This window comes from Triturus cristatus, chromosome 7 (assembly GCF_964204655.1).
Source record: "Triturus cristatus chromosome 7, aTriCri1.1, whole genome shotgun sequence".
Taxonomy (NCBI): domain Eukaryota; kingdom Metazoa; phylum Chordata; class Amphibia; order Caudata; family Salamandridae; genus Triturus; species Triturus cristatus.
Genome location: NC_140590.1, coordinates 285,711,277 through 285,783,365, shown reverse-complemented (window position 1 = coordinate 285,783,365; position 72,089 = coordinate 285,711,277). Strand labels below are relative to the sequence as shown.

At 45.5% G+C, this 72,089-nt stretch overlaps 1 protein-coding gene across 2 annotated transcripts; it reads left to right on the top strand.

The window, feature by feature from the left end:
- The first annotated feature begins 34,690 nt into the window (after positions 1 to 34,690).
- On the top strand, positions 34,691 to 66,549 carry LOC146809444 (ferritin, lower subunit-like). Of its 2 annotated transcripts, none has more exons than XM_085616294.1 (4): positions 34,691 to 35,102; positions 36,880 to 37,026; positions 62,948 to 63,073; positions 66,132 to 66,549. In XM_085616294.1, the coding sequence occupies exons 1-4, from the start codon at positions 35,001 to 35,003 to the stop codon at positions 66,279 to 66,281; spliced, it is 525 nt and encodes a 174-aa protein (XP_085472420.1). In that variant the 5' UTR covers positions 34,691 to 35,000; the 3' UTR covers positions 66,282 to 66,549. The 2 variants fall into 2 exon arrangements, with proteins under 2 accessions (XP_085472420.1, XP_085472421.1); XM_085616295.1 differs by lacking the exon at positions 34,691 to 35,102 and adding an exon at positions 35,127 to 35,206.
- The last annotated feature ends 5,540 nt before the right edge of the window (positions 66,550 to 72,089 follow it).

The following is a 72,089-nucleotide window of genomic DNA, read 5'->3' as shown; positions in this document are numbered from 1 at the left end:
GTGAAGGAACTAATGCCAACGGTCCAGCTATAAAATCTTTAGAAAAAGGAGAACCGCAACCCTCCCAACCATCCAACCCCACCATCCCCTGGGCAGCCTATGTGTTCTCTTCAGCAGCCTGTGCCTCTCGGGCCCACTAGTCGTTTAGCGAAAAGGAGAAGTAACGCATGCAATTAACGAATTTTAACAGGAGTGTCCTTTACGTAACTCAACAGCCCTAGTTGGGGAGATGGAGTGGCAGGTACGCCAGTTATCTGATGTATCAATGCAAAAATCGTGAACCAGAATGTCGACAGCTGCGGGCAGTCCCAGGCCATATGGAAAAAGTCGACAGGACTAAAAAGACAGCGCCAACAGCTCTCGTCATCCCGAAGTCCCATGCGATGAAGACTCACAGGGGTTCTGTAATAGCGGTGAAGGAACTTAAAGTAAATTAAACATAGTTTGAAGTTCGGGGAAAGCTCAGGAAGTAGGCGGCAACAGTACGACCACTGTTCATCAGTAAGCGGTTCTTGGAGGTCGTTGTTCCACGCCTGGAGTGCCCTCGGCTGTGTCAAGGGTGCTGTGTTTTGAATATGTGTATATAACCCTGTAACAAGTTTACGGGTGAGAGTGACTTCGATAAACACCAGATGTTGGTATTTTACCTAGTACATGGATGCGTTTTGCGGTGGGTGAGATCAAGGAACACGAAACAAGGCGCCAGGTCCGGACGGGATTCCACTAGATCTATTTAAATCCCAGGTTGATCTATGGGCTCCTATACTCACTAGAGTTTTTAATACTGCAGCGGAGATAGGAATGCCCAGGTCATGGTCAACGGCTAGTATTGTACCTTTGTTTAAAAAGGGTAACAGGAGCGACCCCCAATGTTATCGCCCGATTTCGTTAATAGATGTGACAGTGAAAGTACTAGGTAAGGTCATTCTAAACCGTCTGATGGCTTGGGCTGAGGAAAATGAGATTATTACTGCCTCTCAGTACAGTTTTAGAAATGGCCGTTCTACAACAGACCAGTGCCTTAATCTCTACCATCTGGTGGCAAAGTACACCTTGGCAGGCGAGGGGACGGTCTTCCTGGCCTTTATGGACCTGACTGCGGCTTTTGACCGGGTAAACCGCGAGAAGCTGTGGGAAATTTTAGGGCTCCTTGGGGTTGATTCAGGTCTGATATATATCCTAAAAATGTTACACCTGAACACAACCGCACAGGTTAGATGTAGCAACGAGGGGAATCTTACCGAACATTTTTCGTGTACCAGGGGTGTAAGACAAGGTTGCATTTTGGCGCCATTTTTATTTACGTTATATATAAATGGTTTAGACAAAGCACTTATAGAGCTGGGGGTAGACTGCCCACGAGTAGGTAAGAGAAGTATATCTGTTCTCCTATATACGGACGATGCGGTCCTTTTGTCCCGTACAGGAAGGGGACTCCAGTCTCTCATCGATGGTTTTGGCAGGTTCATGGCGGATCTAGATTTATCTCCCAATCTTACCAAATCATATATAATGGAAACAGGTAAAAGACCGACAAAGAACTTTATTTTTAAAATTGGAGGTCACAAATTAGAAAAGGTTGAGGTTTTTAATTATTTAGGGATAATATTCGATAAACACCTCAATTTTAAAACACTAATCTCAGACAAATGCAGTCAACAAACGAGCACGATGGGTTCAATAATGAATCGCGCTACGAGATTAGGTTGTTGGTCACCAAACGAAATACTGCATTTGTATAATTCGATATGCTGTGCTAAAACCCTGTATGGGAGCGAGGTATGGGGCTTCAGAAACACCTCTTTGATACAAATGGAGGAAAACAAGTTCCTCAGAAGGATTCTGCAAGTACCTCAAAGCACGCCTGCTTATATCGTCCACGAGGAGTTAGGCCTTCCTTATATTAGTGATAAGTTAAGTATTAAACCAATAATGTGTTGGATCAAAATTTGGACCAACCACGAGGCTAGCCTAAGTAGACAAATACTCGAGGACTGTATTAATAGAGACAAAGGTTATCGGATACCCTGGATTAAATATGTAAAGGACACCCTGAAATGGTTGGGATTCGCAAACTATTTTGATGAGCCCATGACACTGACGCCCCGAGTTAAGGGGGTCATAAAGTCCGAATGCCTCCGGCGCTTAGCTTGAGCAAGGGAAGACAGTGAATTATTGAAAGTTTTAGTGAGAGCCCACATATTACCGAAGTCATCATCAGGCTTAGAACCCTACCTGGCGTACATCTATAACAAAAATGATAGATTTTTAATGACTAGATTCAGACTGGATCTTTTGCACCATATTTTATCTGTTCCCGCAGGGTTCACAAGAGGTGTTGAAACAAAGGGTCCTTGCGGCTGCGATCTGGGATCTCCGCAGGATACCCTACATTTTGTCTTTTTTTGCCCCTTTTATGAGTACCCGAGGGTATTATTTTCAAAAACCATTTTAAGAAAGAATAAATTTACCCAGGTTAGGGTGGCACTCTTGTATTTGAAACTTTCTTCTGACCCTCTCACGTTGTTCTGTACGGTGAATTTTTTAAGATTAGCCGCAAAATTAAGGTAGACCAGAAATGAGGTGTAGACACCTTTGTCTTAGAGGATAGGGATGGTCGGGCCTCATAAATGTAGTTGTTTTTATGAAGTTTCCATGTTTCTTTTCTCCTTAACATTGACCTAGCCAAGGATTTAACCAAATTATGTATGGACTGGTACATTGTTTTTAGGGTGTGTCATGATGTTTACAACGACTTGGTTCATGTCGTAGCACCCTGTTTTAAATTGGCTATAATCCTGCACTTTATAACATCATATTTTGCTGCTATCTGAGGGGTATTTGTCAACAAAGCAATCCACGTTTTTCATGTTTTAATGTTGCTGCTTTGGCCAATTTCTGTATGGTCTGGTATATTGTTTTTAGGACGTGTCATGATGTTTACAAAGACTTGGTCCATGTTGGAGCTCCCCGTTTTAAATTGGTTAAAATCCCGCACTTTATAATATCATATCTTGCTGCTACTTTAGAGGTACTTGCTATCAAGGCGACCCACGTTTTTTATGTCTTAATGCTGTTGCTTTGGCCAATTTCTGATGATATGAAATATTTTAAATGTTTTATCTATGTATAATTTGTTTTGATGATGAAATGTTTGATTTTGTTAAATGTCATGTTCTTTTGTGGATATTTTTATACCCGAATAAAGATTAATTGACTGACTGACTGACTCTCTTTAAAGGATTTCCCTTCCCCTACAGCGCTCACCTGGCATGATGTCATGCTGTAACTTCTCAACTAGTGAGAAGTGAGCAGTGTGAGCATACGCACATCGATGTGCCTGCTGTCACTGCATTCCGGGAAAAACGGACCGCCTGTGACAGTGCACAAAACAGAGCCCGATAGAGACCCGTTTTGAGGCCCCCTTTAAGAAACTACCGGTGCTCAGCACCAGTGAGACCCGGCCCACTTAAAGCCCTGATCGTTGTTTTTTAAAGAATGAGCATGCAACCCTGTAACACACCGGTTCTTAACCCTTTGACTTGTGTAGATCCCGACTGAATCATTACTGGAATCTGGCGGCCCCCACTAAGTCATTATTGGAAGCTGAGGATCCTTGGCCCAAAGCATTTTTTAAATTCAAAACATTATACAAAATATAAAAATAAGTATACAGTAAACAAATGTGCAAATATTGAAATATTTGTTTAATTAATAATCAAATATAGAAAATGTTTTCACATTTTCAATTTTGCTTCTTTATTTGCAAATATTTAATTCATTTTGATGCATGAATTTTATTATCATTTAATTTGGAAACGCAGTCAGAGACCCCCTGAGCAGACCTCGCGGACCCCCGTCTTCGGACCACAGGGTAAGAACCACTGCTGTAAATACATTGAAGCCGCCAGTCATATTTTCTCGAAGTGAAATCAAAATGAAGTCCGTCAACAACTCCTTTAATGTAAAATAACAGCACCTTAACTACCACCCCTTAGGCACAAAGTGGTAGCAAAATTGTAGAGCCAAATTCTTCAAAAGTAAAGCAGATAAATTTAACTGAAGCAGCTTACAGCTACTTATCTCACGGATTGCCGTCTTGTTAGACCAGGATGGGTGCACCACGAGCTGCCCTTATAGTGGTGTAGGTGAACCCCCTTACCAGAAGCTGGGTAGCATGAGCGCAGTGGTAGCAGCATACCACATTTATAGTAAGTAATCAAATAATATGGCCCGCCCTTCTGAACTGTATCATGAGAGTGGGCCTGCACGCCCACTCATAGGACGTTCATTAGGATGGATATGGGAAGAAAGCTTGTGCATGTCTGAGTGCCCAGTGCTTGTATGTAAGTGAGCCAGTGTGAGCTACAGGGTATGGATGCAAAATTGACAGACAACTAGCAGACACAGCCGCTTCGCTAAATTGGAGGGTAATCCTTTGAGAGAAACCAATTGAAAGGTGGAAGACAAACTGAAGCACTGGAGGGATCTTTGTCTGATTACAGACTTGTAATTCAGATATTTATACAATAGTAACCCCACATACCCATGCATTTATACTTTGCCCAAATTTCATAAGGGACAGGACTTCCCAGCAGGCAGGCCAATCATTGCAGGAATAGGATCCCCTACGGAAAGACTGTCAGAATATGTCGACTTGTACCTACAACCACTGGTAAAAAAACTTACCCTCATACTTAACAAGTCACAAGTAACTTTTAAGTAAAATTTCAGATGTGGAATGGGTTGAGGTACACCAGCTTGTAACACTGGATGTATGCTCACTATATACATGCATACCAATGGACCGAGGTTTAAGGGCCTTGCAACATTTTTTAGACAAAGGATCGGCCACATTCTATGAACATCCGAACATGCTACTCGACCTATTCCAGCTAATCCTTGAAAATAATGTATTCATACACAATGGAGAATGGTTTAGTCAAATACAAGCCGTAGCAATGGGGGCAAATCTTTCACCATCATATGCAAACCTGTATATGGGCCTCTTTCAACACCTCTGTCCCAGAGGTACAATTCCCTTGTGCACTCGATGAAAATGTATACCGTATAAATTATCTTTCAATCAGTTAGTTCAGAAAGCTTTTATTTTCATTCAATCTTGCTTGATTAAGTTCTTTCATCCATAAAATTTGCTCATATGTTATTTTCCTCATAACAATAATTCATGATGAATATACGTTCATCTAAGCTCAATGCATTTCGGGCAAGTAGCCCTTCTTCAGGGGATCTGTAACTGTAAAGTAGAGGAAATTTCAGGTTCAGAACGGGAAAATGCAACCTGTAATAATTGTTAGTTTGTGAAAGTGAAACATCTGTGTGTGGATGATATTTCATTACCGTGGTGATCAAAGGGTTTCGGGTTTCAGCTAGACTGAGTATTATTTATAAAAGACATGAGGAAATCAAGTCAGGCGTGTGGCGAAAATATCGTTTTCTACATGGTAATCAAAGAGAGGCGATCGTGCATGTAACTCGGTAAATTTAGTGAATAAACAAATACATGCATTTTAATCTCAGAGTGAATACTGGCCTCATTCGAGAATTGAAAAGTTGTAGCAAGTGCCGTTCCAATATGAATTCGACGCAAGTTCAATAGTGAAAAACATTGTGATTTATGTGACACCGGTTTCGGTAAGGTGCTGGGTGAAAACATGCTTTAAACTTACTTTAAACTTACGTCAACTCTTTAATTCAAAAGCGAAAAACGTCATGACCTCGAGCTGCGAATAATGTAAAGTTTCAAGTTACCCTTGTGCGATGTATTCTGGTGGAGTGACAAGACTAGGTCAATAAAGCCTCAATTTTAAATAGCTTACCCGCGTGGCAACGAAATGTTGCGTGTTTGTTCCTTCCCTATAATTCAAAAGCATGAATGGTTTCAAACCCGACTGTGTTTGATTAAAACGGGTGCACGTCCCGGAAGTGAACCAAGGTTACTGTGATCATGGAGATAGAAGACAGACTCATGGTCCGATTTGTCAAAACGGGTGAACGATGTGCAAAAGTGCCGGTGAGAGTAAAAGACAGCCTTCAAGGTGCGTTTCCAAATTACTCTTAAAGAAGAGGAACGTAAAGAAAATAATATATAGTGTTATCAACGCTGGATGGGTAGTTATTCAACTTTCAAAGAGTTAGGGGAAATGATAATATTCTTAAAAAAGGACGAAGAGCAGATAATATGTTGTGTTATCAGCGCTAAATGAATACATATTCAACTTGCAAAAAATTCATGAAAATAATGGTGCTCAATTACTACAACTTGAAATAAGTCTCACCAAATGCGCCTGAAATCTTAAGTTCGTTCTGTTATACATAGATGGATAACCACAGTTATCTATGTTATATTCAAATTGTGCCTAAAAACAACTTGTCTAATTGATTCAAATGGTGGCACACTGTGCAAAAACAATACCAGGTTTATGGAAAAATGGCAAGCGATCCTAAACAAGTGTTCCTTGGACCTTAACTTACTAATCATCGAAGAATTATCCAAACTTCTAGAAGACTTAAATAAGGAGGTCATCCAACTCAAGCAGGAACTTACGGATATTATGCCAAAGGAAGATTGGGACAAAACACTAGCAGACCTCAATGAAAAACTGGAAATATATACTAAAGAGATCAACGAAAGAATGATAAGGAAGTTAAAAAGGAACACGTATGATTACAAATTCAGAGAAGTCTAAACTTGGACTGAGGTATATACCCAGAAAAGATCGCAAAGAGGCAACAGAGGAATGTTTTCTGATACTGATGCATTATCTTCTGATGATACTCAAAGAATTTCACCATCCCGAGGACAAGCATATGAAAGATCAGACAAGGAGTGTCCAACAACATCTACAAATACAAATGTTAATCAGCCTTTTTTAGGAAGAGGCCAAAGACCACCCAACGATGTAGGAGGAGGCACTCAAGCAAACTAACCCGTGGCAAAGGGGACAAGGAGTCAGAGACCCTTGTAATTAACATCTTGAATCACCAATTCTCAGACTTTCAACTAAGGACTTTACAAAAAGATCCTCTTTTGTACCGACATACCAATCCAACATTCTTGAAGCTGAGATCAGCCTATACAAATTCATGCGGATATAAAGACTCAAACATTTTTTCAGTAACATTGTTGAACCCAATCAACGTCCACAAGAGAACACACTACCAGGCTTGCTCAACAAGAGCACATTCATAGCCCTTGTGAGCCATAAAGTAATGGATGCATTTGAAACCATTGTTCAAAAGGAATTACGAATGATATTTAAACAAACACAATCAAGAAGATCAAACATCGCACCTAAAGAGAATCAAGTTCTAACAGAAATAGCGACGATACCAGAAGTTACCATCCGACAGGCTGATAAAGGGGGCGCCATTGTCATCTTGGACACAAAATTCTATGTGAAGAAAGTCAATGAACATGTGCAAGACACCAGCACATACATGCCTATGCCTTTTGTTCCAACAAAGGAGTTTATAAAGATCTTAACGGTAATCATTGACAATGCTATATCTAACGGTACAATCACCAATGATGACAAAAGATACCTCATCAAAACGGATCCATCTATACCATATATCTACATGATACCTAAAATACATAAACACGCAACAGCACCACCATTCAGACCAATCGTTTCGACCACCAATTCTATACACGAACTAATAGGTAAATATCTTGATAACACCTTCAGCCACTGGTACAAGGGATGAGTACCTACATAAAGGACACAACTGATTTCCTGAATATATTGGAGTCAATAAAACCCTTGGTCACACCTGACACAATTCTTTGTACAATTGATGTTAAGGCATTGTATACCTCAATCCCACATGATAAAGGAATCCAGGCTGTGGAATCTTTTCTCATCTCCAGTGATAAAAATGAAGCTCAAAAGATCTTTCTCATGGTATTGATCCACTTTACTTTATACCACAGCTACTTTAAATGGTGCGATAATTATTATGTTCAATGCTCCAGAACATCTATGGGCAATTGGGCCGCCCCAACATCTGCAAACCTGTTTATGTACCGCTTTGAGATAGACCACATCTTGAACCAAGACGCATGGATACTTCATCTCATCGTATACAAAAGGTGTATAGATGACATTTTCATCTTATGGCGAGGTACACAGAGGGAACTAACTGATGTCATTGATTCATTGAACCAAGTTGACGAACGCATTGAGTTCACTTCTACCATCAGTGCACAACTAATCACCTCTTTGGACACTTGCATCGTCAATAATAAGGAGCAATTGATAGCCACAGTTTACACCAAATCTACCGACAGGAATAATTTATTACACTTTCAGAGCTCCATCAACCATCACTAAAAACACTTACCTTACTCGCAATTACTCCGACTTAAAAGGATATCATCCAATGAAGAATCGTACAAAACCAGCATAGAAACATGCATCAAGAAATTTAAAGACCGTGGTTACCCAGAAGAAATTTTAACGTTGGCAATTCACAAAGCAGAAACTAAATCACAAGAAGAATTTCTCAAAAAACGCGTCAGAACACAGATGATAACCGTAGTGTATTCATTACAAGATTCTCGTCCAGGAGTTATCAAATTAAGAAAACCATCATCAAATTTTGGCCCATGCTAAGCACTGAAGCTAACTTCAAGGGAATATTCAGCGCACAACCAAGAGTCGCCTATACGAGATCAAAGAACATAAAACAAATATTGAACAAACAGACAGTTACAAAAGAAGCAGACTACAAAGGCACAATTCCTTGTTTAAACTGGGGGAATTGCAATTCCATAATCAAAGGAAACCTCATCAGACACTCGAACCGAGGAACCCCAATCAAACTCAGAGTTACTGCTACTTGTAACAGTCAAAACGTTATTTATATGCTTAAATGCCCATGTGGGAAAACAGAGCAAAAACTCCGAATCAGACTCAATGAACACAAAAGTAACATTTGAACACGGAACCAAAAATCCACGATTGCCAGCTATTTCAACACTATGCAGCACAACATCAGCCAACTGAATTTCCTGGTCCTTGAAAAAGTCCCAATCCTACAGGGACGTAACAATACACAATTTTTACTACGACTGGAAATTTACTGGATTAATCTCATGGACTCAGTCAGCCCTAAGGGGTTAAATGAACGCTGTAATCTTAATTGTTTTCTTTAATTTTTAGTTTACCATACCAGGTTATATACAGTACCAATGGAGCATGTTGCAGTCGGGGTTACATATTTCAGTAACAAGAGACTGAGCTCACCATTTGAATCGATTGGACAACTCGTTTTTAGGCACAATTTGAATATAACGTAGATAACTGTGGTTATCCATCTATGTATAACAGTACGCACTTAAGATATGAGACGCATTTGGTGAAACTTATTTCAAGTTGTAGTAATTGAGAACCATTATTTTCACAAATTTTTTGCAAGTTGAATATGTATTCATTTAGCGCTGATAACAAAACATATTATCTGCTCTACGTCCTTTTTTAAGAGTATTATCATTTCCACAAACTCTTTGAAAGTTGAATAACTCCCCATTCAGCGTCGATAACACTATACATTATTTCCTTTACGTTCCTCTTCTTTAAGAGTAATTTGGGAATGCACCTTGAAGTCTGTCTTTTACTCTCACAGGCACTTTTGAACATCGTTCACCCGTTTTGACAAATCGGACCATGGGTCTGTTGTCTATCTCTATGATCATGGTAACCTTGGTTCACTTACGGGATGTGCACCCGTTTTAATCAAACACAGTCGGGTTTGAAACCATTCACGCTTTTGAATTAAATGGAAGGAACAAACACGCGACTTTTCGTTGACACGCGGGTAAGTTATTTAAAATTGAGGCTTTATTGACCTAGTCTTGTCACTCCACCAAAATGCATCGCACAAGGGTAACTTGAAACTTTACATTATTTGCAGCGCGAGTTCATGACGTTTTTCGCTTTTGAATCAAAGAGTTAACGTAAGTTTAAAGTAAGTTTAAAGCATGTTTTCACCCAGCGCCTTACTGAAACAGGTGTCACATAAATCACGATCTTTTTCACTAACGAACTCGCGTCGAGTTCATATTGGAACGGCACTTACCACAACTTTTCAATTCTCGAATGAGGCACGAATTCACTCTGAAATTAAAATGCATGTATTCGTTTATTCACTAAATTTACCGAGTTACACGCACGATTGCATCACTTCGATAACATGTAGAAAACGATTTTTTCGCAAGAGCGCCTGACTTTGATTTCCTCATGTCTTTTATAAATAATACTCAGTGTAGCTGAAACCCGACACCCTTTGATCACCACGGTAATGAAATATCAACCACACACAGATGTTTCAGTTTCACAAACTAACAATTATTACATGTTACATTTTCCCGTTCTGAACCTGAAATTTCCTCTACTTTACAGTTACAGAGCCCCTGAAGAAGGGCTACTTGCCCGAAATGCATTGGGCTTAGCTGAACGTATATTCATCATGAATTATTGTTATGAAAATAGTAACATATGAACAAATGTAATGGATGAAAGAACTTAATCAAGCAAGATTGAATGAAAATAAAAGCTTTCTGAACTAACTGATTGAAAGATCATTTATACTGTATACATGTTCATCGAGTGCACAAGGGAATTTTACCTCTGGGACAGAGGCCAGCACCTATTTATACTCTATTTTCAATCCTCGTACTCAGGAGGATTAACCGAACTGCACCATCCACCTGTTTAACCAGCAGACATCACCTTTGATTAAACAAAGGAGTGCGTTACAGTGATCACATCCTATGGTCATTTTCTTTGAACACCTACACACATATGGAGAAAAGGTCGCCGAGATTTGTTGGAAAATATACTATATTGGGGACGCTTTATTGATAATCTCATTTTATTTTGGTTTGGCACCAATGAAGCACTGGAGAATTTCTTCATGTACTTAAATGACAACACATTCAACATCAGGTTCACAAAGGAACAGAGTGCATTCACAATACATTTTCTGGATGTCAGCATTAAAGTGGATGGAATAAATAATGACATTACCACATAGGAAACCCACAGCATGCAATTCAGTATTACATGCCATGAGTGCTCACCCGCCATCACAAACAAGGGCAATCCCTTATGGAGAAATACTAAGAATCAAAAGAAATTGTAGTGATGAGAAAAACTGGATCAGAAATAGGGGGAACTTACTATTAACATCAACAAGGAAAAAGAAGACAAAGAATAGAAAGATTGCATTTATTACACCATACTCCTCATTGAGTACAGAAGTGTACAGAATTCCAAGAAAACATTGCCATCTGCTAATTGATGATGGGACTCTAAATGAAGTGATAGGGGCAAAACCTATGATGACACATGGAAGAGGCAAGACACTGAGACAATATTTATGTCCAAACTTTATACCACCACAGAAAAGGGACACATGGCTACCTTCTCCTCCAAAAGGCTTCTATAAATGTGGTTCATGAAATATCTGTTGCTTTGTGGCAGATAAATCCTTGACATTCAGATACAACACATGCAACATGTACACCGTTCAAAGTTTCATTAATGGTCACCCTAAATTTGTAGTGTTCTGCATCAAATGCATTTGTGATCAGATATATATAGGCAGAACGAGAAAGCCGCTGAAAGAAATAATACAGGAACATGTGAGGGCGATTAGAAATAACACTGCCAACCATCCAATTGCCACACATTTCATCATGGTACATAAAACAAATGTAGTTATAAACATCAATTTCCATGGTATAGATGTGGCAGGTCCATCAGCAAGGGAGGGGGGGGACACAGAATGCTCAGATTAAGACAAATAGAAAGCAATCAGATCATCAAACTTAGGGCGGTGGAACAGTGTCTGAATGTGAACAAAGAACAACATGTTTCCCAATCTCTAGCCTCTCATTGTTAATGCCTCTCCCCCATCTCAAAAAAGCTATAACAGGCATTAGAAGAGGCAGGGAAAAGTTGCCAGCATTGCAAGGAAAAAGAAATAGAAGAAATGTTTTGTGTTAGTCCTTTTTAGGTCTCGCCTGAGCCAGCGCGCATGCGCTGCCAGGCGAGGCTTCTAATCTAGTAAGGGCTTTTCAACTCGCAACACACGCTCGTGCGTGTGCTTTTTTTTTCTTCTCACCTTTTGGCCTTTTGGCCAAAGGCGGGTGCATGGCCTGCCTTTCCTCTGCCTTGGCCTAGGCAGCTCGGGAGCGAGGAGAGTGCCATCTGTTTTCAATTATCTTAATTGGAAACAGATGGTGGTCGCGCTGGCCGTGGTGCAAATTCCTTTTAGCACACGCTCGCACACCACTCCCGGGCTTGTGTTTCTAATCGCATGAAACCAGTCGGGCAGCTTCTGTGTCTTCAAACTGGCAGCAGTCCTTGTGTGATTGCTTCTTCAGACCTGCCCCCACGGCAAATTCCCCGAGCACCTCTCGCATGCTTTCTAACCTGTCATCTGTGTAAAGGAAATACCTGCCCACCTCTCCTTACTGAGTTTACTTCCATTAACCGTGATCTGCGAATAAAGATCATTGCACCAAAAATGAAACTAAACTGTTGTTGGCCAGGCGTCACCCTCGGGCTATCATGTGGAGGATAAAGAGCTGCACCGTGGGGCTGCACTGATTGCCGTGTACCTGGTTCAGTTATCTGTGAAGAGAAGTGCTGAGACGCACTGAGCATTTCATGAAGTGCTAGGTAACAAACATGGTGGGGCTTTTCATCCTTTGCTCTGTATTAACTTACTCCCCCCCCCCCCCAGCTGCTCTCACCTCTGCAGCGTGCACGTGTTTGGGAATAACAAGCCTGCCTACACCTTTTTAGCTTTCATACTTTCTCAGTGGATACATTCTTAATCTCTGTCAACACGATTGATGTAGGCAGAGTCACACTTGGTTTGTGTCAGATGGATTGAATGTGATGTTTCATTTCTCAGAGCAGAGTTTGCAGGAGTTCATTGCAGAATGAAAGCTGTGACTGCATCAGACGAACTGCTGAAACTCTAAATTAGTTTCACAGAGAGGTGACGCCGGACTATAAAGCAAGGTGTGGGCCACGGATTAGGGCTGGGTCAGAGCGATGCCTGGCTGCCAGACCTGCTCGACGCGACGGGCGTGGTGCTTATCACACAGTGTTTATGTTTTGGGATTTGTGGGAGTTCCAGGGATCTCTCTGCTCACAAGGGTGGGGACATGTGAACAGCAAGAGGCAGAGAGCAGACAGTTTGTTGCGCATCCTCACTTTAATATGCTGCTGTGTGTTCACGGATCTGCTGCAATAATCTGTGTGCCATGTGCATGCCATGGGTTCAAATTTCTAAATTGGTGTTGCCTAACGGCCTCAGCCGCCGACTTTTGAACGGGGGAACTAGGTTTGAATCCCAGAGTCAGTTCAACATCCGGTGATTGTGGGCAAATCACTTCACCCCCCCCCCCCCAGTGCTTTTAAACACTGTCCCTGCCGACATAAAAATGCTACTAGCGAGGTAACAGGCGAGTCAGTTGTCACGCGTGCCTTAGATGTTGCTTAACTTCTTATTATAGAAGGGGCAATATTATATACATGCTATTAAACACAAGACGTTTTTTGTACAGCACTATCCTAAGCTCACGTATTTGAAGGTTCTGTCTTATCTGATAATGAGCAGAAGGGAGGCTTGGGGAAATAAAGCATTTGCCTACTATCACACAGTTTGATCAATCTGGGATTGATACCGAATTATCCAGTTTCACACTCTGCAATTTAACCACTAGTTGGCTGTCTCTTTCTGGCATAAAAGGGTAATGCTTTCTTATTCTTTATTTGAGGACGAGGTGTAGAGTGTGGGTAACAGGCAGACTCCGTGTTTTATTGTGGGCAGTTTTACATAACGGGATCTTGGCAAAGGGCATAACGGCGCTTCACAAAAGACACAGATCACGGTCCATTTTTCAGCACAGGGAGTTTTGCCAGGATTTGAACCCGTGCCCCTACGATATAAGATTAGCAGATGTGGCCACTGAGGTACATCAACTCCCGTGTTGCTGATGGGTGCGCGCTGCGGACCGGGGATATCCGCCGCGCGCCATTCCTGGCAACTGCTCTTCGTATTACATGCTGCTCTGCCGGGTTGGGGGCGTTGTTTCTCTCGATTTGATATGGCCTGGGGAGCTGTTGCATAGCCCGGCATTTCCTAGGGAGGACAGTGTTTCTTCTTTGGCAGTTGCATACATTAGCGACCCCTGTAATATCCCACTGTGCTGCTCTCCTCCTCTTCCTCTTGCAAATTATCGATGCAGCACCGACAACTCCGGGTGGCCAGATACTAGAAATACAGTGTCGGGTTCCTCAGCTCCTCAGGATCGGAACGATGCTCGTTATGGTCCACCTCTGGATAGCTTCAAGTCTGATGGCTATTATAATGCAGATTATTGAAGTGATCGAGCGAGGGAAGGAAAGGGAGGGGACAGCAGGGAAGGAGACCTGAAATGAGATAAGAACAGCATGTTATAAACACTATTCCTCCTCCCACCACTCTACCCTCCTAGGTTGTATGTGAGTGTGACTCTCTAATAACCCATAACTACCTGTAAAGGAAAATAACGAGGTGTGAATTTCATCAAGTGTAACCGTTGGCGTTTCACCCCCAGCTCGAGGGTCCTGTGGACAAGGCTTGTTTAAAAAAAGGACCTATGTGTACCACTATAAGAAAGATGACAAGATTAGTCACATGCCACCACTACACTCAGGTTATTCTCACTAATCAAGTATTTCTTTTCTAATCCAACACGTACCCATCTGTTATTGGTTATTGCATCGCAGAGGGAGTATGAGCTCTTCGTGACTCAACCACAATCCCCTGCTAGGGAAACATAATCATGACAGTTTATACGCGAATAACTTTCTTCGCGTGCCACAAGCAATATAGGAACCAAAACAAATCCCCCATACCACACACACGTGTGTGGACGGTTATAAACCAATGTTCCGTGTTATACTCCACACGGTCTTACTGTAAGTCTATCATATGCATAAATGCCCATGGGATGGATATCTCTTCGACACAGGTATTCCTACTACTCGCATGAGCCTACAAACGTGTGGCTCTCCAATGAGGAGGAACACCAGGTGGGGATTATCCAGGCAGTGCCCTGCTTTCAATGAGTACATCCATGCGTAACCTGGTAGCGTTAAATGGAATCCCTTAGCCAAGCTGCAGACGAAGTAGAAAGCGAGGTGGTGCACAGCACCCTTACCGCGTCTGCCAACAGTATCACCAAAACGGACAAAGAGTATTGAAAACTCCTTCAGAGCGTTCGTCCCCTGATAACGCAACTGCATAGCGAGGACCCAGACCGAAGATCTCTCCTAGAGGACTTTCTCCGCTCTGCACCACCACAAAAGCCCTTGAAATCGCTGAGCAAATCTCAGCCGAAAGAACGAGGACCGCAACCAAGACGCGCTGCACCCTCTCAGCTCACAGGATAATCGGCAATGCCGCCAGCGCGGAAGTGCTCTATGAAGCCTTCCGCGTCTGCGCGCGCATGCCGTACTCGCTAATGCTCATGGGACATGTAGTCTCTGAGCGATCTACCGCGATAACCAGGAAGTGAGCCCATTGTGTTTGGTTCGGCAGTGCATGTCCCTGACATATAGAGGCCAATAGAAAAAAAACCAGATACAGCGACACCCCTCTCTCCCCCCTCAATAAAAATATGCCCCCCTCGCTGTCCTTTCCGAAGTCGTCCCCCCCCCCCGCTCTGACAGGATTCAGACCTGCTAACTCACTCACATGGTGGTGTGATCCATGATCAGGGCCGGCTTTAGCGCTGGTGGTGCCCGGTGCAACAACCAATGTTTTATGGTGCTTCCCCCAATGACCACCTCTGTCATGGATTCCCTCAACACCACCCTTTAAGGTGCCCCTCAAGTCTCCATAACTACTCTCTCTCAGATGCATTTATTAGTTTTATAGCGCATCACATACCAGTGTAGAGTATCAGAGCACTTTACATCACACACATTACACAGAGACAATCACTCATACATGTGTAAATCAGTGTATAGGAAACGTTACATAAGACAGGACTTCAATGTGTTGGAGTCACATGTCATCCATACTGATAGGCAGTGTAGTTTAAGCGCTTGGTCTGGAGAAACTCAGAAATGAAAATGGAACACCAGGGTTGGAGGTTCACTTTAACTATAAGAATTGATTTCTACCCAAATAAACCCATTTGCAACATTAGGATAATGAAAGGCTTGTGAAAAAGCATAACGCTTCAGCCTATACCTTGCAGTTTTCATGCAGCTCTTTCATGACAGTTAATCACCAGTTATTCTGTTTTTATTGTTGGCTGAAAATTGCTGGAGGCAAAGAATGCAGCAGCAGTTGCTTTTATAACCATGTTGTTAGGCGCCCCCACCGGAAGTCAGCTCCCATGGCACGGTTCCCACCTCCCTAGAGCCGGCCCTGTCCCTGATATCAGCTCTTATCACACTGCACACTCCACATAATACCACTCAGTGTGATATAGTTACACGCTACATAACTACACTCTACTCAATGCAACATAAATACACTCCACATAATACCAGTCAGTGCCACATAATTACACGCCACATAATTGCACTCTACTCAATGCAACATAAATACACTCCACATAAATGCACTCTGTGCCACATACCACCAATCAACATAAATGCACTCCACAACATGACACAATTTCACTAAGCATAATTTCACTCAACACCACAGTTCCAGGACACAGAATTCAACTCTACACATTTCCAATACACACCACATAATTACACACCAAACCTATTTCAACTCCACAACTGCACAATCCACAGCGTGCCTCCAATCCACACCATATAGTGGCACCACCTGAGCACCAAACATCACTCACCACCACCATTTTGCAACAGCGCACCACCTAAGAATCACATAAGCATCACCTAAACATCACCTAAACATCACGTTAGTCTGCCCTCGGAATCTGGCATCTGTTGCTTCTCCCATAGCTGCTCGTGTTCTAATTAAATTACTGTTTTCCAACCTCCACTTCCCCGTTTTATGTCCCGCTCCCCCATAACAAAAACAATTAGAACAAACAAGCATGAGAAGAGGCAGGAAGAAGTTGCCAGCAGCGCAAGTACAAAAAAACTTGAAGACATTTTTTATGTTAAAATCTTTTTTTAATCAGGTTATTCAGTTGTATAGAATGTCATCTTGGTTTGTATAAAGGTAATGCTCCAGCGGAAAAGGGTAAATTTACATATCCTCCCTGCGTCACAGGCCTGTCATCACACTAACTCATTCAAACACACATCCATTGGTGGGGCCCATAACACCAACACTCATACATCTCACTCCGAATCTGCGCACAGAAGGAAAGAAGCGCTGGACGAAAATTGGAAGAAAATTCTTTACATTATATATATCTGCACCTATAGAATCCTAACTTTAAACATCAAGGCACTCCACCACTTGGTCGATGAACCAATTAGTTGGACTGGTTTATAGGGATTTAGAACCAGCTAAAACACATTAAAGCTTCAGAACCTTTGATTAATCAATATCTTATTAAAAGAATCACAAACTCATTTTTGTTAATCACTGTTTAGTTTATCTAATTAATTCTCTTTCGTTGGCATAATCAGCATTTAATCAAATCAGAGTTCGATGAATATTTTGTCACAATTTTGCATAGCAATTATATTTACCTAAATTCAGATACCGGTGACCATTTCCCGAAACCTGTCAGCCCTGCATAAATCAATCCCTTCTGGTGAAATCGTCCAACCAAAGTGCAGGCCAAGACCCAATAAGTCTGGGAAAAGTTCTTTCACTCAGCACGACACAGTCCCAAAGGTATCACAAGGACCAGGCAATCGTGCAAGCAAATCGACTCTCCTCACCAGCAATCACCAACGGAAACTCGGAACGCCCTTCTACACTTCTACTAAAGTTCCCTTTATATAGGAAATTCTAAGATAATCCGCAACATCTCCAGGAGTAGAAGACTCCTGATTGGCTAAACCCCTGAAAATTGAAATATTGGACTTGGTTCCCAGGTTTTCTTGGTTCTCAGGGAATTGAATATGTCATCTTTTAGTTTGTCCAGTTCTCATGCGAAAAGTTCCGAAGTAACAACATGTAGACCTCTGGATACAGGTCTTCGTTGTCCTTTTCATTCACATTAGCAGAGTTCTGGCAATCCTCCACGTTCCTATCCTTGACTAGGAACACGGTGGCCATTTTGGAGGTCGCCTGGAGATCTTGAGAGCCATCCGAGTCTGCGCAGTAGGCATTGCGCTTACACAACGGTGGCCACTTCCGAACTCCATTTTGAATATTGCGGCCTAGTAGGCCTGAATGCCAACTTAAGCAAAACAAACATAAAAAATTATTAATATATACGGAAATGAAGATTCTAATGTTTAAACCCACACTAATCCCAATATATATTAGTATTTTCCTAGCTTATAGCAACATTTACAGCAATAATACTCACCATTCCGCAATGCCAGGAGCACAAACCATCACAAAAGCAACATAAATCATGTAATTAGCTATACCAACACATTCTACCGTTAATATGCGTACCACAGTTAGTCATTAGAATTATTAGCCATGCAATTTGTATTTAGTCCCCGTGTATCTTGTGTTTATCAAGGTGTAAAGTTGATTAGTAGTAACACTCCAAACAATTAATACAGGTTAGTATTTAGAATGATTATGTAATTAGTATTTTCATGCAAAATAGAGAAGGTATACAAAATGTCGTTTTACCTGCTCCACCAATCCCCCCTTTGGTGATTTTTAATATCACCACAAATCCCACTAAATTTCAGTTAAAATGTATGGAAATTAATTCTCAGTTCTCTTACATTTTGTTACGTCACATCATTGTTTCCCCCATCTCATCCTCTCTTGTTTTCTTATACATATTTTCTTTCCATTCTTCCAATTCTATATCTCCCATTTCTCTTTCCCTTGTTTCTTTCTCTCTTTTCTTGGCAACTTCTCTTTTTATTTTATTTAGCAATTTTCTTCTTTTTATACATACACATCCTAGTCTCAAAATTAATATTAGTATTACCACACAAGTCACTGGCATTAAAATCTTACCTACAAATTAACTACCTTTTTATAGTAGAAAACCCTTTACCAATCTTTTCCCAAACACTTTCAACCTCCAGTGGAACAATTTCCTCATGCAAGTATGTTATATTCTTCATGTATTTCTTCAAATCTTGACTCTTGTCAGGAATGTAAGTACAACAATGCTGCATCTTCATCATTCCGCAGACTCCTCCCTCTTTTGCCAAAATAATATCAAGGGCAAGTCGATTTTGCATCACCATGGCTCTCATGGCAACCATTTTGGTATTTACCAGTAAGAATCCTCCAGCAGTGCTTGTCGATAAGCAATCCACTACTGTAGACAATTTTCTAATTTCGTGCATATTCAGAGATATTCCAACTGCTGGTATCAGTGCTCCAAAGAACAATTTCTGACCAACTTTCTCTCCTTCTACGTGTTAGTTGTCTACCTATTTCATGCACACCATCTTTTCCCCTTCCCACATGAAATATCTTTGGGAAGACCAGGCCTAGGTAACATGTGCCATACCAATTGTCCGGCAATCGATAATAAACTTTGTTCCCACAGATGAAATATAATCCAGGGAATACCGGATTGTTTCCTCCTTTAAATCCCCATCCTCCCCTGATTCTATATGTATCATGGCATTCACTCGCACCTATAAAATAATTATCATACACAGTTTCATTTCTTCTGATACACAATTATCCTCTCTGAGGCCAATCTAAAGCCATAGCCGGACTGGTTTCCCCCTTCAAATGTTTTTCCCTTTCAACGTCCCAAACTGTCATCTCTCCTTTTCCCTCAGGTATCTTTCTTTGCATCTTAATTCTCCTCTCTTCAACCATGTCCAAGAAAGTCTTCTCTTCTTTTATCAAACTACAAGTAAGATTATTCTTAAACACTTCCTCTAAAGTTAATTCTCTAGTTTCTAAGAAATATTCACCCAAAACTATACCAGGTTTTATCTTATTTAGTTCAGGAACCACAGGTACTTGTGAGAAAATATTATCTACATCAGAGTAATAATAGTCTAATTTCCCTGTTTTATAAAACAAACTTGCTAATACACTACATGTTATTCCATATGTCATAGGAAGGTGGTGATAGGTAACACCTTCTGACACCGATGCAGATAATTGCACGCAAACATAACCATCTCTAACATCCATAGTCTTTACATGTTCATACAATAACTTTAAAAAAATGTTATTCGATAAATCTGTTATAGTTCTATCTCCTGGTCGGTCAGCATTTTCTCACTTTTAGGCTAGTTGTGCCCTTCGTGTCTTTCCGGCCTGCCTGCTGTGGTTGGTTTAGATACAGCTACCATGGGACAGACCAGATGACAGCACCTTAAATGCAGCCCCCACTCCCCCCACTAACCCCCCTTCAGGGGGGTCTCAGTGCTTCTACTGCACGCTGATGACCGACGAGGAAGTACCTTTACGGTAATAAGCAGTCAGGCAGGAGGTGTGTAAAGGCTGGGCGTTCCTGGAAACAGAAGCGGAAGCTAGAAGGGGGTGTTTTCTGTAAATTAATCATTGCTTTTTTATGTGAGCTGTTTATTGAAACAACTTCTTGCCCTCCAGAAATTAGACATTTACTCAGCTGGCAAGAGGCGTGTGCCTGTGTGTCAATGTTTATATAAGTATGTGAGGGCTGTCTGTACCTGTGGGTTTCTTCATATGTGGTTGTGCACTATGTGTGAGGTGACTGCACCATGTATGTCAGTGTGTGTTTGTGTATCTTGTTGGGCGGTGGTGGTGGACATGACCTTTTTTTGCAAGGCTAAATAGAAATGAGCCCCTGGCAGAGGAGGATGAGAGGAGGCATCTGACAGTGCGCGCGACATGTAATTCCATGGGGAGTGGACGAGCATAACGCCGATTATAGGGGTATATGCACACCCTGCTATACATCAAATGCACATACCATACATATTCAAGTGGTATATTCTTAACGAAAATATTTAGCTTGTCTGACTGCAGTTGTAAATCGGTTGAACGTGATAGGAAGTGTGTTCAAGTGCATGCCTGCGTTATCAGAGGCTATATGTACACTGGACAGGTCATTCCCCCAATATGGCAGCCGCAGCTGCATTATTCTCCCTGATATCCTATTAGCTCGGGAGAGTGGTGCCCACCAGGTGCAGAGAAGTCCATGTGGTTGGCAGTACAGGTGCCTGAAGCTGCTGGCGATGGACAGAGCAGGATGAGAGAGCAAACATACACCATAACACCATAGGTGCGTGTGTTTGATATGCCGAAGGTTCTATTTTGAACTTGCATCGGCTGAATCCAAAAACGTATTGGAGTGTGATGAAAACATTAGGAAAGATTTGTCATCCGATCTCTTGAAAGGCACAAATGTCTGCATTTTATGGCCGTACGGGAAAATGATGATGAGATCGGTGATGTACACATACATTTTAATGCCAAAATAAGATTACTATATGTGGCTTCATTCACATACGTTCATGCTCATTATGTCAGGCGAAAACACACCATAAAATACATTGCAACAGTGCTGAGCCAAAGCGGCAAGAATACCGAATCTATCCGTAGGCACCCACAGCCAATGTATGCCGTGATCAGCGTGAGCGCCTTAGGCCGCCAGGCCTGGATCCCAGTCAGTGACCTGCTGGTTGCTCAGAGAACTTGTAGGAAGACTGTAGGTTACCGAGCTACTCTCATCAGAGCGCAAAAGTGCACCTATTATGTTAGGGGTTTGCAAATGGAGAGAAAATGCTAATAGGTATGGGTTTTGTACCTACTATTTGATGGTGGCACAGTGACTCAGTGGGAGAACAATGTACGTCAAGCATTTTTCCTTAGCCCATTTGCTCGTGCCTACACCCAGAAAGCACATAGGAAGGTTTCTTCATGTTTTATGAAGTGTATGGGGGTGTGTTCCAACAGTGTGCTCTGTATTACAGTGCTTTTTTAAAATCTCACCGTAAACCTTACTCCTGTGCTGGGGTGTCCAGCAGGTTTGCTCTATATCACCTGATTAGATTCTCCCCTCCTTTGCGGTGTCAGGCTTTAAGTTTGAAATCTATTGAAGTCTTATATATTAAACTCCACTTTTGCTCTGCATTTGTGGCAAGGTTTTGCAGTATAATGTGGCATCTGTGCATCTTGCCTTCTAAGGCGTGTCCACTCTGCCGCCACAGCCCATTGCTAAAGCAAGGTGTGAACCGAGCAAAAACATGGCAACCTCAGGTTGTGGCTCCAAGTGGAAAACTGCAAGATTTTCATGCCCTTGAAAATACAACACTCTAAAGTAAGGGCAACTGCTTTACAATTGGTGCATAGAGTCCTATGGAAATTGGACCCCCCGGTCGTTATCTTGGTTCACCAATGTGTATTTGGTATTGTGTCTACCTTTCTCTCTAAACAAATTTGGCTACACATTACATCCAAAATTCGGCATTCTTTTTTAGGTCTCGCGCCTAGTGTTGCACTGCACAACGAGAGTCCTTTTGTCCGGGTTTCAGAAATGGACCCTGGAATCGTACACGATCGTGCGTGTGTTTTTTGTTTTGTCTTCTATTATTGGGCTTTTAGTGGCTGTATTTTTTAGACAGAGCACGCAATAGGCCAGAGGCGGGCGCATCGCTCTGCCCACGCCTATTGGTGTCTGTTACGCGCACTAAAGCCTATCTGGTTTCAATTATCGTGCCCAGACACGGGCGCGATAATTGAAAGCATATGGCTGTCTGTGGCGCACGCGCGCGCACCATTGGTGGCTGTTTTTGCTTCCAAAAGCGATTGCTTTCGGTTTCGCGATCGCTTTACTTGTGGCTTAGCTTTCAGTTTTGCGATCACTTTACTTGTGGCTTTGCAGCTGCAATACAGTTTGTTGCTTAATTGGGAGGAATGCGTGGCTAATCTTTACGCGGTTACAAGGTAAAATAAATGAAGGCGGTTACAAGGTAAAAAAAATGAAAAATGCGCGGCAAATATTTACGCGGTTACAAGGTAAACAATGCGGGCCTAATAATTGCACTATACTTCTCTTTTTCTAATGTCGCGACAGGCTTACTGAAATAATTGACTGTATCTGCTTAGCTACAAAACAAGGACTCGTTGGGGCTAAGTCATTCTTTCTGACTGGACTGAAAACATGTGATTTTGGATAGAGTTCTTTCTCTTTCCGTTACCCGATTCCCTTAATCTAAAATGGCACTTGCTTGCAAATAGAGTTATAGACATATAGACAGAAATACACAGAGCTAGACCTAGGTACAGGAAAACAGACGTACACCCATATAGAAAAGTAGATTAACAAGCAAAGAGATATACAGAAACAGAGGCACATACACAAAGCTAGAAACTGAGACAGATAGACAAAGAGGAACAGAGGCAGAGATAAAGACAGAAACTTATAAACACTAAAAGGTACATATAGAGTTTGATACATACACGCAAATACAGTGTACACATAGGTAGACACATATAGCGGAGCATGACGGGCACAGAGGAGCATATACAAAGACAGAGACACACAGATAGACTGAGAGAGAGATAGAAACGCACAAACTAAGAGAAAGATGAATACACTATGAGAGAAGAAACAGACAGTAAAACAAATACATCTTGTGGCTTTGCTTTCAGTTTTGCGATCACTTTACTTGTAGCTTTGCGGCTGCAATACAGTTTGTTGCTTAATTGGGAGGAATGCGTGGCTAATCTTTACGCGGTTACAAGGTAAAATAGCGGTTACAAGGCAAAGTAAATGAAAATGCGCTGCAAATATTTACTTCATTACAAGGTAAAATAAATTAAGGCGGTTACAAGGTAAAAAAAATGAATATGCGCGGCAAATATTTACGCAGTTACAAGGTAAACAATGCGTGCCTAATAATTGCACTATACTTCTCTTTTTCTGATGTTGCATCAGGCTCACTGAAATAATTGACTGTATCTGATTAGCTACAAAACAAGGACTCGTTGGGGCTAAGTCATACTTTCTGACTGGATTGAAAACGTGTGATTTTGGATAGAGTTCTTTCTCTTTCCGTTACCCTTAAGTTGTGTGTGGTTGTGTGTGTGTGTGTGTGGTTGTGTGGGTGGCTGTGTGTGTGTGGTTGTGTGTGGGGTTGTGTGTGTGGCTGTGTGTGGTAATGTGTGTGGTTGTGGTTGTGTGTGTGGTTGTGGTTGTGTGTGTGGTTGTGTGTGTGGTTGTGTGTGAGTGTGGTTGGGTGGTTGGGTGTGGTTGTGTGTGTTGTGTTTGTGGTTGTTTGTGGTTGTGTGTGTGTGGTCATGTGTGTGGGTGTGTGGCTGTGTGTGGTTGTGTGTGTGTGTTTGTGGTTGTGTGGTTGTGTGTGGTTGTGTGTGCGTGGTTGTGTGTGTGTCTGGTTGTGAGTGTGTTGTGTTTGTGTTGTGTTTGTGGTTGTGTGTGTGTTCATGGTTGTGTGTGTGGTTGTGTGTGTGTGGTTGTGTGTGTGTGATTGTGTGTGTGGTTGTGTGTGTGGTTGTGTGTGTGTGTGGTTGTGTGTGTTTGGTTGTGTGTGTGTGGTTGAGTATGTGTGTGGTTTTGTGTGTGTGTGGTTGTGTGTGTGTGTGTGTGTATGTGTGGTTGAGTGTGTGTGTGGTTGTATGTGTGGTTGTGTGTGTGGTTGTGTGTGTGGTTGTGGTGGTTTTGTGTGTGGTTGTGCTGGTTGTGTGTGTGTGGTTGTGGTGGTTGTGTGTGGTTGTGGTTGTGTGTGTGTTGTGGGTGTGTGTGTGTTGTGTTTGTGGTTGTGTGTGGTTGTGTGTGTGTGGTTGTGTGTGTGTGTGTGTGGTTGTGTGTGTGTGATTGTGTGTGTGGTTGTGTGTGTGGTTGTGGTGGTTTTGTGTGTGGTTGTGGTGGTTGTGTGTGTGGTTGTGTGTGTGTGGTTGTGTGTGTGGTTGTGGTGGTTGTGTGTGTGGTTGTTGTTGTGTGTATGGTTGTGTGTGTGTTGTGTTTGTGGTTGTGTGTGTGGTTGTGTGTGTGGTTGTATGTGTGGTTGTGGGTGTGGTTGTGTGTGTGTGGTTATACATCACATAATTTACTGTATTCAATACAACATAAATACACTCCACATACCACTCAGTACTACATAATTGACTGTCACATAATTACTCTCTATTTAATGCAAGATAAATACACTCCACACAATACCACTCTGTGCCACATAATAACACAACACATAATTACACTGTACTGAATGCAACATAAATAAACACCTTTCACTCAAGTTTGTGCTATATAAAAAATAAAAAATAAACAATTGCAATGCAATAGATCTCAAATTACTGAATCTTTGAGCTGCTATTGGTGTTGCATTATTATGAGCAATGCCAACAGCTCAAACTTTAATAATGCGAAACCTATTGCATTGAAAATGCTTGTTTTATATAGCCTTTCTCCTTCCAACGTGTGAGGTAGAGCGCCCGAATATTAATATTGTATTGCATTGCAGTACAGCTTTTCTAACTGCTCAACTCCCATGTAAAATCAAACCGCATGGTAATAGCGAGGACCGTGTGCAGATTTTAGGTCTGTCCTTGAGACCACTTGCCTTGCCAGCATAATGTTTTCCAAAACATCATAATAAAAACCTATATGCGTAAAAGGGTCATCCTCTTTCTTTATTGGTCAGTTCCCTTGTCACTCGTGTTTTGTTCTGCCTAACAGCATGGAGCAGTGGGTCAGCCCTCCTCCAGCAGTGGCTCCTTCCACTGTGAGTTTGGCATTTTGCTCTTGCACATGCGAATATCCACTTAGAAAGTAGTACACTTTATTGCCTAGCTTCGTGCCACAGTCTGTGCTTTCCTTTCTGCGTTCTTGTCATGTTTTATTTTGTTTTTGAGGTGGGCCTTTTTTGCTTTTTCCTTTGCACACGCGCATGTCATCTTTACACATTTTAAACAATTGTACTTTTTAGTCAATTGTTTTAGTATTTTACTGTTAATTCCCCATTTTAACATGTGCGATACAATAATAAAAGTGCCTGCGTGCAAAGGCCTTATCTATTGGCTTTGCCAATGCTTGTTTTTAATGCGTAAACAAACCCCGTCGGGTGATTACGCGGGCCACGGGTAGATCTTGCATGACAGGGTTATTACTGGGGTGCAGAACGTGAACAAGAAATGTGGGGTCGTGGGGGTTGGCTTGTTTACCAGAAATGTAATCGATAGAGATTTAGGATTCAGGAAGGAAAATGAGACAATCGGACTGAAGAGAAAGGATTGTCTCTGAGGTTAATTACTGCTTTAACACCCCTTCCCCAGCCCCTTTCACAACATTCACCCGTCCGTGATCCATGCCTGTGACGCCATTGCGTGCTCTTAGACCAGGCATGTGTGGTGTGGCGGTGGTCACAAAAATTGATAAAATAATATAATGGGAGTAAGCGGACGTGTCCCCCGCCCCCTTGTAAATTCTGGTCTTGGGCAACCTCCCCTTTGCGATCCATAAACGGAGAAGATGTAATCCCGTCTAACAAGTTTCCTTGCAACCTGGGAGCAATCTCTGCTTCCTGGGCGATCACCAACCTTATTATTAGTAAAATATTTGTGCTGTTAGTCAAGAAGCCGGCGGGGTTCAAGTGGAATGTAAAACAGGGAGGCTTTGTCCATAAATAGACAATAATTGTCTAGATCAGGTGTCCAACACAGAACCAGGAGAGCCGGATTCCAACCGCATCTTCAAGACATTTACATACAATGCATTAAATGAACCCTCTCTTTCAATGGAGCCGCCCTTTCTGGGAACACTCCGTGGAGAGAAGGCTGTTTTAGGTGTTTCCGGGGAAGGGGGGTGCGAAGGTGAAACCAATATCGGAGACCTGAATGTTACTTGGATGTGCGATACAAACCGTGGAATGCGGAGTACCGTCTGCCCCGCTCTAACGGAGAGGGACCTGCAGATTGCAAAAGCATCACCTCAGAACAACTCCAGCTACACAGAACTCAGCACCACCGTAACACCAACTAAGCACCACCTAACACAACCGCAACAGCACCACCTCACCATGCCTTTCTACCACCGCAGCATCACCAATCACCACTATGGCATCACCTCAAAACAACTCCAGCTAAACAGAACTCAGCACCACCGTAACACCAACTAAGCACCAGCTAACACAACCGCAACAGCACCACCTCACCATGCCTTTCTACCACCAAGCACCACTATGGCATCACTCAGCACCACCACAACATCACTCATCACCACCTCATCATTAAGCACCACCTTAACTTTAGAGCAGCCAGGAAGCAGTCGTTAGCATTGCAAGGACAAAAAAAGCGCAATTTGTTATGTTAATTCTTTTTTTAATTGGGTCATTCAGTTGTACATAATATCTTCTTGGTTATATACAAAGTAACAAAACTACTTCTAATACTTTTTTATTATAACTTTTCAACATGCTGCACAGCAGCCACCATGCTCCACTATAGCATAGCTTAGAAACATTGGCAAAGCTGCTGGCTCTGGCTGAACACTTATAAGGACCCAAAGGCGAGACCTATTGGCTATGCCAATGCTTGTTAAAGGATGTGGCAAACACTGCCGCATCTAGGCAGGATTCTTAGCAAGTCGGTGTCCAGTGATGTTCTTCGACAGGGTCATGCAGGGTCATGCACATACCCACCTTTCTATGCTTTATTTTGGTGTTATTAGCAATTCTTCCTCACTCGTGCCGCGAAGCCTCTTAAACAGAGGGCCTTGTATGTGTGCTTTAGGTATGAATACATACATTGATTACATCTATTTAATTTCATATATCCTGTATGGCAAACATTATATCTCAGTCCATTCTCGTTGAAGTGCAGGATATGATAGAACTGTGACATCACTTCCTGTCACATTACATCCCTGTGCACTGCCCAACAAACTCCCACCCATTATTTGATTGGACTTGTGACGTGCTAGCTTTGGAATCCTGGTTTTCGCACGTCACAGCCAGGGAACAGGGACAATGAACCCATAATGTTATTTTTATCTACCAGTGATAGTCATTCTGTCTTTGATGATCTACATACCGCCACCCCTGTGGAATGTTTCTGATCGAATCCTGTTGTTTGGAAGTATAAGTGAATAAATGAAACCCTAGAGAGCGGTAACTCTTGTTGTACAGAAACGACATATCGGCAAGCTTGTATATCTGTAACTCGCAGGGGCAGCGCCCAGGGAGGCAGGGCAGTCGGGTTATTTGTACTGGTGTTTGCACGGATAAGAGCGCTTTTTAAGGCCATTATCAAAGCCTGGCGCTACCACACCCCGCCCCCCTCCCTGACTTCCATGACAGCCCCCGCATACAGAGCCTGGACCTGCAAAAGGAATGCAGAGAGCAGAGTAGGACGGGACAGAACTAGGGGTGGACGTAACTTGCGTGATTCAGTGTAGTATAATCACGCAGACTTACCCCAAAATTCAGCGAGATTCAGCTTGAACTACGCATGAAGAGTAATACTGCATTTAGCGCAAAAATGTTCCCCTGCATCTAAAATGGATGCCAGGATGAGAAGTAGCGCTAAATGCAACAAACACAAGTAGCAAGTGTGAGCAGCCACTCGCTAAATGTGCTCTTTCCCCAACTTACTGTCGACATTTAACGTTATTCCCTTAGCGCAAAATACACCCTTGCATCCAAAATGGAAGCGAGGATGCATTTTGCGATAAGAAACAGCACTGAGTGCAGCAGAACACAAATAGCGAGCGTGAGTGGACGCTCGCACTCATTAAATATGCGCTCGCATTAGGAGTTTTCCCCCCAAATTACTTTAGTTACGCAGAGGGTAATCACGTAATTGTCTGCAATACCGCGTCAAAGAGTAACGCTGAATTACCTAAATTACTCCTATTACTTCGGGGTAGTTGAAATTCTGCCCAGGCCGAGACAGAGCACAGGTCAGGGGAGCAAAATAAAAGTGGCCCTCATTAGTGAATTAGATTTTCTATTAAAAAGTTCCTTGGGGAGAACTGCAGACCCAGGCAAAGAGTTCTTCTAATTGTAGGTATGCCTCAAATTTTACCATCATATGGCACAGGTTTTCCATGGAGGAGAGCCCACAAAACCCAATGCAAAGCGATGTTGCAATCTGTCAGTCACCTAAAGTACCCATGAAAACATCATTTGGTTTTACATCTTTGTCCTCAACAACTCCTCCTTTCAGTGTCCACAGGGTGCTCAGCCTACCCGTCCCAAAGAGCACCAGGGCATTTACCCTCCATTGCTGGCTGCACCCCACGCTCCTGTGCAGCAAGGTATCTTGGTGAGCCCTGCTGTGCCCGGGCCAGCCTATCAGCCGCAGGAACCCCCTACACACCTGATGATGGAGCACTAACCATAGTGACTGGCAAAATAGTGCCAATGGTGCTCTGTCCTAGACCTGTCTGCCATGTTCCACACAGGGCTGTGCGACCAGTGTGACCACATTGGGCGCTGACCTGGGGGGGGACTAACCTCAGGGGGGGCTGTGTTTAGCAATAATTTAGGATTTAAAAGCACCTGCTGCAGATATCCTTGTGCGTACAGGTTTCAGGCAGAAATTAAAATGCCATGATAACTAATGCGATTAATGTTCCTGCTAGAGAGAGAGATCAGAGTTGTGTCTAGAGGCAGTTTTGACTCACCGTAAAGTAGTGAAGAGGGTTAATATGCCTGCTGCAAAGAACAGATCTGTATTTTATGTGGGTAGCTTAGGGGCTTAGTAAAGCCAGCCTTTACCAGGGCTTTAAAACAAATTACATGTATGTAAGAGAGGGGCTACGGAGAGATGAGGGGCACTTTTACAGGGTGATAATGAGGGAATCCAGAGTGGAGGTCATATTGGAGGGTGTCAAAAAAGATTGTCGCACAGGGCGCCACCAGCACTAAAGCTGGCCCTGGTTGCACACCAGCGATTCTTAACCTTTTGACTTCTGGGGATCCGCACTTAATCATTACTGGAATCCAGGCACCCCCTCTGAATCATTACTGGAATCCAGGCAACCCCACTGAATTATTACTGAAATCCGGGGCCCCCGCTGAATCATTACTGGAATCCGGGGACGCTCTCTGAATCATTACTGGAATCCAGGGACCCCCACTGAATCATTACTGGAATCCGGGGACCCCCTCTGAATCATTACTGGAATCCAGGGACCCTCACTGAATCATTACTGGAATCCAGGCACCCCCACTGAATCATTACGGAAATCCGGGGCCCCTGCTGAATCATTACTGGAATCCGGGGACCCTCACTGAATCATTACTGGAATCCAGGGACCACCACTGAATTATTACTGGAATCCAGGGAACCCTGCTGAATCATTACTGGAATCTGGGGACCCTCACTGAATTATTACTGGAATCCGGGGACCCTCACTGAATCATCACTGGAATCCAGGCACCCTCACTGAATCATCACTGGAATCCAGGCACCCTCACTGAATCATTACTGGAATCTGGGCACCCCCCGCTGAATCATTACTGGAATCCTGGGACCCCCACTGAATCATCACTGGAATCCAGGCACCCTCACTGAATCATCACTGGAATCCAGGCACCCTCACTGAATCATTACTGGAATCTGGGCACCCCCCGCTGAATCATTACTGGAATCCTGGGACCCCCACTGAAACATTACTGGAATCCAGGCACCCCCACTGAATCAATACTGAAATCCGGGGACCCCCGCTGAATCATTACTGGAATCCAGGCACCCCCACTCAGTCATTGATGTAAGACAGGGACCCCAGTCTAAGCAATTTCAATGATTTGAACCTCAAACAATATCAAGAAATATAGGAACAAACATTCATCAAAAATACACAAATGGGTATATATTTTATTTAACCCACACCTGCAACCACGGCACAAATTATGCCCTGCACGCAAAGGCTACTGGTTGTGTTCTTGAGATGTTGCACTACTGGCTCTGTCAATGTGATTCAAAGTAAAATTTCAGTCAGTGGATACTGAGGCATGCTATGCCGACATCATGGCGCTACTTACGGAACACAGATTCTTCTGTTAACTCCACAAAAACATCACTCAGGTGAAAACGGTGGCTTCATCATCAACCCCAGAGCATCATTCCACTCCATGTCAAGACCACCACTTACAGAGCCAGAGTCCGGTTTCATTTTTGTAGCGAAAAACCTTTAAATGCGCGTTTTGGTTTTAAGTAGGATGTTATTTGTAAACAACAGCACTGTTGAGGATCTTGTAATTGTAACTCAGAGCATTAGTATAATGTTTTCTGTTTGATAGATGTGGCAAGAGACATTTTATAATTCTAATCATGGCAATGCCTTTCCAAAACGGTAAATGTATACGGCACAAAACAGTTGGCGACAAAAGCCAAGAAGCTGATCTATAATTTGGCTAACAATACTCTGTCCCTCAGGGTGGCGGAGGACTTTACATCCACTTAATGTCTGGCAAATTTACAGTTCACCGCTGGACCAGCTGTGATCTCTGTACCTTGAAAGGAAACACCATCATGGCAGTTCCAGCCAAGGTACACAATGTTTTTTGTTTTTTTAAAACAAGTTCCCTAATTAGGAGTTTGTTATGAAAAAATTAAAAAATGTATGGCCTTCACACCAACAGAATATTTTCACCTAGGACTAAGGGTCATTATTTGTTTTTTGTCTGTCCCTCATTGTGGTGACAGATTCAAAGAAAACTGAACCACACAAACTCCACTCTAGCTAGGGTGGGCGGGCTAATGTCTTTCCTCCATCTGTCCAAACTCTGTTGGGCCATCGACTAAAGCTTTTCGCCAACAGATCCAACAGAGGCTAGGTCCGACAGCTGGTGGTCCTCCCAACCCTAAATGGGCAGAACATCAGTTTGGTAGACACTGTATTATGCCACGTTTGCGACAGACTACCATGTCTGCCAAACTATAAATCCATCCCAAAGTAATTTAATCCTCTGTATAAACTGCTTTTGAAAAAATAGTAGGGCAAGAAAGTGTGCTGGGTAACCAGGGTTCTTTTGCTCCCTCTGTGTGGGGTATAATGTGCCAAAATGTCTTTTGTGCCAAATTTACTTGGAACATTTTGCTATTTTTAGGACTTGACACAGAGTTTTAGATACACTTCAGAGCTGATTTCTTAGCAAAAAAAATTAGAAAGTTAAAGAAAAAAGATTGCATTAAGAGGTTTGAGTGGTGAACAGTAACAGCTTCTTTAGAGCATCTCATTGTGTGATTGAGCCACATTTGTGTTAGTCCGCCAAAGGAGTGCTTCAGTTGCAGTGTATGGACCTGCAGACGAGAAGCATTGCTATAATGTTCCCCACCCACCACCGAAGAATCACTCCTGCTGCAGCACATTTTTAATAAGTGACATTGGGAAAGTAGATCCTCAAGTTCTTCTTTGAAATTGTCATAACAGGGGTGCCTATTTATATCCAAAAGTATAGAGTTGTGTATTTTGGGAGGACTCCCAGAGAGTAGTAGTCCCCGGTTTCATGCCTTTTTGAAGGATGAGATTTCCAGACAGAGGGAGTCTGCACTTCAGAGTGAGCAGAAACCTCCTGAAATAATTAAATAGTGTGCCAGACAATTTGCACCTTTCCTTTGCATTGCCTTGTGACCTATACAGGCCATCACATACAAGCTTCTGGGCCATGATTGCAATTTAGTATTGCTGTCTGCATTTTTTTTGTTTCCTATATACCCCACACTCCATATGTTGGCTTTTAGTTGGGCAAAATGCAATTTTCTACCCCTTTTGTAAACCTGCTTGCTTGTTGCTGTGAATTTTCCATGCATCCAGAATTTGGGCTCTTCTTTAAAAACTGTCATAAAATGTTGCTCCCATCTCCATACTTTGTAGCATTGCCTCATCATACAACTTCTATTAAACTGAGCCTCCAACATCATAAACATGATTATTACCCATGGCGTTTTATTTTCACATATCAAACATGACCCCTTCGCTGGCACATTCTTGTTAAAACTTGTTTGCCCTTGTCGCTTCTTTGCCCTCTCACCCACCAACTCTTCATGTTATTGACCCCTCTTTCCCCCCACCACTCGGTCCTTGCTTGCACATGGACCTGCCCCCTTACCCTGTCTTTTTATTGGTGCTTACCCCGTAGTGAAAACCAGCGGGGTAGCACTGTGGGCTGTGTGCGAGGATAACTTTGTGCACAGCCGAAATGCCAGTGCACACATATGATTTGTGCACAGAAGCAAAGAAGAGTGCAGATCAGTGGAGAATGTTGCACAAATGCTGTGAAGCATTCATGCATGTGTGAAATTGTGTGTGTGCAGGAGTAAACGGGTGTTTCATGGACAAATTGTGCACACATGCGTGAACACATAACCCTGGCAGCCACTTGCACAAGAAGCAAAAATTAGCATTTAAGAACCTGGCGGCAAAGGTGACAAGCAGAGAAAGGTGCACTGCACAGAAGTTAGTGCAAATTGTAGGGGAAACTGCACACTTTAGCCCATTTCGTGGTTGAAAGGAGAGAGAGCCTGTATCTGATTTGATCATCCACCACCACCACCACCACTAGGATCACCACACAAACTACCACAACCAGTCCCACTACCAGCTTCCTTGTGCCTTATGCTGATCTTCTCACACTCCTTTTTTATATCTCACAGTGCTTTTCTCCTCCTTACTCACTCCATCCATATGCCTCATACTGCTCTCCTTCACACTCACCATCCTTCTGTCTCACACTGCTCTTCTCCTCCTCGCTCTCCGTCCTTGTGCCTCACACTGCTCTTCTACCCCTCACTCTCCATCCTTCTACCTCACAATGCTCTTCCCCTTCTCACTCTCCTACCATCTCCCTCACACTGCTCTTCTACACCTCTCTACTTCCTTATGCCTAATGCTGCTCTCTTCACTCTCCTTCCTTCTGCATCACACTACTCTTCTCCTCATCACTCTCCTTTCATGTCCCTCATCCTACTCTTATCCTCCTCTCTCCTTCCTTATGCCTCATACTGCTCCCCTCACTCTCCTTCCTTCTAGCTCACGCTAATCTCCTCCTCACTCTCCTCCTTCTCCCTCATACTGCTCTCCTCACTCGCCTTTCTTCTGCCTCATGCTACTCTCCTCCTCATATTCTTTGATTGTCCCTCATGCTGTTCTTCTCCTCCTCACTCTCCTTCCCAATTCGTAAACACTGCTCGTCTTCTCCTAACTCTATGCTTCATACTGCTACACAGCTAACAATTACAATCTAAACCACATACTGCCAGAACACATCACATACATACACTCAATAACACATTGCTAAAATACACCATTGGCAAAGCCAAAAACTCTAAATTAAACAAATGAGAGACTTGTTGCGTTTGTGTGTGTGAGAGAGATTGCTTGCTGTGTCTGTCAGTGGAAACATGGCCTGTGCAATCCGGTGCTCGTGTACATCGATGCAATGCCCATGGTCGGAGTTCGCGTTATATAAAACTGCACCAAAAAAGCCAAAGGGCTGGTGAGATGCTGCCCTCCCAAGATTCTTAGGTCCAGACGTGATGTGCTGCTCCAGGCCGGGTTTTGTCTGTGAATTCTGTGACATGTAGTCTAATTTAATCCATTACACAGGACTACAAGTCCCAGTATTCAAAGGAAAAAAAGCAGCACCTCACGCATAGACCTAGTGTTATTTACTGCTGACAGTTGGGGCGTTTGAGGTATGTTCTGCTTGCTATGTGTGTAATACGGGTGTGTTGTGTGTGAGTGACGTGGGTGTCTGTACGAGCGGGAGATCTTCGAAGTACCGTTGGTGTGGGTGTGGTCGTTGGGCTGGCTGTGTCTGTGAGAGTGTGATTAGAGAGGCCTCAGTGACTGCTGCTCGCAGAGTGGGCGGAGCTTGTGGGATCCTGCGGGGTCCGTCTGGCAAGGGGAGGGGTAGAAACCAGCCTCTCGTTCAACCACCGCTCCACATGCAGAACCAACTAAGATGGAGTCACAAGTCAGACAGAACTTCCACCAGGAGTGTGAAGCCGGCCTCAACCGCACCATCAACCTCAAATACCACGCCTCCTATGTGTACTTGTCCCTGGTGAGCAGCGGCTGGGGGCGCGGGTTGTGGCTTTGTTGGAGTGCACGCGCGTGCCTGGGGGAGGAGTAACAATGCCACTGCTCGCCTGCATACTCGTTTTCATTGTGCGTTTCTCGTGGCTATGTTCCTCTGTCCTTTGTATAAATGGCGTTCGCGAACGTTTGCGTTTCTAGTGCACACCAGTGTGAGGGGGCTGACTGCTTTTTGTGCTGTTACCGCTGTGTTACTTGAGCGTACATGCCTTTACCTACAGTGCCCCCTCCTCCTCGTGCTATTCCGTGCCGGAGTCTGCCTGACTTCCTTGACCATTCACATTAAGATGTTCTAAATTTAAATCCTTAGGCCATTATCATTGCCTGGGTCCCCAGAAATTCTTCGTCCTAAAGAGACCCCGTAACGCGAGAGGGTCGTAACGTCGTCGACTTTTAAAAAGGGAGAGTCCTAGGATACCAGCAAAATTCTAATTGATTGAATTGACAAATTGATTCCACAAGAGACCTCCCAGTATATTCCATTAACCAACCGTTCCGCTTTTTATTAGTCACTGAATAATATGTCATTGTTGGTTTTGGCCACTATCCTGGGGCACGAGCGTCACTTGGATCACCTTTTATCTCATGTGTGTGTATATAGTGTGAATACACAGTGATAGATTAACCCTTTTTCTTATGATTTTTATTTACAAAACAAAAGTTACGCCCATTTTTGGCTGAAGTGGGCTTGAGAGAAATTCATGGTCTGTAGGCTTGAATTCTTGAAATCTGGATGGATTCCTTGTTTGTCTTATATAATAACGTAGTTAGACAGGTTTAACCTCCCATTCTAATTACAAAACTGAAGTTTGTTAAAAGGAAGTAATACTCCTTATCATATCTTCCATATCTAATGTTTAAATGAGTTCCTTCTGAACATTGTTAATTGGCTGACTAGCTATACCCAGTTCACAGGGACATATGGGTTGCTCTTGTTTTTTGTTCTAATGCATAACATTTAAAGCACTTTTGCCAGTCCGTATGCCACCCACTTACGTTCAGCAAATATCAAGAAGCCTGTCTTTTTAACTATGGGTAGGATACCATCAGAATAAAAGATCCATTTATTGGGCATACCCTGATGTATTTTTAAACTAACTATGTCCCTGGCCAGTATACCATCTTTATAACAAACTCCCTGCAAAGGTTGAACCCACCTGGGTGGTATTATCCTGCGCAGTTGAAAAGAATAATACCACCCAGCAGAATAATACCACCCAGGTGGGTTCAACCTTTGCAGGGAGTTTGTTATACAAATGTTATACTGCACAGGAACAGGTATCCAGTTAGTTTAAAAATACCTTCGGGTTTGACCAAGAAATGAATCTCTTATTCTATGGGTACCCTACCCGTAGTTAAAAAGACATGCTTCTAAATAAAGCATGCCACTATGAAGGTGTGTGCATAGTCTTCTTGCACAATTCCGATATCAAAAGATATTAAGGAGTCCAACGCAAATTGGAACCAATATTTACACCATCAGTTGAGGGTACAGGTTCTAATAAGCCCTGAATACCTGCTCTTTAATTTGAAAGGGAGAGTAACTGCATGTTTCAGTTTCTCTGAGTGCTGCTTCACAGTGCTGTGCTTAAGGGAAGAGGAAAAGTGTGATAGTCATCCATTTATAGTTCGTCTTTAGTGTAATGTTTTGCATTTGGCGATGGGACCCCACAGCAGAACTTACCGTTCTAGATATGTTCACGCCTTACTGTCTAACACCCTTTCTGTTTTTTTCCCCGCACAAGTCTAACTACTTCGACCGTGATGACGTGGCTCTGCAAAACTTCTCCCGCTTCTTCCGCGAGCGCTCAGCATGCGAGAGGGAACTGGCAGAGAAGCTAGTCAAGTACCAGAACGAGCGAGGTGGACGAGTCTTCTTGCAGAGCATAGAGGTACTGTTCTCCCCTGCCCCAACCCCTCTTACACACCGGCCCCGGAGTCTGACCGGCCTATACTGGCTTCCTGGGCTCTCTGAAAGGCTAGTAGCACCGTGGTCCTTCCGGTCTGATTCCCCCGCTCTCCATCATAATCCTGCTTGCAAGGTTTTGGTGGAGTGATGCTAGACGCCATCTTGAACAAGCATTTGCAATGCAAAGGTCTCGCATTTGTGAAAATTGGAGCTATTGGAGGTGTAGATTACAATGTTTTTACTTTTGATTTTTGTTTCAACCACATCATACAATGGACCAAGAACAACACCGGGGAATGACTAGAACACAGCCAGGTCATACAAAGGACCAAACGCAACTCTAGGCAATGCGCAGAACACAAACTACAAAACAGTATGACAATGCAGACTGTCCAGTGTCCGCCTCATCCATCAGTTCAGTCACTCATCATTCACATAGCTACTCATCCACTTATCCAAACGCTTGATCCTGTATCCTTCCAGCCATACATCTATTCAGCTGTATACCCAACCACCCTTCCATGTACCACCACAGCAACATAAAATAGTAGAACACCATTCGGGTCTCCAATCCACATTATTATGCATCAATCCATTTTCCTTCTTTTCATAACGGTATTGAACCACTCAGCAGCCACTTGTGTATCGGTCTGCACGTTACTCAAGTAACCACATATGTATCTGTCTGCATGCTTTCTCGTTCATCTGCAACACAAGATGGGGAGCGCTCTGACAGGTTGGAGCCCCTGGCGGCCTGAGGGCTGGGCCACGTCAGTCGCGAAAAATGTTACATTAAACCAGAGGTCTTCAAACTTTTGGATGCCGAGACCCCCCTGTCAACATTTTGAGGCGTAAGGACCCCCTCGTGACAAAAATGTCTAAACCTGTTGACTAAATTGCGTGGGATGAAAATGTAAATAAGGTTATGTGATGCCGCGTATTTTGGGATAGCATTGCTTCATTATTTTGATATTTGTTACACATAGTAACGCTGAGGAAAGATTTCACCCAATCAGTACCCATTTATAACCAAAATACAGCAATTATCATCAGAAAGATTTCAAGTCAACCTTTGTGAAGGGCCTTCCACTCTGCAGCATTACGTGCTGCCACATTAGAAGCTCACCTGGCCCTGACCGGAAGAAGCAGGGGTCCCTTAAAACCCTGGCGGTTTTGTGTAGAGTTAAGCCTTTTACCCATGCAGCTTTCCTCTCACCCCCTCCCTTCCATCCCTCTCTCCTCTCCTAACCCCGGATCCCTCTCTCACTTTGCAGGTCATTTTCTTTCACCCCTTTTTACATTTTCTGAACTCTCCCCATTCAACCTCTCACTTCACCTTTAATCACCTCTTGCCATTCTGTCCTTTCACTGCCCTCATCTCTAACAGTCTCTCACATTTATCTCATGGCCTCTCTGGCCCTGTCACCTCCCGTGCTCCTCAGCACTTCTCATTCACCTCGTCTCTTCATTCAAATTTTTGTCTATTTGTATCTTACACCTCTCCAGTCCCCCCATTCCTCTTTCACATCTCCCCTTTGTTCTAACAGAAGCCCTCACCTTTGGATCACACTCACTTCTTGCGTGTCCACACTTCTCTTCGGCAATTCACATTTCTCCTCATCCCTGACCTCTTCAATCAAATTCTCTCACTCCCTTGCTGTCCTCTCTCATTTTGGGTGCGGATGCAAGTTCAGAATGGGATGAATGAATGTATGATTACTGATGGGCTTGTTTGAGTGAGTTGCATATTGAGTAGTGAGGGGGACAGGTGAGTGAAGTGTCACATGAGTGCAGGATGAGTAGTGTACTCGTGTGACTGCAGGTTGAGGTATAGTGTGAGCAGGACAAGTGCATTTTGAGAGCAGAGTGATCACTGTGAGTGCAGGGTGAGCGGGTGAATGGTGCAAGTGCATGGTGATCAGTGTGAGTGCATTGTGATCACTGTGAGTGCAAGGTGAGCGGGTGAATGGTGCAAGTGCATGGTGATCAGTGTGAGTGCATTGTGATCGCTGTGAGTGCAAGGTGAGCGGGTGAATGGTGCAAGTGCATGGTGATCAGTGTGAGTGCATTGTGATCACTGTGAGTGCAGGGTGAGCGTGACAATGAAGGGCGAGAATGAGGAATGAGTTGTCTGAATGCAGGGTGCATTCCCAGACCCATGAAGTAACTCAGCATGTTATTGACGGGGCGTAGACTTTAAGATCTAAGTTAAACTATTGCGGCATTAATCGGGGATCGAGGGTGAAGGAAATAAATAATGTGCTGATCCTGCAACAAACTTCCAGTCCTATGGTTAGGGTTGCCAGCAGATTATTTTGGTGGCCCAGTCGCTACAAAAAAAAACAATCACCTAAAGCGGTATTTTCAGCGCTTATCTGTGCATACTTCCCAGGGCCGGCTTTAGTGCTGGTGGTGCCCTGTGCGACCATGTTTGTTGGTGCCCCCCACAATGACCACCCCCACCACGGATTCTCTCACTAGCACCCTTTAACAGTGACCAAGTCTCCATAACCCCACACTCTCAGATGCATTGAATTAGTTATATAGTGCCACTCATACCAGTGTAGGGTGTCCGAGCACTTTGCATCACACACACATTACTCAGAGACAATCATAAGTGTGTAAATCAGTGTATAGGAAATGTTACATAAGCCAAAGGACTAAAAGTATAGGAGTCACATGTCATCCATACTGGTAGGCAGTATAGTTCAAGAGTGCTTGGTGTGGAGAAGCACAAACTCAGAGTCAAAAAAGAAACAGCATAGATGGGAGTTTCCTTTAATAATAAGAATTGATTTCTAGCCAAATTAACCCTTTTTGCAACATTAATCAATGGTCTAATAATGTATTCTTTGTAGTGTGCATGCTGTTCTAGGATGAAAGTTAATAGCTCACTATTCTCTATTAGGACTTTAAGTTATAAATTGCAAGTAACAAAAGGATGTCCCTTTTGAAAGCAGTAACCTGCTGATCTCTTCACATCATACACACTCTGTAATCTACTTGGCACACGTTCTTTGCAGCGGGCATATTAACCCTCTGCACTAACTTCACCAAGTCAAAACCTCAACTATACAACATTCTGATCTCTCTCCAGGAAGATAATTAATCACACCAGTTATCTTGACATTTATGTGAGGCCTGGTAATTGCCGGGGAAAGAAACGTGCTTCAAAAGCACAATAAACTTTCAAAAACGGCGCCCCCAGGAAGCCAACTTTGTATTCCTTTCCATGAAATGCATTCTCACACTACGGCAGTGAATGTAAAATCCAAATGTAAGGAATAGGCACAGTGGGGACCCAGGGGGTACTGGAACCAGCAAAAAAACCTAAGCCTCTGTAACCAGTTTACAAAGGCATGTTAAATGGTCTTTAAAGACCTGTGAAAAAACACGGGGGTGCCGGAGATAGGAATCCAGACACTGCCCAGCTGAGCCCCCAGCAGCTCAAGTTTCACTGCAGCAGCCCGGGCTGAGACACAGGACGGGGGAGGGGGGGGGGGGGGGGGCTGAAGCCCTTGGGCCTGGGCAGAAGTGTGACTGGGAAGGCGCGACCCCCTTTGCATCACACCACGGCCCCCCTGGGGGTCGCGCCCCACAGTTTGAAGACCCCTGCATTAAACGGACAGCACAAAAACACTCCGCAGGCTAAAATGAGCAACATCCCGACAGTGCACATGCTTAACATCAACAGGACTACAAAGCCATGCATAACAACAATGTGAACTCCACCCCAATCATTACATTATATAGCACTTTAGTGGCTAACAACGCAAGTAAAGGCTCGAAAATCCCAGCGGGCAGAGAATGTCGTCTAAGGAGCTGGGACTAGCTGAGGGAGTCACACGTGACGCGCCTACTTCCACCATGGTTATTAAAAAGGTTCAGGCTGCCGCTGAGCCTTGGGGAGCTGCGCTCTGCGTGGCCTGATAGGCAACGGGCGCTTCAGTGCCTGCCAAAAAGCCTGAGCTGAGCCTGGCTGACCCGCAGAGAGATGGGGAGCGCTCTGACAGCTTGGAGTCCCTGGCGGCCTGAGTGTTGGGGCACCGTCAGTCGCCAACAATGTTACATTAAATGGACGGCTAAAATGGGCAACATCCCGACAGTGCACATTCAGCAGCTTCTGCAAGGCTGGTATTTATCCGGAGCCGTGCAGCTGGCCGGCTGGCCATCCGGGGAACTGGCTGGGGGGGCGAAACCGAGTCCGCTCATTTTAAGAATGAAAATAAAGAGGGTGTAAAAGTGGCGCGGCGCACTGTACCTTCCAAAGGGGGGCATCTGTCTGGGCTTGACACGAGAGATGGGGTGCAGGACTTCTTGACATAACCCGGAGTGTGATTCCCGGCGCACTCACCACGCTCCACACTGAGGCACGCCTTGTGGTTTATGCACATTGCACTTGCCTCTTCCTGAGCTAAGGTGTGGTCTGTGTACACTGTACTGGCCTCTTCCTCAGCTGCACTGTGGCATCTGTGCACTTTGTGGTCTGTGAACACTGCACTGGCCTCTTCTGAGCTGCAGTGTGGTCTGAACAAACTGTACTTGTCTCTTCCAGATCTGCACTGTGTGCTCTGTGGACACTGCACTCGCCTCTTCCTAAGCTGTGCAGAGTGGTCTGTACGCATTTCACTGAGGGCTCACCGTGTGATCACTGCACTCGCTCCAGCTGGAGTCTGCACTGGGTGGTCCACTGCAGAGTGTGTTGTGACTCTGTGCACGGTACACCACGTGTGCATGGTGATGGTCTCCGGCATGGTATAGAGGAGCCTGCAGTGTGCTCTCTCCGCTACACACAGCTTGTGGTGACCTGTCACTGTGCATCGTAAAGGATACAAGCTTGAGTCGCCCGCCTCCTCTGTGCACAGCCTTGGATGCGCAGTGAGCTGTGACGTCTCGTAGCCCATTGATCGCATACAATCTCCTGTGTGCACTGTCTGGGAGTGCTGTGCACACGGCCCAACTGGGTGTACGGAGTGAGAGGCCGTTCTCTCTCGGACTGGACTGCCAGGCTGTGCGCCCTCATTGTACACAGCTTGGACTCTGGCCGCTGGATCAGCTGTCTGCATTGCATGCTGGATCCAGTGTGTTGTGGTCTGTCTGACCGCACGGAGTACTCAGTGTGCACTCAGCTGTGGACCCAGGTCGCTGGCTACAGAGTTAGGGGGCACGGCGTGTGCCCTGGACTCTCTGACTGCGCAGTGCACGTTGTCTGGGGTGACCGTGCACACTCGGCTGAGGACCCGGGGCGCTGGCTGCAGAGTTTGGGTGGTACTGCGTATGCCATGGTCACTTATCGACTGGAAAGTTTACTCCTCGTGTACAGCGTGGTCTGTGGCTTATTATGCTGCAGAGTTTAATGGAGTGTCCTGTGGTATCTGTCAGATTCCAAGGTGCACTCTGTGTGGTGTGCACACTCAGCCGTGTGTCGCGTGGTCTCTGTTTTAACTGGTTGCAGAGTTTAGGGGCTGGAGCGCGCGCGGGAATCGAGCTGTCTGGATAAAGAGGGGGTGGCCCCCATCCGGCTGCCGCAGAGCCTTGGGGAGCCGTGATCTAAATGGCCGATGCGCGCCTCAGTGCATTTCTACAGATTAACGCTCAAGCTTGTGGTAACTTTCCGTGCACTACCTGAAAATAACAATCTGTCGCCATTGCGGAACAGCAGACGCTTGTTAACATCGCGTTTTGTCCCAAAAAAAGTGTATACACCGAGTAATGAAGGGGAGAGTGTCATGCCGCCAGTAAAGCAGCCAGCCCAGGTGGGCGGGCTAAAAGTGGACCGAGCAGTAACAAGGAGGGATTAAAAAGCCTCCTTCGCAATAGAAAGGCAGCGTTTAGCATAAGCTATGACGCAAGCCAATGGAAAGAAGGGGCGGGCCTTAAAGTCCCCTTCGGAAATCGTATTGATTACAAAAAGTCCTTGCAGAGCGAGGAGCGCGCATGCGCGCTCCAGCGCTAGGTCTACGAGACCTAAAAATAAAATTGTAATAAATTACCATTTTATTTTTCAAAACCCCAGCAGCAGAAAGCAGTGATGGGCAGGCAGGGCACTTAGGTTTAAAGTGTGCATGTCTTTTTGGCCAGCCGTCTTGCGATAGCCAGCCAGACATGCGCAGTTTAAACCTCTCTAACTCAGATGTCTTTGACAGCCGGGTTAGAGACAGCTTAGGGCTCCAGTGTCCTCGAGAGAGGCCACTCCCTCTAATCCTGGCGCTGCTTTTATGGTGCATGAAAGCAGCACCAGGATTGGTTACTGCTGCTCCCTAGTCCCGCATTGGAGCCTGCCTGGAGAACAGAAGACCTGAGTGAGGAGGACGTCACCCCAGGATTAAAGCAAATGTTTTTTTAATGTATTTATTTTATTTTTTTCCCTTCCACCCCACCCTACCAGCCTTCTCACATGCCAGCCGCCACTGGAAAGGAAAGCAAAGAAAAATAACATTAAAGCCAACCAACAGTAAGCAATGGTCAGGCTCTAAGCCCACTGTAAACTCATAGGTGACAGCTTTTTCTGTCTGGTAGGCTCAACCTAAAAAGTGCAGTATCCACCAGGCAGGCACTAACTTGTGCCTGCGTTGGGACCACCATAGCAATGAAAGGCTTGGATCTGCTGGTCTGTGTTTTAAGACAGGGACAGTCAGAATGTTGAGGTAGGGGTAAGGATCCTTTCACAGGCTGGTGCAGTATGTCATTGCACCCACCCCAAGGTGGGACGCACGAGGAGGTCCTGATCCTCCCCATGCACCCACCCCTAAGGGTGCAGACTGTGTGGCACTTCATAGGCACAATCAGCGCAGCTCTCGACAGACCGTGCGCCATCTGTAATTCTGCACAAGTGCAGGGTCATAGATGTTCGTTCATTGCAATAGACGGTTGCAAATGCCTGTTGCGCATCCGAGGCACTTTCTGAAATATGGCAAAAGTTATTTAGATACTGGAGACCACACGAGCACCAACCTTCCTTTTATATTTAACCCAGTCACTTGACCTCGCGACCCGGGTGTTGGGTGCATGTGTGAGTGACGGCCTTTTTAACAAGGGACCTTCCTGATGACAGGCCCTGATACTAAGCACCCCCCTGCGCCTTAGCCCACCCACATCTTCACTAAGTTGGGTGAGTGCATGCAGTTCTTTTTTCTCCCAATTAAAGTACAGCTCAGTCATGCTTGAAGCTTGTTGACAGCAGTGCCTGGCCTGGAACAACTTGATGTCACTGCTATTGAACTGTTTGCATGAAGTCACCCAGCTGTAGTTTGAGCCATTGCTACAACTCGGAGAGACATGGCTACCAAGCTTCTCAGGCTCGTGCGTAATGAGCTGCCCAGTCCAGGGTCTTCTCGTTGAATTCTGGGACTTGTAGTCTGGCCTTAATATGGAATAAACTCGACTGCAATTCCCAGAATAGACTGGAGCATCTAGTCACAAATGGACCTAGGAAACTTGGCTGGGCTGGAGAGAACCTGCAGCAACATGCGTGTTTTACTGCAAAAGCTATAAACAAGAAAAACAGGAGCAAGCCCGTTACCCCAGCTGAGACCGGGTAAATGTAATAACAAAAACAATGTCTCAACAGGGAAAATAAGTCTAGGGACCAATAAATACACAATTTAATCGAAAAACCAAGGAGGGACAAGAGAGACCAAGGAAATGAAAAAAAGAGACAAATTTTATGATTAAATACACAATTGGTATATACAAGTTGGAATAACCATAACAAACATATGTGCACTGACAGTGAAGTGAACAAGTGAACGACGCAGTGACATAAGTGTTAAGATGACAACATGGTGTGGCAAGATAATTTGAGTAAATTCAGGGTCGAGGAAGAATATATACAATGAACAGTTTGCAAGTTATCTTTAAATCACAAAGGGCCCTTTAACTAGCCACAAATAATGCTGTCCGGTCGACGACGTTTTAACCTCCTTGCGTTGAGGTCATCATCAGGACTATGGTTATCAAAGTATTTAAAAATACCAATTAGGACAAATGTATATTGAAGCCACAATGAAGGTCCGTCAATCTAGGGGGGTATCTTAAGGTGTCTATAAAGAACAAAGGAAGAACGAAGGCACACGAAAAAATCCGCCTTGAAGGATATTAGTTGCTGTACTGTGATCAGCAATCAGGAACGATATGTAAATCTGGAACTCAAGTCTGGGATTGTTCGGAGCATCCAGCGGTAGAAATCAACGCCGCTGTGTAAATCTGCGATTCGGATGAGGCTTGCCAAGTTGCCAAAAACGGGATCAGTCCAGAAGGAGTCACTTGGTCAGAACAAACAAAGCGTTTACTGCAAAAGCTAGACACATGCCTCGTTTTCAAGTATCAATGGGTCCATGCACAGCGGGGCCAGGAGGGAGGGGGGCTCGGCCCCTCCTCACGGTCCCTCTCTACCACCATGCCCTAACCCCCGCTCCCTCCCTCACCCAGCCAGCCCACCGGCCATTAGCATTCCCTCTCCGCAGCCTCCAACTGGCTGCAGCTGCTCTGCTCGGCGCGCTGGTCCCCCTTCCTGAATGCCCTGCCAGCCTCCCCGCATCCTCTTTCACGAGCCGCTCTCGGGCGCACACTCAGCGGCTTCTCCATCCATCTCTGCTCCGCTCTGACTGGAAATGTCGGGTGTAAAGTAGCAAGCGGCATCTCTTCCGACCAGTCCCCGGCCCCCGAGACTCCGAGGGGCTCCTGTGCGCCTCGGATCGTTTGTTTCGTTACCTCTGTGTTTGGCCGCGGATGGCTGGCTGCCCAGAGACCACCTTCCTCTCTTGGTGACATTCTTTGCGCACCCTCCCCCCCGCGTTGCTAAGGATCAGAATGGAGCGTTTCCCGTGGAGTCTGGGCTGCCTGAGCCTCCTACTCTGGCTGCAAGGTAAGCAAGTGTTGATGAAAAGTAAGCCTTGAAAAGTTTACCTGCAGAGCCTGTTCCCAGCTCTAGAGTTTATCAGATCCCGATTTTAGAGTGGGAGACCCATAACTTCAAGTCCCAGAATGCAAAGAGAACAACCTGAACTAGATCATTTACTCGTGCATAGACCAGGATAAATTGAGTACGCTGTTATTCGCAGAGAATATTCAGTCTAAAATCTGTTTCATAAACTTTGTTTTTCCACTCCTAAATTAATTTACTGTGTGTGTGTCAATTTGCCACCAGGGAATGGGGTGGCCTTCACAGGGGGGGCATGCCCTGTACGTTTAACACTCACAATCTTGCACAACCGCCTCTCCAACCCTGACGTTTTTGTTTGCCTTTTTCTGCCGTACCACTTGGACGGCCTCGCCTGCTAAAAGGTTTCTTATCTTTATGGGGCCATGTGTTTGGCCCCATAAAGATAGGAAACCTTTTACTTCAGAAGGAAAGCAGGCGAGGCCGTCCAAGTGGGATGGCAGAAAAGCAGAGCAAAAAGGTCACCAACAGCTCTTTCCCAATGGCTGGCTGCCGTTTAGCAGAAACGGTGACGCCGGCCAATGGGAAAGAGGGGCGGGGCTTAAAGCCCTTTACTGAAAAATCCCCAAAACATTAAATTTCGCCAGCGAGACTGCGCATGTGCGCAGCCTACGCTAGCGAGACCAAAAAACTTAGTATTGGATGCAGGACAGCTCTTCATGTCAGCCCTGCTCAGTGCTTACAGGAGCTGTGGCTTTTGAGGTCTTGTATGGAGTAGAGAGGGCTTGTAAGAAAATCTTCCCAACACGCCCTGCTTCATGGTAAGAAGTTGAACACTTATGGAGACACTGAAGCCTGGCATTTACTGATTATACTTTATTTCCAAGACCCACATTAATGATTCAGTTTTTTTTCCCTCCGTTTTACAAAAAACAGTTGGCTGTCAAAGCTCACTCCCTCTCCCATACTATCTGGCATCCCTGAAGCCACTCACTACCTCTTTTCTCATCACCCTGATACTGTTGTGTGTGTGTGTGTGTGTGTGGTTTTTTTTTTTTTTTTTTTTTTTTTTTACTTCACTTTTCCTAATTTTTTATGAACACTTCGTCCTACACATCCTGTGCATCTCCTTCCTATCAGGGTTTTGGGTAGCCTACAAATCTGGTAAGTATTTATTTTTAAAAATCAGATGTACCTACACCTACATGATGAGTAATTGTGTAATGTGGCTCAATATTGACATCAGGGGGTTGTTAAGTATAGTCGTACTCTGGTGACACCATAAATCAAGTGGTTTTTAAATGTCGCCGGAACTCAGGTGGCAATATAGGACCATAATGCTGCCCAGAATTTAGTTTTATACTGCTCATTTTGGGGTAGTTAGTTTGAATGGGCTGTTATCTTTTAATTGCAGCAAACCATGGACCCTGGGATTAGAACGTTTAAGCTTTATTTACCTTGGTTTAATCAATTGTTAATAAAAACAAAGGGAAATAGTGAGTCAGTCGATTTTTGGTGCTTTACTGCATGCATACTCTATTTTCCACATAATATGCAATCTATGCCGATTTCACCAAAATGTAGTTTCTATCTCAAAGATATGCTGTGTGGTTTGGGAGCTGTCATTGTGATAATGAAATCCGAATTTCACAAGCAACTGCTAAATATTTTACAGTTCACTGTGACATGTGGATTTTTATACCACTGTATTCATGTGTAATGAAAGTACCAAAATATCTACTATATTTGAAAATGTTTCTGCTCTCAAGTCCTATAATTTTTTTGGGTGTGTGTATATACATATAGTTGGGAAGAGATTCAAGCTCAATTTGGTATGCCATTAGCTTTTCCTGGAAATCTTTTTATTACCTTTCTGAATCTTTCCGAGACCAAAATTCTCCAACCTGAGATCTGCAGGCTGGTGTTCCTCACTTTGGAAATTCGAAGCTATGGGTAGGTTCACGCTAGACACCACACCCTGTTCTGCTCAGCAAAGTAATGAGGAACGGACTCCCTGGAGCTGAGCTCCAAGAAATAATAATCAAGGTACATGTCCCTGGGTAGGTGATGTAATAATGTTCAGGATGTGTGTGTCCCTTCTAACACACCTGGTGCCTTTAATAATGAACAAATGAATGAAGGAGTTATTCATAATCGTACATCTAGGAATACATGTACTTACAAGCATGCGATCCCAGAGGATTTTTTTACATTTTCCCTCGTAAAACATACTTCAGAGTTAGTTAATTAGCAGCATAGATAAGTTGAGTGTGATGGTTATATTCATGGCTATTGAAACCCAACTGCACACAAGCTTAGTTCAATCAAATGTCATCTGCTCACGTGCAAGCACGTGCCTTGGCACACACATGCGCTGCTCTTGGTGCTGCAGCCCGGCGCTAAATTCCTTATCCTATCAATATATAGGTCACCTCGGTGCCTTGTGTGAAAGCAAGCCCAGGAAATTCTACTTAAGGCCCTGCAAAATAGATTACCTCCTCGTTAGTCTTCCTCGCCACATGACTAACAAAGTGAGCTTCAGCTCCACACCAGAACCCCCCCAAAGCAAAAAAAAAGTCAGCCTCCCATCCCTTCCCAATATGGCCGACCCATTACACCCCTGACCTCTATAAGAGGCGGGCCAGCCCAACCCTTCAGCCTGTTTTTTTTTGTTCTGCGCACGATTACGCTCCAGATGCGTGTTCAGGTAAGTGGTTTTTGCTTTAGCAGGTACCTGGTCGGTGGTCCTGCTCTTGCAGACCTGTGGGACCTAGGACTCTTCCCCCACCTTCCCCGGTTTCTAGCCGGTTAGGCTCTGCCTTAGCAAGCCTGGGTTTACAGGGGGGACGGCTGGGGTGGTTTGGGGCCATGCCTTGCGGCTCTTTTTGACCCCCTCTCCGTGTTGACAATGTTTTGGTACCTTCGTCTGTGCCCTGCCCTTCCATCACGGGGATTGATGTGGGGTAGCTTTTTCCCGCATCTCCTGTCCCCCTGCTTGGGACTGGCTGTTGGCAGGGTTGTGCTGGGGGCCCGGCAGGACGTTCTACGAGCCGTGGACGTGCCCCCATTGCTGTGTTTGCATTGCATCCGCCATTTTCGCGGCAGTTTGCACTGCGCGTCATTGCTCATACTTAGCCTGCACCTGGGCTGGTGTACAGTGCCCTTCGCCGGTGCATTCTGTGTCTCTGATGCGGTTTTAGTTCAGTTGTCAATGTTTATCTGAATTCTGTGTGGCGATGATGACTGACGACTCACTTAGCTCCTGCGTGTCATGTGGGTGTTTTCACTTCTTGCACAGATTATATTCACGATCATCCATTTGCCTCGCACGTGTGTTGGAGTCCGGACGAGACACAGTCTTTTCCTTCTGTGCGTGTCCTGCTGGGGCCTCGCCTACGTTCTCAGTTCCGATGGCCTGGCGGTCGGCGGCGGGGCTTCTCTCTTTGTACTCGTGTCTTACCAGCTTGGGCGGGTGCATTCCCCGGCGCGGCTTGCATCTCCCATGGCGCTCATGTCTGGCGCTCTCCTGCTGGAATTCCTGGCCGGGTCTTCTAGGGGACGGGGTGCCGCTTGCCATCGCGTTTTCTGTCTCTGCCTCTGAGGGGCGTGGCTGTTTCTCCCTCTCTGGTGCAGCCGGTCCCGCTGTCGGTGAACACTCCCTCTCGCTCCTGCGGTTCCAAGGTCTGTCTGTGATCTGTGAGCGGTGTTTTTTTTTCCACTCCTGTCTTGGACCTGAATGAACGGCGTGGCTTCTATTTCTTATGGGGACGTATGTACCGCCTTCGGTAAGGTCTTAGATTCTTCCTCTGAAGATTAGGTGTTCAATCCCTGGTCTTTCAATGTCACTGTTTGCTGTGACATAGTGTACTTATGTGTGTTGTCTTTATATTGTCGTGTTGTGGTTGACTTGAGGTGCCACTATTTTCTCCGGTCAGTTCTGGCGCATGGGTTCGGTTCCTGCCATTGCCCTCTTTGTTTCCCTTGGGTATATGTTCATGTATTGCCCTAGCGCACGGTACTTGTACAGCAGTACTTGCACTGCGCCATGCTGTGGTTGTGAGTTTGTGCCTCACCTGGAGCAGCTGAGTGCTTTTTCATAAACCGTTTCACATACGGTAGTGTTTAGGCTCCTTAGGGTCTTTCCTTCTAGTCTCAGTGGTGGCGCTGGGTCTGCATCCGCGCCCCCACCCCCTTAGTTTGCCTTCCCGGTGTCTCGGGATGTTTTGGTGGGGCCTGTTCTTGGCTCTTGTTTTCCACTTGGGCCTCTCTCCTGTTGACTGCCCCTCTGCTGCACTGTTGCCCCCCAGTGGCTGACCATCACTCCCGACAGTGCGTGCAGCAACCGGAGCCTGTTCCTCCATCCAGGGTGCATGCCAGTGGGTCCCTGTGGTTCTCCCCATGGGTTCCCGGCGCCCTAGGAGTTCCGGGTGGCGGGGTGTTTGGTGTTCCGTCGGATGAGTCATTGTGGCCTAGTAATTAAGGTCTCTGACTCTCACTGAGAAGGTTATGAGTTCAAATGCTGTAAACTAGGGTGCGCAGTTCCTTGCTCCTGTCTTCTGCCCCGCATGCTTGTGTGGCCCAGTTGACTGTTTTTTCAGGCTCTTCTTGAGCTTGGCTTCTCGTCCCGTTCCTGTTGGCTCTCTGGTCTTGTGCCTCCGTTAGCACGGGCTCTCCCTGACCTGGCTGCTCTCGTTTCCCACGTGTGCTTTCATGGTGTCAAATGGTGGTTTTGGTTTCTGCAGTGCTTTTGGGGGCGCTGTTGTGGGTCCATCTTTTGCCTCTCCTCGCGTCCTGGGTGGCCTCTGTTTTGGGATCATGGACCCTTTCTCCTGCCTTGCTGCCCTGCTGTCCCCTGTTTTTGGTTCTGAGACTCGCCTGTTCGTGCCCAGGGTCGGTTGATCTTTGAGTGGGCTGCTGCCTTTGAGGGCGTTTGCTGGGTCGGGTCGGGGTTTCGGCTCTCACCTTTCTTGCGGTTGGTCGTTGGCCAGTGCTTGCTGTGTTTGGCTGGATCCTGTCCCCCTTCCTCTCGTGGTCTCGGCCTGTTTCAGGGTGGAGGCATGCTGCTCTGGTTCCGGGCGCTTCCCCTTGGTTTGTCCTCTGCCCCGCTGGTTTCGGGTCCTGTCGGGGGCCCGTGGTTGGGCTTTCAGCTTCTGCCTGTGGCTCCGCTGGGCTGCCAGGTCCTGTGCCTCCTTGGGGCAGGCTCACACTGGACTAGGGTTGGTATACGGCCTCTGTCATCCTATGTTTCCTTGTGGGTGCCTTTGGTTGTCACGGTGGTCTCCTGGTACCTCGGTTTCCTTTCGACCGTTTGTTGTGCCCGGCGGAGTTGGTCCTGTCTGGGTTAGTAGTTGGTGGTGCCCGCTTCTTTCCCCTTCTTCTGGGTTGCGGGCCGGGCGCTCGGTTCCCATCCCTCCCTGTCGGCAGGTGGGTCCTGCGGTCGTCTTTTTCTGGACTCTGGGGCTGGGGCAGGGGCTCAAGTTCCCGATTTTGGTTGGTGTCTGCCTGGGACTGCCTGGTGCTGTGGGCTGGTTCTCCTGTGGGGCCCATGTCTGGTCCGGTGCTCGGCCTTCTGTCACCCGTTCCTTGGCTGGTCTGGGCTTTGCCCCAGTTTTGCCCCGGCCCTGCGGGGCGTTCTTGTTGCTCTCCAGGGCGTTTTCTCCCCTGCTTCGTGCCCCAGGGGGTTTGCAGGGTTCCCCACTGTTGCCTTTTTTTTGTCACGTTGGTGCTTTCCTTGCCTGGCTCACTTTTGTTCTGGTTTGTGCCCCCTGGTGTTGCCTGTTCAGACTTTTCATCTGGGCTACCGGCTTTGCGCTTTCCTGGGGTCCCTTTTATTCCATGGGTTCCGGGCTTGTTTGGCCTGGCCAGGGCATTTGTCCTGTTGGTGGTGCTCACCTGAGGGCTTCGCCAGTGGCGTCTGCTGCTGCTGCTGTGGGTGGACTTGCGGGCGGTTGCTCAGTGGTCCGTGTTTTGCCTCTGTGGGCGTGGGTTTTTGTCCTGCCCCTGTTTCTTGCTTTCCCGTGAACTCCCGGTTCTCCTCTCCCAGGCGGGGCCCTGCTCTTCCGGTGTGGACTTTGAGTCCCATTCCTCTTTGTCCCTGGTTTTGGGGTCCTGGGCCTCCTGGCTCGGGTGGCTCCCTGGGAGTGTTGACTTGGCTCGTTCGCCCAGCTCTTCTGTCCTTCTCGTCTTGGGTGTGTACCAGGGAGCTATTGCTCAGTGGCGAGTCTTGTGCCTTTGGTGGCAAAGGTTTTCGCAGGACAGGTGTTCAAAACCTGCCAATGCTCTCGCCGTATCCTGGGGTGGTAACATTTCAAATTGTGCACCTCCAGGTGCGCTCCTGGTCCTGTCGGGTCTTTTGTTCAGCTGGGCCGGGTCTAGTTGTTGCCCGCCTGGGTGCTGACTTCGGTTTCTTCTTGTGGGACGTTGCCGGGTTGCATCGGTCTTGGTGTAATTGGCCCTGCTTGCTGTTCGGGGGCCTGTTAGCTGTTGCTTTTGGCACCGTACGGTCAGGTTCCGTACCTTCTCTGTCCTCCTTCGGCTTTTGGTTCAGGCGGATTTTTTGGCGACTCTTCGTGTCTCGGGACGTCTGGGTTTTCGGCCCTTACAGTGTCTTTCTGTCCCGGGCTGGTTCTTCCTGCTCGTGGTTGCCTCTATTGGGTGGTCCTTCCACTCATCTAGCCCGATGGGTTTGCCCTCCTCCTTGGGCGTCCCTTTCCGGTCCGTTAGTTTCTTGTGAGTTTCCATGAAGCCGCTTGGCTTTGGTATGTGCTCACTTTGTGAGGAAGACTAACGAGGAGGTAATGGCCCGATTACTTACCGGTAATCTTCATTACTCCAAGTATAGTCTCCAAGTATAGTCTTTCTCACCACATGAGTTCCCATCCCATCCTCCCTGTCTGGCTATCGGCTTCATGTTTGTGCTTGATAGTTTCAGGCTGAAGGGTTGGGCTGGCCCGCCTCTTATAGAGGTCAGGGGTGTAATGGGTCGGCCATATTGGGAAGGGATGGGAGGCATGGCAGGCTGACTTTTTTTTTTGCTTTGGAGGGTTCTGGTGTGGGAGCTGAAGCTCACTTTGTTAGTCATGTGTCGAGGAAGACTATACTCGGAGTAATGAAGATTACCGGTAAGTAATCAGGGCATTAACGCAGAGCACCTGCGCAGAATGGCCCTTCCCCAATTTAAGAGATTTCAGAGAACCGGAAATATCCCGACAGAGCCAGCCAGACCTATCAAGGCACATAGTTGTGTAATTGAACAGCTGTGGCTCCTTGTGTCAGGGCCTCGCCCCACCTTAATTCCTCCTCCAAATAGCTCTTTTGTTGATAAAGAAGGGGATGTGCTCATACTGATGGTCATAGCTAGCTGAGAGCAGTTCCTATCTTTCTACAGACTATAATCCACAAATTTGCATGTGCAGCCAGGTTTCATGTAAACATTTACAAGGCTGATGATTTCAAAGGCCTGATGCCAATAAGGTCACCAGCCTACTAAGCCATATTGTGCAACCCTACGGACCACTCCCTACCTAAAAGGACATAAATAGTCGCGGGTACTTCAGTCTGAAGCCCTGTTGCACCAGGGGCTAAGCATCAATCGGACCCTGGCGCTGTTACACCCCACCCTTTCATTGCTAGTCACAGGTTGGGGTGGGTCAGCCAGCCTCCCAGACCCCACCCCCCCTCCTATCCGGAGCTGTACAACTGTTGGGTAGAGGCTGCAGGCCGAACATGGTGTACTGAAGCTTGCACACCAGTTTAGGTCCGTGAGTGTTCATAAAACGCTGCATGGGTATGATTCTGCGATGTACTTCAATTGCATTGTAGTAGCGATCAAACACTTTTTTGTAGTGTAAAAGACTGCTAGCACGTGAAAATGTTTAAATGCCACCTGTGGTTGACCTGTTTTATGTGTCTGTCAGCAAGTAACTGCAGCGACAAAGGAAGGGAAGGGATAAATCCAGTAAAACGCAATCTGCTTGAAGACATTCCCTTTTTAGTTTGAATTTAATATGGGGGTTGCTTATAAGCCCACAGCTGCCAATGTTTCAGATTGCTTATGTGTGACATTTTCATAATTTTAGTGTAATTATGAGTGACATTCAAAGACTGAGTGGCACTTTGTCGCGAGCAAAAATCAAGCAATGAAGATGAGGAAAATATATAAATATCAGAAAATACAACCATTTGAGCAACGAGAAACTCTATCAAGATCTTAAAACTGCTGCAAAGCACCAGAAATGAAAGGCCGCTCACCTAGTGCCCTTGTAACCTGATCATACTGTTTAATAAGTAACCAATAAACAGATCCTGCCTTAGCCAGCCTGCACTGACTGTATGATGCTGTATTCATTTGGGCCCAGTCTATCCAGGCTCTCCACTGGGACTCTACTGACTAACCAAACAAACAGAATGTGAGCGGCCCCAGCGCGGATGACCGCTGCCTCCGACTTCCAATAAACTAGGATAGTCATTCACAGACGCCTCGAGGACAAAGCGTTAGTCCATTGAGTCCTTCTCATTCTCATACCAGGCTGACGCCATGCCAATTCAGTGCTTCAGAAATGTATATAATAATCTCGTGTTTTGACATTGTGACAGAGCTATGAAAACCAAAACGTTTAGATGCAATGCACTGTAAGGTAAACATGTCATGCAACTTTAAAAATAAATAAATAAGCTCAGTAATAGACATACTTCAGACATGCAGGCGGATTTGACTTTCAAGATTTGCTGCACTGAACCGTGAACCTGACATCCACTTGATTCATGTTTCTGACATGCACCAGATACATGGTTGACATACGGGGGAGCGTGAATGACAGAATAAATGAAATAGGTGATTGCCATTCAACTGAACCTACGAAATGTATGAACTGGAACGCAAATGCCCCATGTATTGAAACGTGAATGCCATGCATTGAAACTTCTGAATGGTAGGCAGTCAAACATGAATGGCACACCACACGGATTGAAACATGCAAGACACACAATGAAACGTGAGCAGCAGGAGGTCAAGCATGTAAGTGTAGCGCAGTGAAACACGTAAATGATATTAGCAAGGGAGCAGCACATGGCTTTGGCCATATGTGTTTCAGCAGTTATAATTTGCCTACTGCACTGCTGCAGCCCTGGCCTTGTCACAGAGCTCACACCTGGGACGGGGCGCAGGGCCCGGTCACCACTTTGCCACCCCCCTCAGCTGTTTTCACTGCCATGTGGTGTAGACCATCGGGAGGCTGAGGCTGCAGTGCACACTACAAAAGTAAATTAGGATTCGGACTGACTAGGAGTACAGCATCTGCCCGTCCTGCTGAAGCACCGGGCAAGCTGCGCCTCTGGAGAGAGGCTGAGGCAGGCGCTGCCCGGATGTTTGCAGTTTGTTATTCCTCTTGGAAAGTCTTTGGCAGTCACGAGGTCGGTGACTCCTCCTTTGGATCGTATTACGCATGGGCTGCGGCTCCATCCTCAGATTGTTTTTTTCCGCCATCGGGCTCGGATGTGATCTTCGCGCTCTGGTTCCGAACAGCTTCCAGTTCGACGGTCGACGCGCAATCCTCACCTTAAACCGCGGTATTGTTTCGATCGCGATCTCCCCCACTCGACACGCCTTCTCATCGGCACGGACCTTCAGTTCCTGTCGTCGACGGCGGCCTTCAGGCCTCTCCAAGCTTCGGTCCTGGCTAATGGAAAGGACTCCATTTAAAAAGTGCCCTCGATGTGGGTCCAAATTCCCCCACACCGATCTCCACGAGGTATGCAATCTCTGCCTCTCCCCTGAACACGAGACTCGAGACTGTCCGGCGTGTAAGTCCTTCCGGTCCAAAAAGACTATTCGGGACCGAAGAGCCAGAAGAACTATGGCGCACTCCTCGACGACTATTCCGGACGACATCTTTTGAGAAGGCATCGACGCTCCAGAGCAGTACACCGAAGAGGGCCTCATCAGCGCTTCCGAGGCCGACGACTCAGATGTGGAGGACATCACCCCAGCGCAGAGGGTCGGGAGTACTGATTCCCCCCCCCCACACCCCTGCCGGCACCGAAAAAGGCTCCGGTCACGCCTTTGCCTCCGGGCCTAGGCAAGACCAAGGACACTGCTTCCAACACCCCACCTTCGGGCCCGGTGAAGAAGCCAAGCAGGCCTTCCGGCGGCTCGGGCTCGAGCCAGCCTACTCCCGGCACCGATAAATGCACTTCGGTGCCGAAAAAGAAGCCGATCCCCATATTGACACCGAGCTCCGCACCGAAGCACTCTGAGTCGAAACCCAGCTCTTCGGCACCGACAACACCTTCGGTGCCGACCAAAGCACACAAGGCCACCGGCACCGACACTTCGAGGCCGAAATCCATCTCGGTGCCGACCAAGCGTCCGGAGGTTCCCAAACCAGGTTCCAAACAAAGAACCGGCCCGGAAAAGCCTAAAAAGCCAACGGCCCCGATTCCTTCGGCGCCGACGGACAGACCAGCCTCACCGGACTTATTTACACCGGATCCCTTGCAGAAAACACTCACCAAGGATCCAAAAACTGGACATTTGACACTTTCTTCCAAAAAGAGACATTTGGAGAAGCCTGCTCCACCTCCGCCTCCAAAAAGGAAGGGCTCTGCTACCTCCCCGTTCAGAATACCTTCCCCACCTCCACCCCCCCCAACCCCGCCTTCTCCACCCCCAACCTCATCGTTCTCCCACCCCTTCTCCACAAGATAATGATCACGGGGACCCATATGATGACATAGGGGATGTTCCCCAGGACCTACCCGCAGGGGACCCCACTCTTACAGGATCCCCAGACTAATGGGACGACTACAATATACCTGATATCCCCAACGTCCCACAAGATGACCTTTAACCCTCCAGGCCATCTCCACCAGAGGACTCATTGGGGTTCCACCACCTACTACAAAGGGCGGCACACTATCACGGGGTAGACTTGCATACCGACCCCGTGGAGGAAGATTTCCTCCTCGACGCGTTCGACACCACACATAGGTCTACCTCCATATTACCTATGCTTAAAGGAGTGGTAAAGCATGCGCCAGAGGTTTTTAAGGACCCAGTTAGAGCTAGGGTCATAACCAGCGCATCGAGGAAAAAATACAAAGCTGCCCCTACAGATCCCTCCTACATCAGAGGGCCAGCGCCACTAGACTCTCTAGTTGTATCCACTGCACGTAAAAGGGCAAATTCCCAGGCGTCAGGCGAAGCACCACCACCTGACAAAGAGTCAAAGCTACTGGATGCATCAGGGAAACGTACTGCGCCACAAGCAGCCAATATGTGGCATAACGCCAATACTCAAGCCCTATTGGCCAGATATGACCGGGCACATTATGACGAGTTAGAGAGCATAATGCACCACCTCCCTGAGAAATATAAAGCTAGGGCCAACGAACTACTTCAAGAGAGTAAGACTGTCACAAACACCTCTATACGCTGTGCCTTAGATGCAGCAGACACAGCTTCCAGGGCCATCAATACAAGCGTCCTCCCGTCGCCATGCTTGGCTGAGAATATCGGGGTTTAAACCGGAGGTACAAGCCTCCATCCTTAACCATCCCTTTGACCAGGAACATCTATTTGGCCCAAAGGTAGATGAGGCCCTAGAAAGATACAGATACGGCGAAGTCCATGGGAGCCTTACAGTCACACCCTCCTAGACACTCCTTTCGCCGCTCTTCCTTTCGCAGTACATCTAGAGGCTACTCCTCAGATACCGCGTCCACCTCGTACAAATCCCCCACTCAGTCCACCTTCACGAGGGGTTATCAAAGAGGCGGCTATAGGGGTAACAATAATAAAGGCCGAGTCAAAACAAACAACGCCCGCTCTGCCACAACGCCTACCCAGTGACTTCCCCCCACTCCCCCCAGACCATTCCACTCCGGTCGGGGGCAGACTCCAACATTTCCTTTCCGTCTGGGCGACCATCACCTCAGACAAATGGGTGACACAAATAATTCAATCAGGCTACTGCATAGAACTAATATCTACCCCCCCCCCCCCCCCAACTTTCCACCCAGGCAGCGCCCAATGTCACAAGAACATTTAATACTCCTAAAGCAGGAGGTAGTCTCCCTCCTACAAAAACAGGCAATAGAACCCGTTCCTACCAACCAACAAAACATCCCTATATTTTCTCATACCAAAAAGGGACGAGACTCTGCGGCCCATCCTAGATCTCCGGCCCCCAAACACATACATACACTCCGACCATTTTCATATGGTAACGCTTCAGCAGGTACTTCCGCTCCTCTCCCAAAACGACTTTTTGACCACCCTAGATCTAAAAGACGCGTATTTTCACATTCCGGTGCACAAAGCTCATCGCAAGTACCTCCAGATTTTAGTGGACGGACAACACTTCCAATTCAAGGTGCTCCCGTTCGGAGTTACAACAGCGCCAAGGGTATTCACCAAGTGCCTAGCAGTGGTAGCAGCACATTTACGAAGACAACACATCCACGTCTTCCCATACTTAGATGACTAGCTAATAAAAGCCGGGTCGTACAATCAGTGTGTTCAACACACATCTACCACTATTCAATTACTCCACCAGCTGGGCTTCACAGTAAACCACCAGAAGTCCCATCTCCAACCATCCCAAATAAAACAATACCTCGGTGCCACCATAGACACCTCAAGAGCACTAGCCAACCCCAATCCGGCCAGGATTGCAAGCATTCAAGCTCTACGCGCAAAATTCGCACTACAACACTCCCTTCCAGCTCGAGTGTTTATGCAACTAATAGGGATGATGGCCTCTTGCATTTTCATAGTGCCTCACGCAAGACTCCAGATGCGTCCTCTCCGAGTGCTTAGTGCGCCAATGGAACCAGGCCCAGGGTCAATTAACAGATCTGGTGTGGGTAGACGGTCGCACCCATCGCTCTCTGCAGTGGTGGAACACCACAAACCTTTCCAAAGGTCGACCGTTCCTGGACCCGGTTCCTCAAATAGTACTGACAACAGACGCATCGCTCTCTGGCTGGGGAGCTCATCTGTTACATCTCACCACACAGGGCAAGTGGACACCTCAACAAAAGTTACTCCATATCAACCATCTGGAGTTACTAGCAATCTTCTTAGCCCTAAAATCTTTCCAAACTCAAATTTCAGGCAAGGCAGTCCTGATCCGAACAGACAACATGACAGCCATGTATTATATCCAAAAACAAGGCGGCACACACTCTCCACAGCTCTCTCACCTAGCACAGAGCATATGGAGATGGGCGATACCCCCAGAAAATCTTTCTCCTAGCTCAGCATGTCCCAGGAGTCCAAAACACAGTGGCAGATCTGCTCAGCAGACAGACGCAGCAGATCCACGAGTGGGAGCTTCACCCGCAAGTTCTTCACCCATACTTTCAAATGTGGGGGCATCCACAGATAGACCTCTTCGCCACCCACAAACGCCAAATGCCCAAGCTTCGCGGCCAGATACCCACACCCATTGTCCAAAGGAAATGCGATATGGATGAACTGGTCAGGCAAATTTGCGTACGCTTTTCCGCCTCTCCCACTCATTCCACTAGTGGTGCGCAAACTACAACAACACTCCCTCACACTAATCTTAGTAGCTCCAATGTGGGCCAGACAACCATGCTATACCACACTGCTGGAACTATCTGTAGTGCCACACCAAAAACTACACCTCTCTCCACACCTCTTAACCCAGAACCATGGAGAGATCAAACACCCGGACCCAGCGCAGCTCAATCTTGCAATCTGGCTCCCGAAATCTTAGAATTCGGGTACCTAAATCTTCCCCCTGACTGTATGAACGTCATCAGAGAAGCTAGAAGACCTACCACTAGAGCGTGCTACGCCGCCAAGTGGAAACGTTTTGTTGTTTATTGCCATAACACCATCAATCCACTGGACGTGTCCATTCAACACATAATAGGCTACTTACTCCACCTACAAAGGTGCAATCTAGCCTATACGTCCAGTAGACTACACCTCGCAGCTATTGCAGCTTACCTACAAAACGGGCAACATCTCTCATTCTTCAGAGTACCTGCCATTAAAGCCTTCATGGAAGGCCTTAAAAGAATAATTCCCCCCAGAGTGCCACCCTCACCTGTATGGAACTTAAATATCGTTCTTACAAGGCTAATGGGGCCTCCCTTCGAACCTCTCCATAAATGCGAACTACAGTTCCTAACACGGAAAACCGCTTTTCTTGTAGCCATCACTTCCCTTAGAAGGGTCAGTGAGATACAAGCACTTACCATCCAAGAACCCTTTCTCCAAATGCACCATAACAAAGTTGTTCTCCGTACCAACCCAAAATTCCTCCCTAAAGTCATTTCTCCCTTTCACCTAAACCAAACAGTAGAACTACCAGTATTTTTCTCGCAACCACAGACCGTTGCAGAAAGGGCTCTTCACACACTGGATGTGAAACGAGTCTTACTCTACTACATTCAGAGAACACAATCTTTCCGTAAGACCAAACAACTGTTTGTTTCTTTCTCTCCACCACACAAAGGTAACCTCATCTCAAAATCGGGGATAGCTAGGTGGATTGTAAAATGCATTCAAATCTGGTACCATAAAGCAAAGCGAACGCTATCCATTCCCCCGAAAGCCCATTCTACACGAAACATAGGGGCTTCCATGGCATTCTTAGGGAACATCCCATTAGATGATATCTGCAAAGCAGCTACATGGTCAACACCACACACTTTCACCAAACACTATTGTGTAGATGTGCAAACTAAGCAACAAGCTAGTGTGGGCCAGGCTGTACTCAAAACATTATTTCAAATCACTGCAACAGATACGGGTGGTCGCCGCTAACAGTGGGTACTGCTATATAATCTATGCACAAGTGTGTAATCTGCAGCTCGTATGCCTCGAACGGAATATGCTACTTACCAGTATGCATCTGTTCTTGGCATGTAGAGCTGCAGATCTACACACGCCCACCCGCCTCCCCGGCTACCTTAACCTGTTCCAGTTTATCTTATTTAGATAGCACACACATGGGCATCTTCACTGTTACTACTACACTCCATCTTTTCCTGCTGGCGAAAAACAATCGGAGGATGGAGCTGAAGCCCATGCGCAATACGATCCAAAGGAGGAGTCACCGACCTTGTGACTTCCAAAGACTTTCCAAGAGGAAAAACAATCTGCAAACATCCGGGCCCAACACCAGATGGCGATCTATGCATAGTGTGTAGATCTGCAGCTCTACATGCCAAGAACAGATGCATACTGGTAAGTAGCATATTCCTTATTCTGGCTGTCCATCACATACAGAGTGTTTGTGCAAGTCACAAAGCCATTCACAAATCTTGGACATTGCAAGTTGGGGTTTCACTTTAGCCTCCCACTCTGTGCCACGGATTTAATGATCCCAATTTCTCTTTATACATTTGTTGAAAGTGATACGGACATAGAAAGGATCCGAGGACTTGGCATTAGTTGTGATTTTACATAAATGTCATAATGTCTGACATTAGAGAACAGAGCTACCACTTTGCACACCCAAATCATACACATTTCCTCTTGTAAGAGCCGAGTGTCTTCATACAGGCTCAAGAGTCACATAGGAAAGCTACCTCTTTGCTTGCACATATCCTGTGTGCCCTGGGTTTGTGAATCAGGTCTTGGCTTTCACATTTCCGAGATAAACTAAACTGATTTAATTACAAGATGGTAGTTAATATCCTATCCATGGCGTTCTCTTGCTTGCAATTTCTTGGATAGAGGTCTTGCAACCTATGCCAGTTCTTCCCAAACGTTTTTGAACCATGGCCCAGTTTTAATAACAACAAATTTTTGCAACCCACCTAGCTTTAACGACCATAGTAGACCTGCTTTCAAAATACTGTGATTACCAAAATACATTCCTTTCTAACATAAATTGTTTGTAAATGTCACTACGCTGACCATGCTCTTCACTATGTTTATATTGGACTGTGGCCAAGATACTGATCTGCCCATAAAAGTGGCAGATGGTGAACTGCACTGGAGCTGAAACACTTTTCAGAGGGGGAGGGGGGGGGGGGGGTGGCCTCTGTTCACTAAAATAACCAGCATAGCTGGCAAGGTTTCAGATTGCTCATGTGACATTTTCATAATTTCAGTGTTATGAGTGACATTCAACGACTGTGAGTGACATTTTCTCACAAACTGCATAATGTCCTGACACGTAATATTAGCATGGCCTAGCTGCTAATTTTTCTGATTCTCGGAGTGTGACATTTGTGTGTTCATTGTTTATGATTGAGATTTGATTGCCATACGTGTAACACGGAGTGATATTTTAAGGGGAGTGTAGTCAAGCAATTTTGTCCATTTAATGAGAGCATGTCCCTAGCACCACCCTGTACACTCACTGAACGTAAGCGCAGCTCAGATAAGTTGTGTTGATCTACCTATGATGGGCCAGAACATTTTGACTGTAGTGGGGGATGTACTAGCACCTCAACATAAATGCAATTCACAAGGCGGTTTTAAGCCATGTTTATCTTCATTGACCCTAATGAGGCATGTGATCCAATGCAGCAAAGGCGCTCTAAACCAGCATGTAAATAGGAATATGGGAGGAGGTGAAAACTAACCACTTTTCCATACCGTACTTTTTCTTTGTGTTTAGCTTTTCCCGGTGCTCTTAACATCTGATGTGTTCCCGTTAGACACAAACGCACATTGGGTATTTTCTGTCTACTAAACTGCGCGTGCTGACGCGTGCCCTCTTCCAGGTCTGGTGGTTTGTGTATGTATGCACCTAAGAGGCCTCACATTATGATGTGCTTGTGTCTACCAGAGCTTTTGTGTTGACATGCGGGTGCTGCCATCTCCTGTGTTTGCACAGTTGGTCTTGTGTATGCACACTGTTTGTATTTTATGAGCGTGAACCTCTTAAGATGCATGTGTGAGCCTCTCCTACCTTACAGGATGATGGATCTGCTCTGTGGTCTCCAAGAAGTGGTTTGACATCTGTCTTTAGGAGCTGAGGAAGTATGTTCCAGGCCTGCTGTCCTAGCTTTCTTCTTTCTGTCTCCCTCACAGAAGCCGGCCCAGGATGAGTGGGGCAGCGGTCTGGAGGCCATGGAGGTGGCTCTGCAACTGGAGAAGACGGTGAACCAGGCAGTGCTGGACCTGCATAGACTGGCTGGGGATAAGAATGACCCCCATGTGAGTACACTGCTTTTCCTTATTTGTAACCTGCGGTGATACTTCCAGTTTTGAGATGACTGGCTCCGTCTAAGACACTTTATTATATCCATGGCCATTGGAATTATGCGGCAGGAGAAAGCCAAATTATGTGGCAGGGTTCTGTAAATTATGCGGAAAGAAAAGGCAAATTATGTGGCATATTTTGGCATACTATTACTTTTTTAAAAAACTTGTTAAGACTACCTGGGCATTATTTGCAATTCATTAGTACCAGTTTAATACCCACACATAGCAATAAGCTACAGAAAGGTGACCAGTAAACTTTTGCAAAGGGTCTTCCACTGGGCGGTTAAACCAGTCGCTACATTTTAAGTAACTTTTGAACCGTTTAAGCTAGAAGCAAATGTTTTTTTCATTAAAATCTGCCGGTTATGCAGCAGATGATAGATTATGTGGCAAATGTATAAATTACGCAAAAATCGCAGGTGATGCACAATCTCATAATTCCAGTGGCCCTGATTATATCCATGCCTGGAGCAGTATGTGACTAGGCTGACTAGATTTAAAAAAACAAACTGGGACCTTTTGCAAAAATGGAAGGGCTATAATTTTACATAAGCCGAGGGGCACAGCATGACTTAAATGACAGCACTCATCAACATAAGAGAAACAGAGAGCGGGGCATTAAGTGAACAGATTAAGTGTAATTTTTAAACCCAGTATGATACCTATTAATTAAATTGCTTTCTGATAACCGCTCCTCATTAGTCCTGCTTTAGGACACTCAAACGTTGCTCCCACGGTTTTCAGTCAACATCCTCTAACAAGCATTGGCATAGCCAATAGGTCTCGCCTTTGGGACCTTATAAGTGTTTAGCCATGCAATAGTTGCATAACTAAATACTTATAAGGTCCCAAAAGCGAGACCTATTGGCTATGCAAAGCGGCTGTGCGGCCGCAAAAGTGAAAGTAATCGCGGTAAAGTGCGGCACGCGCGCCCGCGCACATGCACTGTAGCTCTAGGCTGGCCTGGTAGCACTTTTTGGAGCCCTCTCAATAAGTCTCGCCAGACCAGCGCATGCGCTGGGCCGGCCGAGACCTAAAAAGCGGTACATAAGAGCAATTTGCTGGAAGAGCTGGTTAAAAAGAGAACCTGGGACTGTCCCGGCAAATTTGTGGCGCCTGGTCACCCTAATATGGGCCCAGGCATGTCCAGATACAGAGCAGACTTTTGTAAACAACACAACATGTCTATTTGTAAAGCGCACGTTCACCCAAGTGTACCTTGGTGCTGAATAAAAGAATAGTTACCCAACTCATTGGTACTCATTTTATTGACCTCAGAAGGAAAGGCTTAGTGGACCCCTCAGGATTTGAACTGTGACCATGAGTACGAACGCAGGCCCCCACGGTGGACTATTAGTCCACTAAGCCACCAAACCCATCACGGCCAGTGTACGCAGCTGCCTTATGGACCTGCCCCAAAAGGACTGCAGATTATAATAAAAAGGCTAATTGTAATTTTGCCTTGGGTTCAGATAATCCTTATAGCAAAGCGGGTTAAAATGTATGGTAGCTGTTTAGCATAAAGCAGGCCTGGTGGTACACACATTTAAACCCTGAAGAACTGCTGAGCATGTGCATTCAGGCAAGGCTATGCTTGGTATGGCAGTTTTCAGCTAATTATTAATCTGAGATGGGGGCAGTGCTTAATTTGTGCCTGTGTTTACCAGTGCTCCGCTCTGGCACGTAGCACCTATTGGTATTATACTAACAATCACTCCACCACATAGTTACGCTTCCTGGATGGCAGTGTTCTGTCTGCCTTTCATGCCCTTCACCAAGAGCTCTGACAATGGTGAGAGACAGGATGGAGAATATTAAAGTACTCTGATCGCTCTTTTCACCACCTGTGGGAATGTCCAGGGTACCCTGACCTCCCTCCTCTGAAGATGACTGTATGTTCTTCAAGCAATCGCTGGCTTGCCCGCAGGTGGGGTCCCGGATCCTGCAGAAAAATTTAGTTTCGTTATGTTTTACCAGTTGGGTAGATTGAAATTGAAGCATTTTAAATCTTCCTTAGCATTAGGATCTTAGTTGCATAAGGAGTGAGAGAGTAAATAGTTGTAGTTTTGGATGTGCTATGTTAACTTCCTGCTGCAGGTTATAAGCTCCAGTTGCAGTGTGTTAGCTGGAGAGTCTGCTGCAGGTATCACTGTCGGTGTGTGTAACCTGAAGGTTCAATGTAAAACACTTGCTATACAGAGGACCACCTCAAGTTTATTTCCACTCTATGGCTACCCACGCTTCCCATACCCAGTCAGTCCCATATCCTTTGCTGGCAAATGAATAAACTGAAAAGCGTGGACACAGTTTCTTTGTTTTAATTGGCTGGAGTGCAGTGCAAGGCTGACGCTTTGACCAGCCATTTCCAATTAAAAAGCCCCCAAAGTTGTTGCATGCGTTCTTGGCCACATTTGGCCCAATACAGTGCACAGGGTGATTTAGTTTGAGTAGTGTATGGCCACAGCTAAGAGACTCCATCCGTGTACAAATAGTCAGCAACAAGGGGTGCTCACATCCAACAGGATTAATAGATGTCCCAATGGCTGCCCCATAGAAAACATTTTTGGGCCCAACTTCTATTTATTTAAAATAAAATAAGACTGGAGGAGGAGGTTGGAAATCAGTTTGGGTTGTTAACAAGACGTGTGTGATCAGTGGAGTTCTGATGGAAATGCTTATTGACCAATTGTAAATTGGTTCTACTGCTTTTAGGGGCATATGTGTTTTTGTACATCTAATGAACATTTAGGAGTTAATAGGTAAACTCCATTACCCAGTAAGAAGGCTTGGAAGGAATGGGGCTGGTGACTGAATAGTAACTATTCAGAGCTAGAAAGCATGTACGTACAGCAAGCTGAGACTCTTAGCGGTTAGGCATGTGCACAGCTAGGCGAAGCTCTGTGTTGAAGGCAGTAGTGGGTGAAATGTGGGTTTGCAGCTAGTCACAGCGATCATATGTAACCTTCCGTCCATCGCTCATTTCCCGCTCCACCTGCTCTTATCTCTACAGATGTGTGATTTCTTGGACTCGCCATTCCTGACCAACAGCGTGGACACCATGAAGACCCTGGGCGACCACATCACTAGCTTGCGTAAGCTGGGCACCAGCAGCCAGGCGGGCATGGCAGAATACCTCTTCGACAAGCACACCCTAAGCTGAGCCATGTCCATTGTAACTGCTGGAGGTACCACTCCCAGAATGGAGTTCTTGAGGATCTGACACAGTAGAGGACCACAGGATTCAGACCACTGGGGGTCTGGATACCGGTGTGCAACACAGAAGCCATGCTGGGACCAGAGGCTCTGCCTAGAAAGCCCTGGAGACTAGTTTTTTAACTATGAAATTTTCCATACAGTTCAGAAGCTCTTTATATTGTTTGACCTTAATGGACCTGAAATTCAAACGTGTAATAAAACTGTGGTGCTAAGGACGGTGTAATTTGTGTGTGCCCATTAAAGTACTGACATATGAACATAACTATATATTCTTTTCCAAGACGCAAACCTATTTTTATACCGGTTTCATGTTCCCACAACACAGTGACCATGTTAACTCCTGGCCCTCAACTCATGCTCCCATAAAGTCACCCCACTTGGAATTGCCCAATAAGTGGGAGCTAGGTATGGGGATAAAGAACATTATAACTGTAATTGCATCTATATAGCTTTTTCTACCGCTGACAAGGCATCAAATCGATTTACTCCATGGAGCACACTGCTCCGAAACACATGGTTAATGATATGTTCAGTAGTTATTGGTTGGTGATTAATTATTGGGTTTAATCGTGCTTTGAAAGAGACCGATTCATGCATATGCTCCAGTGTTTTTGTGGTGGATTAAGTTAGTAGAATTTAGGTATGATGGTTTGTGCGGGGGGTTGGTGTGGGTATGCAAGTTCTTGCCGATGGTTGGTTGTATTTGATCAGCTAGAAGAGATTGGGTATTGCTAGGTTGCAGGGTATGACTTTTAAAGAATTACAGGTTTTGATCCTAGAGATTAGGTGTTGGTAATTTGCTGAAATACCATAATAGAGATAAGACAACTGTGAACATGATTTAGAGTAGGTTGTGCTAGGAGAGAGGAGGCATGGCCAACATTTTCATACAGAATTTTTGGAACTTAAAGTAAACTTTTGTGATAGCATGCACTTTGAGGATTCAAAACTGTAGAAGGAAACATTTGCTATTTTGGCTACATTTTGATCAGCCCTAGAACCAGGCAAACAGTCTGTCCACTGCCTGACTCCTTCTAGGCCAAAGCTTTAGCAAACACAGCTGAACACCCCAGGGGTTTTAAGCATACATTAATGGTTGGAGGCATATATAGGGACATATTAAGAGCTTTAGGTTGTGCTTGAATAACGTATGACCTCATGATCAAAGTAACATGAGAGAATATAGAGGGTAAGTAATGCAAAGATTAAATGCAAGCAGCAAAATGGAGATTCTGCAAATGCTGGCTTGACTGTCTTTTGATGTTTACCATTAAGGTTTGCCTGAGTATTAATAGCAAGGCAAAGTGGTATCCATTGGAATGCCCCTGGTTTAGCATAGTATAGGATAAGTGTTAGGATAGAAAACCCTGCCCTCCCAGACAGTGGCAGTGTGTTGCCTGAATTTCTGTAGAATGGAGGCCCAGCTATTGAAGTGAAGGGGGGGGGGGGTATTTTGGGCTACATTTACAGAATCCATGAGCCCTTTTGCTTAACAAGGAGATGCAGATTCGTTCTCCAGAGCACTAATTTAGTGGATGGCAAGGGTAAGTGATGGAATTACAAATTCTGTTATTCAAGAAAAGGACCGTCCTTTGCCAGCCCTGATCCTTGTCCCCAATTACTGTTTCAGGGAGATCTCCAACTTAATTGTGCTCATGTTGTGGGTGCCCAGCTTCGTTAGCCCCACTACTTCTTGCTGTGAAAAAGATCACTTTGCACAATGGCTGTCTCTGTGGCTGCCTGAGCAACCTATTTGAAAGAGAACCATCCACATTAATTCTTTCCTAGAAGCAGATTACATTTAGTACAGCTGAACATCGCACATCACAACTTTTATCATCTATGTGTCTCATTAGAATTGAGTAGTGCATATAATGCCTATTGATGACCAGATATGAATTTGGTGGGGGGAAACGGGAGTGGAAGGAAGGGCGGAGAGAATTGGTGGACAAAATTTTGAGATGTCACAGCTACGGTGGATAGGGGACGAGAATTTGGAATGGCCAGTCAGGCAAGATCTGAAGAAAGATTAAGGAATTGTTTAGTGTGTAGCCTCCAGAAAGTGGGAGACTGAAGTAGAAGAAAGAAAGCCCCTTCCACTTGGCAGTCACTGGGGAGACGACATGGGACAGAGGGAAGCACACATGATAGAACAAGAGAGGGGCTGCCTGGTGAGATACAGCAAGAGGTCTCTGCTGAGATGGCACAGTGTCAGCAGGTGGCAGGATGGAGAGGGGAATCCATGGTATTCTGATTCCAAGCTCATTGAGAAGCTGGCCTCCCTGGTGGGTAAGCTCTTTGAGTGATCATCTGGGAAGCTGCAGGTGGTGTTTAGCCAGACCTTGCAGGCACAGCAGAATCTCTCTCCTGATCCTCCTGCTGCCAAAAGTTTTGACAGGAAGGTCTGCATCTCTGTGGATCACAGTCTATGGCAATAGCTGTTACAGGGATAAGGCAGGATCGTGTTTGAATTTTAATCGCCTACCTAGAGTTGGTATTCTAGAGCAAGCATCCAACCCTCTTGCTGAGTCTGCACATGGCTCTAGTTGAGACTTGTAGTTATTTGATCCTCTCCCTTTCCTAGAGCTGCAGCCCAACCAGTGAGCTCTTCTGCTAATTGGTGGTCTGTCATCTGGGGATTTAGACTACATGGGGTATTTTTCCAGGACAGTGGCCAACTACATGTCTGCCGACGTTGGGGTGGAGGGAAGAGGGTATAAAGGGATCCAAAGTTCATGCTAAGCGGCATATTAAAACAATTGCCCAAAACAATGTGTTCGAGGCATGTGAGCTGTAGATCACATGTTTTTCATACTCCTGTCATCTAGTGTTGGGTCCGGATGTTTGCAGGTTGTTTTTCTTCGAAGAAGTCTTTCCAGTCACGAGGTAAGGTTACTCCTCCTTTTGGTGATAGTGTGCATGGGCATCGACTCCATTGGTAGATTTTTTTTTTTTTTCCGCCATCGGGTTCGGGCGTGTATTGCGGCGCTCCGTTTCGGAATCGGTCCTTTGATTCCCCAATCCACTCTACCCTCAACGGTATTAATTTCAAACGAGGTTCCTTTTCTCCCCGGTTTGACTCGACCATCAAGAAATCTCCATTTCTATTGGAATTTCACGGGAGGCCTTCTGAACTATCCACGCTGGTCCGGCTCCTTGTCGATTGAACGGACTCCATTTAAATTCAGCCCTATGTGCCATGCGAAGTACCCACGTACGGACTTGCATCAGGTGTGTAACTTGTGCTTGTCCCCAGAGCACAAATAACAGGACTGCGATGCGTGACGATCCTTCAGATCTAAGAACACTCTCTGTAATCGTCTGACTCGACGTCGAGAGATGCCGCAGATCGTCGACACACTGGATCTCTCCGGTGAAGACTCTGAACAAGAGGAGGTCTCAGCGGCCGAAGATCAGGCTTCAGCAGCGTCTTACTCTGAAACAAAGTTACAGATTGCCCTCGAGGACGACGATGTGCCGCTGGAACAAGGGGACGTGAGTACAGATGATTCCATTCCGCCCTCCCTCAACCACCGTCCCTAGAAAATTGAAGGCTTCGGCACACCTCTGCCTTTAGGCCAAGGTCGGCACGGAGAAGAGGTTTCCAACGCTCCGCCTTCCAGCTCGGTATCAGAACACTCTGACAAGCCTTCCGGCTCGTGACTAGGTCTGCCAAAAACCACTTCCGAACCGAATCCTTCAGGCTCGAAACACAAAATGGGCTTGGAGACGAAACCTTTGACACCGAAACCTAAAAAACATTCCTCTCAACCAAAATCTTCAGCACCGAAAGGACATTGGAGTACGGAAAGCTTCCGTACTAAAGAACTGCCTATATCACAACCGGATGTAAACATGGACGTTGTACCACCTAAAATGGATCTGAAACAGAAAAAAACTCTATATTCATCCTGATACTGGGCATATTCACACTAAACCGACATCCAAACTAAAGCTTCCGGATGACGACCGCTCTTAAAAAAATTCCATCGAAGAAGGATGTGGGCACTAGTCCTTTCCACACACTTCCATCTCTTCCTCCTCTCTCTCCACCGCAACTTGATCCTTTACACATTACACCTTGTCAGTTTCCTCTACCTCACCCTGATGCAGATGATACTGATGATACACAGTTGCCAATAGATCCTTGGACGGATTATACCATTGAGCCTCCACAGGATACAGACCCAGATCTTTACCCTACCAGACCATCTCCACCTGATGACAATCTGTCATATCAGGAGCTCATTGCTAGAGCTGCACAGTACCATGGGGTGGAGCTCCATAAAGAGTCCTTGGAAGAGGATATTTTTTTTTTAAACTCTATGAACACATAAGTCCAGTCACTGCCTATGCTTACGGGTATGGTAAGGCACCCAGACGACATCTTTAAAGATCCTGCCCGTGCTAGGATCCTCGCTCCTAGAGTAGATAAGAAATATAAACCTTCCCCAACAGACCCTAATTTTATTAAGGGTCAGTTACCTCTTGCTCCTGTAGTAGTATTCAATGCTCGAAAGCGAGCTAATTCTCAAGCCTCGGGAGATGCTCCTCCAGATAAAGAGTCAAAAGTGATTACTTCTGGCAAACGTGTTGCTGCGCAAACAACTAATCGCAGGCGTATTGCTAACACTCAAGGTCTAGCAAGATAGGATAGGGCCCACTGGGACGAAATTGAGCAATTACTACAGTTTCTCCCAGATGAGCATAAGGCCAAAGCACTGGATTTAGTTCAAGAAGGAAAACTAATTTCTAACACTTCCATTCGATTCGGCCGATACTGCAGCTAGAGGGGTAAATACTAGCATCCTACTTCGGAGACATGCTGGTTACGTATTTCAGTGTTTAAACCTGAAGTCCAGCAAAAAATACAGATGTAGACAAATCTATGGGCATGCTTCAATCTCCCTCTAACAGGGTTTCCTTTCAACACTACTTTTGCAGGGGAGGGTCCAAATCCACAGGGACAGACCAAAATACTTCCTCTTACAAAAATAATTCCCAATCCTCTTTTACAAGAGGGTTTTTCAGAGGAGGCTTTAGAGGAAATAGTTTCAGGGGTAGAGGTAAAAACACCACACCTGCAATTTCCTCTCCCCAAATAAAGTTAGTTCACCACCATTCCCTCCGACTATTTCACACCTGTCGGAAGAAGACTTCAAGATTTTTTGCCCATTTGGAAATCAATAACATCGGACAAATGGGTGATTGGAATTATCCAACATGTTTATTGCCTGGAGCTTACCAACAACCCTCCAAACATTCCACCTCAATATCACAAATTGTCAACAGACCACCAACACTTGCTTCAACAAGAAGTGCAATCTCGATTACTCAAAGGGGACATAGAACCAGTCCCACTTCAGTACCAAGGGTTTATTCCCTTTACTTTCTATTTCCCAAAAAGGATGGCTCATTAAGATCTATTCTAGATCTCAGAGAGTTAAACAAATACATACTGTCAGAGCACTTGCACATGGTGACTCCTCAGCAGGTACTTCCTCTTTTACAGCAAGGCGACTTTGTCTACTCTAGATCTAGAAGACGCCTACTTTCACATTCCAATTCATCCATTTCATCACAAATACCTCAGATTTGTGATAGCAGGCAAACATTACCAGTGCAAGGTACTTCCATTTGGTGTCACAACAGCCACTGGAGTGTTTACCAAATATCTTACAGTAATAGCTGCTGATCTCAGAAGACAGTGTATCCATGTCTTCCCTTATCTAGATGAGTGGCTTATCAAAGC

Bases quoted from the DNA above. Each gene is read 5' to 3' on its own strand.
- LOC146809444 (XM_085616294.1), top strand. From the start codon at position 35,001: ATGGAGTCACAAGTCAGACAGAACTTCCACCAGGAGTGTGAAGCCGGC. The intron at 35,103-36,879 runs GTGAGCAGCGGC...TCCCCGCACAAG, and splicing joins CCTATGTGTACTTGTCCCTG to TCTAACTACTTCGACCGTGA. The intron at 63,074-66,131 runs GTGAGTACACTG...TTATCTCTACAG, and splicing joins GGGATAAGAATGACCCCCAT to ATGTGTGATTTCTTGGACTC.